We start from the raw sequence: 72,089 nt of genomic DNA on the forward strand, positions 1-72,089 counted from the left end.
AGGGTAGGACAAGAACCAAGACATGGACATCCAAACTTTAAATAAGGAGGCATTTCCCAACTGTGAGATCTTTGAAGCAGTAGAAGTCAGGGTGGACTTTATCTCTGGAGGCTTTCAAAAGTTGGATATCCATTTGTCTAGGATGGCCAGAACATTTCTGTTCTGGAGAGGAGGTAAGATGAGAAAACCATAAACATTCTTTCGGATTCAGTAATTTTATGATTCTGAATCTCTCTCTCTCTGTTGGGTTCTTCATCAGAAGAAGTTACATCTTGAGAGGCCATCTTGAGACATTATTTGACCATGCTGATAGACCCGAAACATTCAGTCATGGAAAGATCTTTTCAATGGCTGCACTTATTTGTGATTGCTTCATCATTGGTGTAGCTGAAGAGATCTCTGCACCCTTGCAAAAATATGGGGCAATGAAGAATCTCAGCTGAAGGCAAAAATGCCTGGAAGTCACATCTTACCAAGAATGGTCCAAGGAACGGGATACGTTTAGCCCAAAGAAGAGACAGTGGAGACAATGTGGCCTCCCAATCCTTGAAGGGCTAACAGAAAGTCAAGGCAGTGGATTTGTTCTCCAGAGAACCTTAAGGCTGGACGAGGACCAAGAGATGGGCGTCCAAACTCCAAATAAGGAGGCACTTCCCAACTGTGTGAGTTTTGAAGCAGTAGAAATCATGGTAGGCTCTATCAGAGGCTGGAAGCCTTCAACATCTTTTAAGATCCCTCCCTCCCTCCCTCTCTCCTTCCCCTTCCTTCCTTCTGCCCTCCCTTCCTCTTCCTCCCTCTCTTCTTTACTCCCTCCCTCTTTCCTCCTCTCCTTCCTTCCTCCCTCCCTCCTCCTCCTCCCTCCCTCCCTTCCTTCTGCCCTCCTTTCCCTTCCTTCCTCCCTCCCCCTTCCTCCCTCCCTCCCTCCTTCCTTCTTTCTTCCCACCCTCCCTCTCTCCTCCTCCCCCTTCCTCTTCCTCCCCTCCCTTCCCTCCTCCACCCCTCCTCCCCTTCCTTCCTCCCTTCTTCCTGCCCTCCATCTCTCCTCCTCCCTCCCTCCTTTTGCCTTATTTTTGCCTCCAGATGACAAGCATACCGAACACTCCACCCTACAGTATTTTCCCTACTACAGCAACCTTGTCAGGTGTGTTGAGAGAGAGACTGGCCCAAATTCACCCAGCTGGCTTTCATGCCTAAGGCAGAACTAGAACTCACCACCTCCTGGCGTTTAGCTCAAAGTCATCCAGCCGTCTTTCGTGCCTAGCGAGGGATTAGAACTCACTACGGCTGGTGATTGGCGCCAAGTCACCCTGATAGCTTCTATGCCTAAAGTGAGACTGCAACTCCACTCTCCTGATTTCTATGTATTTATTTCCATTTAGTTAATTACTTTGTCAAGCATGTATGAGAAAACAAGTATAAGTATGAACATAACATATAAACATATAAGTATAAACAGGTATAAGTATAGACATAATAAATGAGTATGAATAAATGGGAACAGTAGGACAGGGACAGTAGGCACAGTGGTGAACTTATGCACACCCCTTTGCAGACCTCTTAGGAATGGAGTAAGGTCCACAGTAGACAGTTTAAGGTTAAAGTGTTTGTGGGTTTGAGGATGTGACAACAGAGTCGGGTAGGGAATTCCAGGCGTTGACGGCTCTGTTGCTGAAGTCATGTTTTCTGCAATTGAGTCTGAAGTGGCTTACTTTTGAGTTCGTATTTACTTGTATCTGCTGTTTGCCCGTGTGTTATTGTGGTGGAAGCTGAAGTGGTCGGTACACAGGTAGGACGTTGTAGCAGACAATTTTGTGTACTAAGCTCAGATCAGACCATAGGAAGCATAACTCTAAGTTGTCTGGGTCCATAATTCCGAGCGTGGCGGCATAAGGAGTTCTAGTTTGAGCAGAGGAGCGGAGAACTCGGCCAGCATCTTAATTTGACTCCTGTAGAGAACAGCTGTCCATCTGTCTGTCCATCTGTACCATGACTCTCTAGGACCCTGCAGAAGAGGGACAAATCTGGTGCAGAGGGAGGGAAAGAGGGGGGAGGAGAGAGTGTGTGAGAGATGGGGGAGTGGGAGAAAGGAAGAGAGAGAAAGAGGAAGAGAGAGATTTGATCAAGAAAATATCTAATTTGGAAATGAACTAGATCTGCCCAGGGGTTGTGGAGGGAAGAATTTATTTAATTTTCCCAATTGTTTCTTTTCATTTCAATTCTCCTTCCTTTCCTTTCCTTTCCTTTCCTTTCCTTTCCTTTCCTTTCCTTTCCTTTCCTTTCCTTTCCTTTCCTTTCCTTTCCTTTCCTTTCCTTTTGTAGCTATTCCACCATTAAGCAGACATTGTCAAACACGGATACAGGGATGTTTGCACGTATCTAATGACCTTGTCTTAGCCAACTGCAAAATGTTTCAATATGATCATGAAACACTGACTGTTGTTACTTTCCACCCCAGGACACGTTAGCTCTGTATGATAAGCAAACTTGCAAGCTTGCAAACTATCACATACTTTGTTCTTTGTTCTTTGTTTATGATTTCTTCCATATAAGGTAAAACTCTGCTACCCCCTGTGTGCTCCCCACCCGCTTGAAAGAGGATAATAAATGAGGTTTGTGCAAAGCACTGGGGCTGCTGCTGCTGCTGCCTGGGTCAATCCATCTGCCCCGGTGTGATGTGCTCCCTCCTATGAAAACAATCAGATGTCTGGTGTCTGTTATTTGGTATTCACCCTTGCGAGGGTCCCTCTAAACTTCTTCCCTGCGGGGAATTCCATAGGCAGTGAAAGAACGCCGACGGAACAATGGACCGGTCGCTCGCTGCGACATCCTTTCCTTTCCTACTCTACTCTACTCTACTCTACTCTACTCATTATATTACATAAAACTTACCAAACCTATGGTCCTTACCAAACCTATGGTCTTTAGCAACAGTCATCCCTATTTTCAAAAAAGGTGACCCCTGCTTGGTTGAAAACTACAGACTAATCTCATTGTGTTGTGTTACATGCAAAGTTATGGAATCAATTATTAATCAATGCATTACCTTCCACCTACAGTCAAACAACTTACTCTCCAATAAACAATTTTCAGAGAAAAATTGTCCTGCAATTTGCAACTTCTACACTGCAAAAACATATGGACTACACTTCTTGACCAGGGTAAATCAATAGATGTAATTTACATTGACGTCTACAAAGCATTTGACTCAATGGTACATGACAAACTACTATTAAAATTAAATTCTTACGGCATTTCTGGATCCCTTCACAAGTGGATTACTGCCTTCCTGTCAAATAGGCAATGAATAGTAAAAATGGGAAGTGCTCTATCAAACCCTGCACCGGTTATCAGCAGCGTCCCACAAGGAAGTGTTCTAGGACCCACACTCTTTACACTCTATATAAATGACCATTATAATCACCTTATTAGCAACTGCGTCCTCTTCGCTGATGATTTAAAACTATTCAACACCACTGTCAATGCTACCGTCCTTCAAAAAGACCTTGATTATGTGTTTGAATGGTCTAACAGTTGGCAAATCTCTACCAACAAATGCTCTGTCCTACACATTGAGTTAAAAAAAATCAAATACAAGTTAGATAGATATAATCTTGTTGATGACCCTCATTCTGTCAAGGACCTTGGAGTTGTCATATCGAATGATCTAAGCGCCAAAGCTCACTGCAACAGTATTGCCCAAAAGGCTTTAAGAGTTATAAATTTAATTTTACAAAGGTTCTTCTCTGGTAATAATGATTTGCAAACTAGGCCATTCAAAACCTTTGCTAGACCAATACTTGAATACAGCTCTGCTGTCTGGAATCCTCACTGTATATCAGACATCAGTACAATTGAGCGAGTCCAGAAGTGTTTTACCAGAAGAGTATTACATTCCTCTGTTCGCAACAGAATACCCTACGCCAACAGACTTGAGATTCTAGGCTTAGACAACCTTGAACTACGCCGGCGAAGACTGGACTTAAGCATAGTACATAAAATCATATGTTACAAGTCTTACCAGTTAATGAATATTTCAGCTTTAACAACAACACCACAAGAGCACACGACAGATATAAACTTAATGTAAACCGCTCCAAATTTGATTGCAGGAAGTACAATTTCAGCAACAGAGTGGTCAATGCCTGGAACTCACTACCTGATTCTGTTGTCACCTGCTCAAACCCGCCACTCCTTTACCCTCAAACTAACCTCTACGGACCTCACCCTGTTCCTAAGAGGTCTGTAAGGGGCGTGCAGAAGCGCACCATCGTGCCTACCATCCCTGTCCTGTTGTCCCCAATTATTAATTCCTATTTCTGGTATTTAAACTTCTGTTTCTTCTTGTTTCTACAGTATTGTAAGCTTTTGATAAAATAAATAAACAAAATAAAATAAATAAAATATTAATTATATTATGTTACGTTAGCATCCCACTTTTATTATTTTACAAATAATTTCAGGTGATGAATATATCTGATACACCTCCTTCCTATTTTCTCTAAAGCAACAAGCGTGTGCGGTGGGTTGGGCTGAGAGGGATTGGACCAAAGGCACCCAGATGGCTTTTGTCCCTGAGGCAGGACTAGAACTCACCGTCTCCTGGTGATTAGCCCAAAGTCACCCAGCTAGCCTTTGTCCCTAAGGCGGGACTAGAACTCACCCTCTCCTGGTGATTGGCTCAAAGTCACTCACCTTCCTTTCATGCCTAAGGCGGGACTAGAACTCCCCGTCTCCTGGTGATTGGCCCAAAGGCACCCAGCTAGCTTTTGTCCCTAAGGCAAGACTAGAACTCTCCATCTCCCACTTTCTGACCTGATGCCCTATCTCTGACTCATCCTTTCTAAATTTCTCTCCCTTCCTCTCAATTCCATGATCCAGAGCAGAATGGATGCCTGCCCCCAGCCCCAGCGGACCATGCCTTGAACCACACACAGATAAAAGTGGTCCTTGACTTACGACCACATTCCGGATTGGAACTTGTTTTGCTGAGTTATGTGATTGCGCCAGAGGCCGCCATCCTGTGACTTTTTCCCAGTTTTACACATTTTTTTCCCTGTTTGTTCAGTAAAGACTTGGACCAAATTAGGGTGTTTGTCAAATCGGCAACAAGTATGTATGGCAGCTGTACCACTCTGGGATCAAGGAATCACCATCTGTGATCTTTCCAAACCCGATTCTGACAAGCAGAGTCAATGGGGAAAGCCAGATTCGCTTAATGACCACCTGATTCACTGCAGCAATTCATTTAACCCCTGTGGTACAAAATGGTCACAAAATGGGGCTTGACTCACTTAACAACAGCCTCATTTACCAACAGAAATGTTGTGGGCTTGTTGAGGACTACCTGCGCTGTTGTAACTTCAATGGCCACTAAACAAACGGTAGCAAATTGAGGACTACCTGCGCTACATGAGAGCCAAAACACAGGGATTATTTTCTGAATATATGGACTGTTTCCTAGTATGATTTGATTGCTTATTGTATGCTAGGACTATTTATTAAGTGTTGGACCTGATGATTCTTGACTCTTGATGAATGTATCTCTTCTTTTATGTACGTTGAGAGCATTTGCACCATGACAAATTCCTTGTGTGTCCAATCACACTTGGCCAATAAAGAATTCTATTCTATTCTATTCTATTCTATTCTATTCTATTCTATTCTATTCTATTCTATTCTATGTTCACTGAGAGCATTTGTACCAAGACAAATTCCTTGTGTGTCCAATCACACTTGGCCAATTAAGAATTCTATTCTATTCTATTCTATTCTATTCTATTCTATTCTATTCTATTCTATTCTATTCTATTCTATTCTATTCTATGTTCACTGAGAGCATTTGCACCAAGACAAATTCCTTGTGTGTCCAATCACACTTGGCCAATAAAGAATTCTATTCTATTCTATTCTATTCTATTCTATTCTATTCTATTCTATTCTATTTTCACTGAGAGCATTTGCACCAAGACAAATTCCTTGTGTGTCCAATCACACTTGGCCAATTAAGAATTCTAATTCTAATGAAAGCAAAACTGAGCGCAATCCAACAAAGCCTCTTTTTTCGTGCTTTTCAGAGAATATTACTCCCCCCAAATAATACCAAAGTCCTTATCAAATGCCCATCAGCCAAATCTTTCTTTGCAAAATAGACAAGATAGGATTAAATTTAGTGTGGTGGGTGGACGCCAGCAAAGTAACGAAAATAGCTCTTTCCAAACAGAGAATAAGGACAGAAGAAGGGTTTTCCTCCCCTCCTTTCAGTTAATTTATTCGATTAATAAATAATTTGATTAATTTAACATTGATGCAGCTCTTCATTCTGCTTATAAACACACAGGGCAATAGGTAAAATGTGCAATTTAAAGACAATTATAAGCCAGGCAGTTCATGGTGTCCAAGAAGGAAAGAAAGACAACCTACATCGTGGTCTAACTTTTCTGTTGGTGAGCAAGACATCTGTTAAGTGAGTTTTCACGGTCTTTCTTGCCACAGTTGTTTAAGTGAATCACCTCAGTCGTTAAGTGAGTCAAATGGTTGTAAAGTGAATTTGGCTTCCCCATGAAATTTGCTTGTCAGAAGATTGCAAAAGGGGGTCATGTGATCCTGGGACGCTGCAACCATCATAAATACGAGTCAGTTGCCAAACGGCTGAATTTGGATCGCGTGACCAAGGGGAGGCCGTAACGGTCGTAAGTGTGAAAAAGGGTCATAAGTTACTTTTCTTCCATGCCGTTGTAACTTCAAATGGCCACTAAATGAACTGTTGTAAGATGAGGTTTTCCAGGAAAATTACAGGATCATCCAGAAATGGTCATGCAATTGTCCAAGAGTCAAGATAATCCTTGTTTTATGACCAAAATTTTGAGTCCAAAATGTCCATTGCCAAGGGAGACAATTGTTCAGTTAGCTCCATTTTACAACCTTTCTTGCCAGGTGTTAAGTAAATCATGTCAGTGGTTAAATTAAGAGGTTGACCAGACGAGGAAACCAAAGTCCTTCCTTCCTTCCTTCCTTCCTTCCTTCCTTCCTTCCTTCCTTCCTTCCTTCCTTCCTTCCTTCCTTTCCTCCCTCACTTCCCCATTCAATTTGCTCATCAAAAGGTTGCAAAAGGGTATCATGTGACTCCGGGACCCTGCCACCATCATAAATAATAGGATTGTCCCACGGGTGGGCTTCAAAAAAATCTAGAAACCAGTTCTCTATCCAGTTGCTGGGTGGGCGTGGCCTAGTCATCCTCCTGCACCATGGCAGGTGAGGGGATGACGTTTTTGCTCTCCCCGGGCTCCGGAGGCTTTCCTCGAGTCTCCGGGAGGGCGAAAACAGCCTCCCTGGGCTCTGGAGCCTCTCTGGAAGCCAGAAACAAGCCAGTTTCTGACCTGGAATTTCCAGGCGGCCCATTTTTCGCCCTCCCTAGGATCCAGAGGCTTTCCTTGACCCTCTGGGAGAGCCAAAACAGCCTCCCTGAGCTCCAGAGGAACAGGCCCATTTACGGCCTTCTGGAGCCTTCCAGCCCCCGCGATTGTCCTCCTCTATGTTGTGAATCCCACTCAGGAAGGAGCAAATTAGTTTTGTTGAACCTTATAATCTTGGCACAGATTGGAAATAAAATCTCGGCGACGTGACATTTCCTGGGAAGCCCAATATCCACAACCCACTAGAAATGCGGGGGAGGTCCTTCAACATTTCCCTCAAGTAGTAGGGCGTCTCAAAGACTATCGCCAGAAATGTCATCTCCTCTGCCTCCATTTTCCAAACGGATGCGGCCTTCTCTTGGTGGAGAGGCCTGGGAAAAGCTGGCTGGAGCAAGCCTGAAAACGAAGCCCGTTTCAACAAGAGCTTCTCCTGGGGTTTCCTAGGAGACTGTCTCAAAAGAACTTTGCCGTTAATTGGCTTGGCTGCAAATATTTACAGCCGCGAAAGAAAAGATGTTTGTGGACTCTACGGGGGTCGCCATGGATATCCGGCCTACCGCCAGGTCTCAACTCTGTGGAGAAACCCTAACGAATTGTTGACCAGCTGGGACACTCAGAATAGAGAATTACAGAGTTGGAAGAGAACTTCAAGGCCTCGTAGTCCTAGCAGGAGATGGCTGTCCAATCTCTTCTTGAAGACCTCCAATGTTGGAGCTTCCACAACTTCCGATTAATTATCCTCACTGTTAGGAAATTTCTCCTTAGATGAGGAGAGTTTCTACCCCTTGTTTCTTGTCCTGCCTTCGGGTGCTTTGGACAACAGCTGGAACCCCTCTTCTTTGGGGCAGCCCCTCAACTATGGGAAGACGCTATCATGTTGCCTTCTCTTCGCCAGACTAGACATACCTAATTCCTGCAACCATTTATTGTATAACCTTATCATTTTTTTAAAAAAAATTCTCGTTGAAGGCCATTGTAACTTCGAGAAAATGAAGGGATGTAAGTGGAGGAGATATACATCCCATATTCATTCCTATCAGTCTCTGATTTCAGATCTATTAGGAATGAAATCTAAATCAAGATGAGAAGGGGGATTTAAAAAAAACATAGATCTCCAGGTAGTAAACCTCAGTTAGATCTTCCGAGGAGTTTTAGATCAACCTGCTGTGGGAAATGTCTTGTCTGAAATCTGGGTCAACATCTTGCAGGCGTATGTTCCTTCATTCTGTTCCCACATATAACTTCTGTTCTACTTCTTCATACAAAATAATTTTCAAAGTAGGCTAAATATCATCTTACCAGGAGATAATATTGGACTACATCAGCTTTCCTAGCGGTTAGTGGCACATACAGGTAGTTGTTCACTTACGACCAAAGATTTACGAGCACAATTGAGATCAGGATTTCTGCCGCTAAGCAGGGCGGTTGTCCAATGAGTCACACCTGATTTTAGAGATTTTTCCTGCCATGAGTGCTAACCAAACCATTGCAGTTGTTAAATGAATCACTGAGTCATTAAGTGAATCCAGCTTCCCCTTTTGATTTTGTCACAAATGATATATGACCCACCAGGATGCTGCAACTGTTGTAAATACTTTCTGGTTAACCAAGCTCCTGAATTTTGATCCTGGACATGCTGCAGAGGTTGTATCTGCGAGGACTGGTTGCAAGTCACCTTTTTTGTCACTTTGAACAGTCGCTAAACAAATGGTAATAAGTTGAGGACTTTGTGTACCCTTGAGGAAAAATGGGAAAAATTAAGGATCTTTTTTGCCTGTCATTTTTATCTACTCAAAGATTTCCAGATATTGCTCCTGAAACCCAGGTTAGATGAGAGAAGAAAACCACGATGCCAGACAGTAAGGAACTTGCAGTCTTGGCCTGATAGTTCACTTACCTCATCTTGGATAGGTCATCTGCAATTAATTAAATCCATTAAAAGAGCACTCTGACCCCTCAGATCTTTTGCCATCAATTTCCAACGATCTGTTGCAAACGAGATAACCTTTTGTGCTAATGTTACCTCGGTGACTTTCCTCGTCTTAAAATTCAGACTGGTTGACCGAACAGCTATTATGGGAAAAGACCAGGGACGGGTCAGTGGCCATAATGGTCCTTGTCCACCATCTGTCTAGTGTCTTCACTGTCTCGGGAAGAGAAGGACCAGGGGAGGCAAGATAGCAGTCTTCCAATAGTTGAGGGGCTGCATCAGAGAGGAGGAAGGGGTCAAGCTATTTTCTAAAGTGCCTGTAGGCCAGACAAGAAATAATGGATGGAAACTGGTCAAGGAGAGATTCAACCTGGAAATAAGGAGAAGCTTTCTGACAGTGAGAACAGTCAACCCAGTTGCCCTCGAAAATTGTGGGAGCTTCATCCGTGGAGGCTTTCAAGAAGAGATTGGACTCCCACCTGTCAAAATGGTGTAGGGTCTCTGACTTGGGTGGGTGGGGTTGGCCTAGATGACCTACAAGGTCCCTTCCAACTCTGTTAATCTAATCTAATCTCAAGAAGAATCTCTAGATTCGAAAGGAAATTGAATGAAACAAAAAAAAAAACCCTAATTCTAGCGGCCAAAGATTGGAGCAATAAAGAAATATATGAAGAACAATAGAAGTTAAGAAAAGTTGCCATATATGTAATCCTTGACTTACAATAGTTCAGTTGATGTCTGTATCCTTCCTTGGATACCCAATTCCTGTCTTAGAAAGATGCATTAAGATGCCAAACTCAGAGGCAGCAGCTAATAAGCAAATATATTGCATAAACAGAGGGATAGAATCAAGATCATGTGAAGTGTTAGTACCACTTTATAATGCCTTGGTAAGGCCACACTTGGAATGCTGCATCCAGTTTTGGTCGCCATGATGTTAAAAAGAGGTTGAGACTCTGGGAAGAGTGCAGAGAAGAGCAACAAAGAGGATTAGGGGTCTGGAGGCTAAAATACAGTATAACAAGAATGGTTGCAGGAACTGGGTACGTCTAGTCTAATGAAGAGAAGGACATGATAGCAGTGTGACAATATTGGAGGGGCTGCCCCAAAGAGAAGGGAGTCTTCCTATTCTCCAAAGCATCCGAAGGCGGGACAAGAAACAACGGATAGAAACTAATCAAGGAGAGAAGCAATGTGGAACTAAGGAGGAATTTCCTGACAGGGAGAACCAATTAACAACTTGAAGTTGCGGCAGGGAAAACCCTTGGTCGTGATATGTCAGAAGTTGTAAAACATTCCTGGTTGGGATTCTACTGGTCCAGACCAGTTCTATAGAACCGGTTGTTGTGAATCTGTGCAGTTTGGAGAACCGGCAAATCATGCCCTTGGCGGGCCCTGTCCCTCTCTGGCCACCCGCCCCTCCCCGCTCAGTCAGTCCTTATCGTGAACGCCCAACATCGATGGCTGCATTCTCCCCAGCTCAGTCACTCCGTAAAATATTTCTTTCCCCCACTCTGCCAACGATCAGCTGTTCCTATGATCAGCTGTGTCAGGATCCCTCTCGCTGTCTTACAGCTTCGCCCAGGAGCCTTCCCTGAGACCCAGGAGGCAAAAACAACAACAACCCAGGGTGTATCTGTGTGTGTGTGCTGCAAAAGAGGAAGAAGCCACGGCCGCCACAGTCCCGTGGTCATGCTCACGTAGCCACGGCCACCTAGCCATACCCACAGAACCGGTTGTTAAAACACTTGAATCCCACCCCTGAAAACATTTCTTGAACATCGCTGCTCCGCTAATATACTTGTTAAAGTTGTCTTGTTAGCGGGAACCTAAGAAGTCTCTCGTGTCTCTACAACATTTTTTGACTTCTACTGATTTCCCTCTTAAGGCTTGTGAATTAAATATGCGTGCTCTGTTTTAAAACGGCACAGATCAACAAATCCCCTACGATTCTGAGATCAGAGAACCAATGTCTTTCCTAACACATATCCAGGGTGGGCAGGTATATTCTTGGTCTCTCCCAAATGTCTAGGCCCCAGACCTGTGAAAATGTCTAAGATGTTTTTTTGCAATTGTTATCATTAAATTAACCAGACATTTCGCCTTTCCTGGATTCCCAGGGTCATCCATGATCTTTAAAAGCAAGTACATATTTTTTTTGAAAAAAAAAAGAGATTCAAAGGCTTGAATTTCCTAAATCCCCTTTTTTTGATGGAATATAATATCGTTGCTAAATGAGCGGTCGTAAGTCAAGGACTACCTGTGCACACTTTGTAAAGGAGATTCAAAAGGCCTTAGAAGAGTCCTAGAAATAATGAATGTTTTCCGATCCTGAATTTGGCTTTTCTTCTTCCAGATTTCAGTAAGGAGGGGGTTTTAAAAGGATGAAAAAGGGGAAGAGATGAGATATAATTGTAATAAATAAGGTTATAAGTAGTCCCGAAGAGGCAATTGGATTTTATGGATTTTCATTGAAGACATTTCGCTTCTCCTCCAAGAAGCTTCTTCCGCTCTCTAGTCTGCTCTCTGGGAGAGCCGAGGAAGCTTCTTGGAGGGGAAGCGAAATGTCTTCAAAGAAAAAAACGGAAAGTCCAATTGTCTCTTGAAAAAAAGCACCTTTGGGACAACAATGACCTGAATGAATCTCCATAGACCATAAGGTTATAAGTAGTCCTTGACTTATGACCAGAAGTGAGCCCCAAATTTCCATGGCTAAGTAAGGCAGTTAGGTGAGTTTTGCCTCATTTTAGACCTTTTGGCCACAGTTGTAAAGCAAATCACTGCAGTTGTTAAACGGATCATATGGTCATTAAGTGAACCCCATTGATTTTGTGTGTCAGAAGCTTGCTGGGAAGGTCACAAATGGAAGGTCACACAATCCACAACCCTCGTGCATATATGCTGGTTGCCAAGCGCCAACGTTTTGTTCACGTATAACAGATAATCAGAGTTGGAAGGTACTTTGTAGGTCATCTAGTCCACCCCCCTCTGCCCACCCTACACCATTTCTGACAAATGGCAGTCCAGCCTCTTCTTGAAAGCCTCCAGTGATAATGCTCCCACAATTTTGTGACTACAAAGGATGCTGCAATAGTCATAAGTTTGAAAACCGGCCTTAAGTCACTTTTTTCAGTCCTGTTGTAACTTTGGTCACTAAACGAATGGACATAAGTTGAGGGACTATTTGTACCAGCTAAAACCAAGCCTTCAAGGAACATTTAGTTTGTTTTTCACCTGCAAGCAAGAAACAAGATTTGTTTTCATAGGTCCCAACGCAACATGTCCCAACCTATATGACTGAGGGACTTTGCACCCAAATATCGGGGAAGAACTGGCTGCACAATTGACCCCCAAATTTGTTGTTACTAAGTGAGACAGTTGTTAAGTGAACTTTTCCCTATTTTTTTTACTTTTCTTGCTACGGTTGTTAAATGAATCACTGTAGTTTAGTCACACAGTTGTTAAGTGAATCTGGCTTTCCCCAACGAGGTCACAAAGGGGATCACACAAGACCCCCCCAGGACCCTACAATGGTCATAAATATGAGTCAGTTTTCCAAGTGTCTGAATTTTGACCACATGACCATGAGTGTATAAAACGATCTGGGAGTGTGAAAACAAGCTGCAAATGTGAAAAACCATCAAAAAATCGCCCTTTTTCAGTGTGGTGGTAACTTTGAACGGTCACTAAATGGGCTGTTGTAAGTCGAAGATGACCTCTAAAGCAACAGCCGAGCGGAGGAGTAGAATCGAGCTTCTTTTAAGTGTGAAAAGTGGCCGTAAGTCACCTTTTTCGGTGTGACTTTGGTCGCTAAATGAACTGTTGGATTATCCATCTTGGTTTTTTTCTAGGGAGGTTTTTATCTTCACAGATACACACACACACACACACACACACACACAATATCACACACACACACACACACACACACACGCTCCCCCAATCTTACAATCCGGTCCAAGGTAATAAATTTGCAAGAAAGCAGCACCGGAGTCTGAATTAAAGAAGGCTCAATATTTCCCTGACAAATGGGTGAAGGTCAACGGACTAGAGATGAGAAGAAGATGTTGGATGAAGAGGCAATTTGGCCGAGAGCCGCCACTGCCGGACCTTCGCATTTTCCCCTTCAGTAGTCACACATACTTTTCATCTCAGCACTTAAGAAAGATGAAGTGTTTACGATGAGACAAGCTCTTAGGAACAAATGGGAGAAAATGAAAAATGGCCTGGTTATAAAGTCATTTGCCAAGCAGAGAGACTTCAATAAAGAAGTGGTGTGTGTGTGCGTGTATGTGTGTGTGTGTGTGTGTGTGTATCCATCCAACTTCTCAAGAGGCGGATGACCTCTTAAAGTCCCTAAGTAGGCTGCGGATTTGGGATCGAGGAAAAAAATATGAGTTGTGGGTGCTCCAAAAAGTAAAGGGTGCTTGAGGTTTTCAAGAAGAAGTTGGAGAACTGTTTATCACTTATTAATAGGTAATCCCTGCAGCAGCTGGACTCCAGAAGTTGTGGTTGTTCCAACACTCGAGGGTTTCAAGAAGGCCACGGAGAGCCATATGGTCAGGAATGAGAATGGAGTGTCATGCCCCTGTCGGAATCTGATTCGGAGGGGGAGGCTGAGCAGCTGACAGGGAGTGGGCTCCATTGGCTGTGGAGGAAACTGGGGAAGGGCAAAATCTGGCTGGGCAGAGCAGGGGAGATGTAGAACAAGGGAGAGGGAATTCAGAGGAAAACCCAGACCTACCCCTCTCTTCATCCTCGGGCACCCAGGGAGGAACGGAGAAGGAGCAACGTGATTTGCGTGGCTTACAGGGGAGGAAAGGGCCCTGATTCCCTTCATTGGGAACAGAGTGTTTAAAAAGGGAAGCTGCGCACAGCAAAGTTGTTGGAAGCAAATCGTGAGTTATCAATTATTGTCGAGGCTTATTTGGGTTCCTGGCGTCTTCCCAACTGTGTGTGTTTGCTGGGCTTTCAAGTCTGCAATTCCTTATCCTGCCCTGTCAAGTTAATTGCTGCAGCATGTGGGTTTTTATTTACAGTTTGTATATACTTTGTTTTCGGACTGAATTTCCTCCACTTAAGGCCTGTTCCTGGGAGAGTTTTTCTCCAGCCGAAGGTCACCTGGACATTGGGGGCAAAGTTGGAGGTATTCAAGGGACTCTTCTTGCTTATTTGACTGCGTTGCCTTTGTTCCACGCCCTGGGTCATCACAGGGTAGGATTGTGTTAGAAGCTCTTTGAGGTCCCTCTGCAGTTCTGTTGTTCTGTTATTTATTGATCTGTATCCGGACTTTATTATTTTAACAAGTAATTCGAGATGGGGAATGTATCCAACACATCCTCATCCTTCTGTTTTCCCCCACAACAACAACCCTGTGAGGTGGGCTGGTCTTGAGAATAGGATTGACCCGAGGTTAACCAACCAGCTTTCATGCCTAAGGCGGGGCTAGAACTCATGGTCTGTTGGGGATTGGCTCAAAATTACTAGCTGGCTTTCATGCCTAAGGCGGCACTAGAACTCTCTATCTTCCAGTGATTGGTCCAAAGTGATCTAGCTGGATAATTCACCAGGAAACAGTGAATTCTAGTCTCATCTTAGGCAAAAAAAGAGTCAGCTGGGTGACTTTGGGCCGTTCACCAGCAAATGGTGAGTTCCCGTCCTGCCTTAGACGTGACAGTGCAGAAATAATAGAGTTGGAAGGGACCTTGCAGGTCATCTAGTCCAACCCCCTACTTAGGTAGGGGATCCTATACCATTCCTGACAATACAGCTGCTCATTTGTCTTCTTGAAACCCTCCAGTGAGGGAGCACCCACAACTTCTAGAATCAAGCCTTTCCATGGATTAATTGTTCTCACTATCAGGGAGTTTCTCCTAGTTCTAAGTTTCTTCTCTCATTGATTGGTTTCCACCCGTTGCTTCTTGTCCTGCCTTCAGGTGCTTTGGAGAATAGCTTGACTCCCTCTTCTTTGGGGCAGCCCCTCAGATATTGGAACACTGCTATCAAGTCAACCCTATTCCTTAGACTAATTCCTCCAACCGTATTCATATGTTTCAGCCTCCAGACCCCTAATAATCTTTGTTGCTCTTCTCCGCGCTCTTTCTAGAGCCGGGGTGTCAAACTTAATTTCATCGAGGGCTGCATCAGGGCTGTGGTTGGCCTTGGAGGGGGGAAACTGGTGAGGGGAGGGCTTGGCCAACTGGGTGGCTATGGCCAGTGATGCCACTCCCCAAACTTCTGGCATGTTTCTCTTTGCATTGAGTAGACCGGACTGAAGCAATGCCACCGAGTTGGGATTCTACCGGTTTGGACCAGTTTCTATGAACCGGGTGTTAAATTTGCATCTGGTTCGCTGAACTGGTATTTCAACCATCTGGCTGGCTCCGCCCACTGTGCCCTGCCCCTCCCCTCCCAGGAGTCTCCATGCAGCCCATTTTTGATGGTGGTAAGCGGAGGGTCTGCGCGGAGGCTCTGAGAGGGGGCAAAAGGGGCCTTCCGGAAGTCTGGAAACAGGCCTGTTTCCGGCTTCCGGTAGGCCTCGGAATCCGGAGGAGGCTGTTTTCACCGTCCCAGAGGCCGAAAGGAAGCCTTTGTACCCTTGGGAAGGTGAAAAACGGCCCTCCCAGAAGTTCCAGTAGGCCACGCCCACCATGGCCAAGCCCACCCAGCAACCAGGCAGCAAAGTGGTTGCTGGGATTTGTGAACCTCACCCTGCAATGCAGGTAGACTGGGCCTAAGCAAAGCAGGCTGGCCTCTTCCATTTTCCAGGCTGGCTCTATGCGCCGAATCCAACCACCTCAAGGACCTTGAGTTCGAAACCCCTGTTCTAGAATATCAACATCTTTTTTTAAAATAAATAAATAAATATGGTGACTCTCTTTGTTTTTGATAATCAAAGCTAATGAGCCTGCTGCCAGCCAGAGCATTCATACTGCTTTTTGGAATGGAATGGACCCGTTGATGCAAACCGAGCACCAAAGAATGATTTCCAGCTTATATCACTGCCAGAGTATCGGGAGAAAGGATAAAGTTAAAAGCCTAAGTACATTCTAAAAGTATACTTCAAAAGACTGCCAGAGAATTATTTGAAATAAAGCAAGAAAATCACCTTTGGGTGGATGAAATGTTATTTAACGAGCATCCTGGTTATGTAAAGCTAAAAATTCAGTCAGGCAAAGGAGTTCTAGAAGCAGCTGAACAGAAAAAAAATATTCATGATGTCCATAAATATACATGATCATCAGTAGCAAGGACTGTGGATCTTAATGACTGCTAATCAGTTTAATTACCAGGAGATTTTAATCCTGCTTTATGTATGCATTTAGGTGACTTGGGGCCAATCCCAAGGAGACAGTCTTACTTTAGATATTAAGCAGTTTGTGATTTTGAGTCTCTCCCTCTCTCTCTTTCCCTCCCTCCCTCCCTGCCTCCTTCTCTCTATCCCTCCTTCCCTTCAACCATCTCTCTCCTTCCCCCTTTTTTTCTCCCTCCCTCCCTCCCACCCACCCTGCCTTCCCCTTTCTCTCCCTCCCTCTTTCTCTCCCTCCCTCCTCCCTCCCTTCCTCCCTTTCTCTGTCCCTCCCACCCACCCTGCCTTCCCCTTTCTCTCCCTCCCTCTTTCTCTCCCTCCCTCCTTCCCTCCCTCCCTCCTTCTTTCTCTGTCCCTCCCTCTGTCTCTCCCACCCTGCATTCCCCTTTCTCTCCTCCCTTTCTCTCCCTCCCTCCTTCCTTCCTTCCTTCCATCCCCCATCTCTCTGGCAAATAAGTAGAAAGTATTATGCATGTTCACCTCCTTCAGTTCTATTACTTTATAAAGCAATAAAGGTAAAAATTTTTAAAAAAATCTAACAAATAACTGAATGAACCCAGTGCAAGCTGAAACTCTTATGGATCCTTAAAATTCTAAGTGGGAAGAAAGGAACAGGAAACAGAACAAAATGTTATAATCTCATACAGAAGCGAGAAAACTAGCTAGTAGTTGTCACAAAGGAGGCAGGGTGCCCAGCATAAATTGGAAAAATTTAAGCAGTGTGAAAGAAAATAATATAATGCAAAGTCCTAGAGCTATGGCAAATTCACCAGGAGCAGGGTCACCTGAAAGCTGAAGAAGTCATTGCTTTAAAAAAAAAAAAATTGGGGAGAAAATTGGAGTTAAAACAAGCAAACAAAGACAGGAAACTGCACCCGAAGCAGATTATAAAGGAGTTTTCTGTGGCTCTGGAATGGTGTGTGAGAATGGCCTTGGGGAGACCGAAGGAGGAACTGAAGAACCGCTACGGAAAAGGTCTCCCAGCCCACGGAAGGAAAGGGGTGTGGGGAGCATTTCAGGTGGGACCCAGAGAGTAAAAAGAGAGAGGGGGATATAGGATTATTCTCCAGCTGATTCTCCAAAGCCCTAAAAGGCAGAACAGGAAGAAATGGATGATGAGTAATCAAAGAAGGAAGCAACCTGGAGGAGAAATTTTCTGACACCGAGAACAATAAATCAGTGGAACAGCTTGTCAGTATATAAGTAATTATGAGCTGGAATAGACATGGTAACAGGTCAGCCAATGAGGACCGTGCTGTCCAGACAGCTTTAGTTAATGGGAATTGGTATAGTTAGTTAGTAATTGGGAGCTTTCCCCTTAAGGGAATGCATCGTGGTAAATGTAGTTAAAAGTATCCTGGGAAATGTAGTTCATGTCATGTGGCTACATCTGTAATCCTGATTGGTCACTGAATTGACCCTTGGTGGGTTGGGGGAGGTTTCTTCACTCTTGCTCGGACCCTAGCTTCATGCTAGCGTCTCTCCTTTGGCTCTCCTACTATGGGATGAAATAGGGGAAAGATTGCTATCATTTTACACTATGATTTCTACTATGCAAAGAATTGGACATTAGATGCATCTCGACATAACTGTGAATTACCTTGAGGATACCTAATATAATCCCCAAAAAAGAAACTTTGTCTGGAAGAATTTGTGGAGTTATCTATCTGTCTTTATATTCAACAATTGACTCAAAGGATAGAATAAGGGCTGTTTGGAAACTGAAAGACAGTATTTGATGTATGGGCCATAAGTGACAGTTTGGAGCCTGGGCGTGGCTTAGAATCGCTGGACTGTATTAGGAATGATAGTCACGTAACAGTTGGGTTGGCAATATATAAACCAAGATAGTCGTTTAATAGTGTTGTATCTTTAAGAGAATGTTGTAACTGTGATTGGCTGAGGTTCCTTCAACGGCCATAAGATGGAGCCAGAAACCTGGTTTGTTCTATTTTGCATTTCCTTTGCTTTCCTTTTGCCTTTTGCCTGATCGTCATTCTGCTTGAATTGCTGTGAGTCTTGCAACTATATGCAAACTGCATTTATTGAACTTTGTTTATGATACTGGTAAAGAAAACGACTTTGTTTTTGGATTATCCCGGGACTGATTATTTTGAATACTAACTGCTTTAACCGGATATGATTTGGACTGTTTGTTGGACTTTGTTTACCCGTTTACAGGAAGTAAAACTTACATGTTATTATTCAGTGTATCTGTGTGCTGGTTGTGTGTTATTCATCACCACTCTCACTATGTTTCCCTGAATCCACTCAATCTCTTAACAGGGAATACCTCAACAGACTGTATATAAGAGTTAGTTTGTCCTTGGATCTAAGTGCCTCCTCTGAAATGACTCCTATGTAATGACTCTCCTCTGTAATGACTTGCTTCCAAGAATATCGTTTCTGAAAATATTGCATCTGAGAATACCGCTTCTGGGTTCCTAATTCTGAATGCTGGCTTCTATAGTGTTGTACATAAAGACATTTCTTATACAAATGAATCCTGAAGAATCAATTTACTTGCATGCTGGTCAGATGTGCTGCAAAAGCCCAGACACAGCGCCTCTAGAAATTATAAGTGGTTCATCACTGGAAGTTTTCAAGAAGAGATTAGACAGCCACTTGTCTGAAACGGTATAGGGTCTCCTGCCTGAGCAGAAAGGGGGGGTTGGACTAGATGACCTTCAAGGTCCCTCTCAATTCTATTATTTTGTCATTCTGTTGTGGGTCATTGGAGGTTTTCAAGAAGAGATTGGACAACCACTTGTCTGAAATGGTATAGGGTCTCCTGCCTGAGCAGAAAGGGGGGTTGGACTAGATGACCTTCAAGGTCCCTTCCAACTATATTATTTTGTTATCCTGTTGTGGGTCATTGGAGGTTTTTAAGAAGAGATTGGACAGCCATTCTTATCCCGAATGGTAGACTCTCCTGCTTGAGCGCAGGTTAGACTAGAAAGCATCCAATGCCCCTTCTGACCCTGTTCTTCTATTACAGGTAGTCCTCGAAATCCAATAATTCATTTAGTGACCGTTCAAAGTTGAACAGCACTGAAAAAAGTCATACAAGAGCATTTTTTCTCTCTTATGACCATGGCAGCCATCCCTGTGGTCACGTGATGAAAACGCAGCCACTTGGCCGCCGGCTCCTATTTATGACGGTTGCAGTGTCCGGGGAGAATCTCCTTTAGTGACCTTCTGGCAAGCAAAGTCAATGGGAAAACAAGATTCACTTAACAACTGAATTACTAACTCAACAACTGCAGTGGTTCACTTCACAACGGTGGCAAGAAAGGTTGTAAAAAGCAGCAAAATACACCTAATTACTTTCTCACTTAGCAACAGAAATTTGGGGCTATATTCTGTTTTGTAACTCAAGGAACAACCTATAAGAAGTTCCAATACCAGAAAGTGCACTCCTATTATTAAGTAGTTTTTGCCTTTTTAAAAAAAAATAATACTTAGAAATGCCAGAGTGCTTGTGGCAAACGCTGAGAATTCTACAAAGAGGTTGTTTTCCTTCTGGTGTTTCTTTAGATAGAGGCCACCTGGTCATTCCAGGAAGTGCAAGAAGAGGGAAGATCAATTTTACAATAATTTCAAAACAATGGCGTGCTTTTTTGCACCTCGGTGAACCTGCCCTCCTTTGCTGGAGCCCAGCGCAACCCTGCAAGAGGCCTCTGTTCAGAACAGCTTCATGCTGCTTTAAGAAAGGCAGGCTTGGAAAGCTTACACAAAGCCCAAAGGGACTCCGTAACCACATTGTTCAAAAAGAAAGCATGTTGAATTCCTTCCTTCCTTCCCTTCCTTCCTTTCCCCTTCCTCCCTCCCTCTCACCCTCCCTCCTTCCTTCCTTCCTTTCCCCTTCCCTCCTTCCCCCTTTGTTCCTTCCTTCCTTCCTTCCTCCCTCTCCCCCTTCCTCCCCTCCCTCCCTCCTTCCCTCTCTCCCTCCCTCCTCCCTCGCTTTCTCCTTATTTTCTTCCTCCCTCTCTCCCTTCTTCCCTGTTCCTCCCCTCCCTCCCTCTTCCCCTCCCTCCTTCTCTCTCTCCTTCCCTCCTCCCTCCCTTTCTCCCCTTCCCCTCCCTTCCTTTCCCCTTCCCTCCTTCCCCCTTTGTTCCTTCCTTCCTCCCTCTCCCCCTTCCTCCCCCCTCCCTCCCTCCTTCCCTCTCTCCCTCCCTCCTCCCTCGCTTTCTCCTTATTTTCTTCCTCCCTCTCTCCCTTCTTCCCCCGTTCCTCCCCTCCCTCCCTCCTCCCTCCCTCCTTCTCTCTCTCCTTCCCTCCTCCCTCCCTTTCTCCCCTTCCCTCCCTTCCTTTCCCCTTCCCTCCTTCCCCCTTTGTTCCTTCCTTCCTCCCTCTCCCCCTTCCTCCCCCTCCCTCCCTCCTTCCCTCTCTCCCTCCCTCCTCCCTCGCTTTCTCCTTATTTTCTTCCTCCCTCTCTCCCTTCTTCCCCCGTTCCTCCCCTCCCTCCCTCTTCCCTCCCTCCTTCTCTCTCTCCTTCCCTCCTCCCTCCCTTTCTCCCCTTCCCCTCCCTTCCTTTCCCCTTCCCTCCTTCCCCCTTTGTTCCTTCCTTCCTCCCTCTCCCCCTTCCTCCCCCTCCCTCCCTCCTTCCCTCTCTCCCTCCCTCCTCCCTCGCTTTCTCTTTATTTCCTTCCTCCCTCTCTCCCTTCTTCCCCGTTCCTCCCCTCCCTCCCTCCTCCCTCCCTCCTTCTCTCTCTCCTTCCCTCCTCCCTCCCTTTCTCCCTTTCCCCTTCCTTCCTCCCTCCCTCCTTCCTCCCTCCCTCCCTCCCCTTCCTTCCTTCCTTCCTCCCTCCCTCCCTCCCTCCCTCACTTCCCAGTAGTGGGCCACGGCTCAGGGATTGGGGACTAGTATTCTCTGAGCTTGGTAGTTTCCTTGCAATCATTTCATTACCAAACTAGATAATATTAAGGACAGAAGGCAGTGGGATTTGCAGGGAGGGGGAGGGAGAAGGGGGAGGAGAGGGAGGACGGAAGGAGGAAATTGTGGTCCTTGGTCCTCTCTAAGCAGAAAGGTGCTTTTCCAAGAGATCGCGGGACTTGGTTTTTCTCTGAAGAAATTTCGCTTCTCATATCCAAGAAACTTCTTCAGCTCTGACTGGCTGCTGGAGAATCTCCATAGACATTTCCATGCAGGCATTTCATTACCAAACTAGGTAACATCGTCAGGGCTAAGCGAGTTCTGGATCAGTGCAAGATGATTACAACGCTGTAACTGCGGCCTTTGTTTATTGACCTAGTGCAGGGAGGAGATTTCAGTCTGATAGTTGAAACCACCTTCCCAGGGATTTCTTTGAACCAGTTTTTGGCCCCCTGGTGTGATCACAAAACCGTTGGCAGAGAAAACGACTTTTACACATCTCCTTCTCTCCAGTGGAAATTCACCCTGCGTTTTATGGAGATTTCCCCGCCAGTAGCTCTGGAATCTCCGCCTGCCTGTCAGAACTCAGCCAAGCGTGGTTAGCAACACAACCGTTGCGTCGAGTGACTTGATGTAGGCCAATGTAGCCAAATGATAACAGCTTCTTGTGAGATTTCTTCGCTCATTCCCTTCTCTGGAGCTTTGTTACCTGATCCAAAATATGGTTGTGAAGCTGTACAGGCCTCTCGTTTCTGTTTTATTCTGTTTTATTCTGCCAACTTCAGGCTACCAGACAAAGGATTCTTTGACTTCCGGCTAAACAGGTGATCCTTGGCTTCGTTTAGTTCATTTAATAACCGTTCAAGGACACAACGGCACTGGAAAAAAAGGGACTTATGACCATTTTTCACACTTACAACCATTGCAAGCATCCCCCCGGTCATGTGACCAAAATTCAGATGCTTGGCGACTGACTGGTATTTACGACTGTTGCAGCATCCTGGGGTGTGTGTGTGTGTGTCACAATTTGTGACCTTCCGAGGAGCAAAATTGATGGGGAAGACAGATTTGCTTAACGATTGTTTTGTTAACTTAACAATTGCAGCCATTCACTTAACAACTGTGGCAAGGGTCATAAAATGGGACAAAATTCACTTTAACAACTGCCTCACTTAGCAACAGAAATTTTGGGCTCCTTTGTGGTCATAAGTCGGGGATTATTGGTATTTTAATTTGGCAACATTTTACAAGGGCTGGAACTGCAAGTAAATTGAATTTTTTATTTTAATTGTTTCGGTGGTTTAATCTTTTAAGCTGGCCACCAGGACCTGGGTTTTGATAAGCCTTTATGTATTTCAATTAAGGTAGGTACTAGAAATACTCCTCAGCTTACGATCACAATGGAGCCCAACATTTCTATTGCTAAACGAGACAGTTGTTAAGTGAGTTTTGCCCTATTTTACGGCCTTTCCTGCCACCATTAAGTGAATCGCTGCTGTTGTTAAGTCAGTCACACAGTTGTTAAATACGAATCAGCTGCCAAGCCCCTGAATTTTGGCCACGTGGCTATGGAGATACTGAAATAAGTGTGAAAAACATTCATAAGTCCCTTTTTTTTCCCCAGGACCGTTGTAACTGTGTACAGTCACTAAATGAACTATTGTAAGTCAGGAGCTACCAGTGTTTATCATCGTTGTCGCGATCAAGGTATAACCCAGAACAAGGAACAAGAAAAAAAAAAATGTCCTATTTGTTTGGAAATACAAATTCACGGCGAGGAATCTGGAAATTATCTGAGCAACATTGCAAGGTGTTTGCCAAGGTGCAGGTATGTGATTATATATATATATTTTGTGTAAATTCACAGTGAATATAGTGGAAACATTTTGTTCCTGTAGATTTTGTGATGTGCCACTAACTATTTTACTAAGAGCCTTGGTATATTTTCCTCGAGGTCACCACTGCAATCTAAGTTCCTTTTTCAGCTCTTGTGTTAATTCAACTACAAGTCGTTCTCGAGTTAGGACCATAATTGAGATGAGAATTCCTGTTGTTAAGTGAGATAGTTGTTAAGGGAATCAACCACAATTTTATGACTTTTCCTGCCTTAGATATGAAAGCTGGCCGGGTGATTATGGGCCAATTGCCAAGAGATAGTGAGGGGGTGGGACTAGAACTCACCGTCTCCTGGTGATTGGCCCAAAGTCACCCAGCCGGCTTTCCTGCCTAAGGCGGGACTAGAACTCACCATCTCCTGCTGAGTGGCCCAAAGTCACCCAGCCGGCTTTTATGCCTAAAGGTGGGACTAGAACTCACCGCCTCCTGGTGATTGGCTCAAAGTTACCCAGCCGTCTTTCATAACTAAGGCAGGACTAGAACTCACCGTCTCCTGATGATTGGCCCCAAATCAACTAGTTGTTAACGTTTATAAATCGGGGACTATGTATATAGGTTTCAGCTCCCTGTATCGTTATGTTCTCTGTATCATAACTCAGGAAAATAATCTAAATTTAACTGTTTCTCAAAGGCTTTGACATTCAAACCCTTGCCAATATTTTCTCTCCCCTGGAAATTTTTAAATTCCCATCCTGCCCACTGAAATTTTGTGCCAAAATCTCACAGCAACATCTATCAGGCCTGGTGTGAAAATTAAACAGTTTCTCCTTCGTCCAATTAACTAATTATCTTGGGTGAATTTCCCTCTACATTTTTCACCTTGCACTGTTTTCTAACTGCCAAGCAAAGAATACAAACTAAAGAGACCTTTATGGATAGAGGCATATAATTATTATTTCCCACCCTTCTAACTACAGGTAGTCCTTGACTTATGACCACAACTGAGCCAAACATTTCCATTGCTAAGCAAAACAGTTGTTCAGTGAGTTTTGCCCCTTCTTACCACCTTCCTTGCCACTGTTGTTAAGTGAATCATTGCAGTGGTTAAGTTAATAACATGACTGTTAAACGAATCTGGCTTCCCCCGTTGATTTTATTCATCAGAAGGAGATCATGTGACCACCCGGGACATTTCAACCATCGTAAATATGAGTCAGTTGTCAAGTGCTTGAATGTTGGTCCCATGACCATGGGGATGCAGCAATGGTCGTAAGTGTGAGAAACGGCCCCAAGTCACATTTTTTTTAGTACCGTTGTAACATTGAGCAGCCACCAAACCAATGGCTATAAATCAAGGACCATCTGTAACGCATGAGGAATTTTAAGGAGCTGTCCATGGTCCTGGTTCCTTTAGCTTTCCAAATCGCCGCTCCATGGTTGCAAACAGGTAGTCTTTCACTTACAACCAATCGTTTAGCGAATGTGGAAGTTACCATGGTACTGACAAAAGAGTCTAACAACCAGTCTTCATACTTACAACCCATTGGTGAGATTCAAAGATTTTTACTATTGGTTCTATGGGTGTGGCGTGGCTCGGTGGGTGTGGCTTGATGGGTGTGGCAGGGGAAGGATACTGCAAAATCCCCATTCCCTGCCACCTGACTAACCTGCTTTCCAGCTCCGTTCTCCTGTGCAGGGCAACCAAAGGAGACCCAGCCGATCAGCTGGGACTCAATGGGAGGTGGAGAATAGATGGGGGCGGGGCCAGTCAGAGGTGGGATTGGCCGGTTCTCCAAACTACTCAACATTTCTGCCACTGGTTCTCCAGAACTGGTCAGAAATGGCTGGATACCCACCTCTGTTACAACTGTTCCAGCACAATTATGAAATCTGATTTTTGTTTGCCTTATTAGGTTTAAGGGATAAGGAACTTGAAAGAAAATGTGGAACTTTGTTTCTCTATAATAGGTTGACAGCAGAGAGAATCTTACGCAGGTAGTTCTCAACTTACAGCCATTTTGTTTAGGGCCATACAATGTTACAACAGCACTGGAAAAAGTGACTTATGACCGTTTTTCACACTTATGACTGTCTCAGCATCGTCATGTGATCAAAATTCAGAGCTTGGCCACTGGGAAGCCACAGGTACTCCTCGGCTTATGACCAGCCCCAAGCTTCTGTTGCTAAGTGAGACATTTGTTAAGTGAGTTTTGCCCTATTTTACAGCCTTTCTTGCCACTTAGGCAAGAAGTGAATCACTGATATTGTTAAGTCAGTCATACAGTTGTTAAATACGATTCAGTTGCCAAGCACCTAAATTTTGGCCACATGGCTATGGAGATACTGAAATAAGTGTGAAGAACATTGATAAGTCCCTTTTTTTCCCACGGCCGTTGTAACTGTGTATGGTCACTAAATGAACTGTTGTAAAACAAGGACTACCAGTGTTTATCATTGTTGTCATGATCAAGGTATAACCCAGAACAAGGAACAAGAAAAAAAAATGTCCTATTTGTTTGGAAATACAAATTCACGGCGAGGAATCTGGAAATTATCTGAGCAACATTGCAAGGTGTTTGCCAAGGTGCAGGTATGTGATTATATATTTTTTTGTGTAAATTCACAGTGAATATAGTGGAAACATTTTGTTCCTGTAGATTTTGTGATGTGCCACTAACTATTTTATTAAGAGTCTTGGTATGTTTTCCTCGAGGTCACCACCGCAATCTAAGTTCCCTTTTCAGCTCTTGCGTTAATTCAACTACAGGTTGTTCTTGAGTTAGGACCATAATTGAGATGAGAATTCCTGTTGTTAAGCGAGGTAGTTGTTAAGGGAATCATCCACAATTTTATGACTTTTCCTGCCTTAGATATGAAAGCTGTCTGGGTGATTATGGGCCAATTGCCAGGAGCTAGTGAGGGGGTGGGACTAGAACTCACCGTCTCCTGGTGATTGGCCCAAAGTCACCCAGCCGGCTTTCATGCCTAAGGCAGGATTAGAACTCACCATTTCCTGCTGATTGGCCCAAAGTCACCCAGCTGTCTTTCATGCCTAAGGCGGGACTAGAATTCATATTTTTAATCACCCGGTTATTAAATGAATCTGGCTTCCCCCATTGAGTTTGCTTATCATAAGGTCTCAAAAGGGGATCACGTGACCCCGGGACACTTCAACTGTCATAAGTACATGCCAGTTCCAAGCATCTGAACTTTGATCACGTGACCAAAGGGATGCCGCAACAGACTTAAGTGTGAAAATGGTAATAAATCACTTTTTTCAGTGCCGGTGTGACTGAACGGTCACTAAGCAAAGTGGCTGTAAGTCGAGAGCTACCTGCATATAAAATAGGGACGGAGTCCCGAGGTCACGTGGTCTCTATTTGCGACCTCCCCATGCAAGCCAAATCAATGAGAGGAAGACTAATTCACTTAGTGACTGTCTGATTCACTTAACAACCATTAGTGATTTGCCTAACAACAGTGGCAAAAAAGATGATAATATCTGACATGCATCCCTTAACAACGGTTTTTGCTTAGCAGCAGAAGTTCTGGTGCCCATCGTGGCTATAAATTGAGGATGAAAACTGTCTTCATGACACGAGGGTATTTCCAAGTACATAGGTGAGATCTCTGGCAATTTAAAAGCAGCCAGTGTTCTTTTCTGAAATTTCACAGAAGTTGTAGAAAATCAGCGAAAAGCTCTATTAAAAATGAGGTGTGTAAGAATAAACCCCATTGAAGCAAATCCAGATCTCAGCCGGTCTCGGATTTTGTTGAAGGTATCAAATGCAGAAATGGTGTTTTGCTTTCTAAGACAGACACATTTTGCAGTCTGATGATTTTAATTAAGTACATTGCACATTAATCCATATTTTATCAGCCAGAGGATTATTTTTATGACTTTCCCTTCCCAAACCCCTCCTACCATCCACCTCTGCTAAATCCTGATTTAGTGTAACATCAGAGACATTTAAAAACCAGATCCACAATTAATTGTTGTGCATTGATTAAGGGATCACTTGATGTAAATGCTCCTTGTTGGTATGCGAAATAGCGGGAAGCAATTTCGCTGTTGCTTCTATACGAACTTGTTACATCTCCCTCTCCCTCCCTCCCTCCCTCTCTCCCTTTCTCTCTCCCCCTCCCTCGGTCCCTCCCTCCCCCTCTCTCTCTGTGAATGTGTGTCTATTTTTAGAGACAGACCCACAATTTCTAATGGGTAGAACATTTCATAACTACAAAATGTTGTGTTTCTTTGAGGATTGTGCAAAGATTCAATTTGGCAATGCGATTCTCGAAGTCCCTGTCATGGAAGGACTCTTCAAATTAAATCAGAAAGTGAGTTTCAATTGCAAATCAATTTTGAGGGCCCCCTCCCCCCCAAATCAACCGGACATCTGTGTTGCATGCTTGGAAATGACATTTTGAAAGTCAGGTTAGAAATTTCTACCTGTTTCTTCAGTGAAGTCCAGCATCCCAGCTGAATGGTTTTAAATTTCCAAATTGACCTTAATTACTAGACAGGGGGAAAAAAATCTTTCCTTACTTGAGTTATTATGATTTTGTCTGATTTGCACAAATGGCATTTCTTTCTCTCCTCACATCCTTCCTCAATAGTCCTTGACTTACACTCATTCGTTTAGTGACCGTTTAAAGTTACAAAGCGCTGTAAAAAAGTGACTTATGATCGGTTTTCACACTCATGACCATGGCAGCATCCTCGTGATCAGGTGCTCAAAATTGGAGGGCTTGGCAATGGGCACCTATTTATGACCGTTTGCAGTGTCCAGTGTCCATCGGATCCACTTTTGCAAGCTTCTTTGCCAGCCAACTTTCAACAAAGTCAATGGGGAAAAGCCCAGATTTCACTTAACAACTGCAGGATTCTCTTAACCATGGTGGCAAAAACATTACAAGGTTATAAAGATCATCCCTTAGCCATTGCCTTGTTTGACAACAGACATTTTGGAGCCCAGTTGTGGTCATAAGCTGAGGACTACCACAATCCAGTCCCTCTCTGAAGTTATCCAGGTGCCCTTATGAGGAAAAGGCGAGGAAAAAGCAGAAGATAACCTGGTGTGGGTTTCTTGTTCTTTAGAATTTGAATAACAGAGTTGGAAGGGGCCTACTTCAACTCCATGCTCAGACAGAAAACTATGGATGTCCGATATCTTCCTAAAAACCTCCAATAATGGAATTTGTGGAGGAAGCCATTCCTCTGATGAGTTGTTCTAACTGTCAGGAAATTCCTCTTCGTTCTAAGTTGCTTCTCTCCTTGATTAGTTTCCACCTGTTGTTGCTTGTCCTGCCCTCAGGTGCTTTGGAAAAGAGCTTGACTGCCTCTTCTTTGGGGAAGCCCCTGAGATATCGGAACACTGCTATCATTTCTCCCCTGGTCCTTCTTTTAACTTTCTTTGCAAGTTCGTTGCCTTTCGAGCAATTGCCAATCACCCAGCTAGAGTTTTTCACAGAAACCCTGGCTATGATTATTCCCTGGTTCCTTTGAAAAGGCAGAATGTCAGCAGCTGTCTAGGAAACTGGGGTGCCATGGAGATGTATTCATTCCCAGAACACCAATGAGCCCCGAAAGAGACAACTTCCTAGCAAAAGTCATTATAGGCCCAGCCTGGCTTCAGGAGATTGAATTGGTACAAGAGGAAGGGAAAATAAGTAGCCCCTGTTAACGTCTCTAGCCTTACACGGAAGGACCAGGGGTGCGGAGAAAAAAACACCAAAAGGAGTTTATTGAAAAGAAAGCAAGGCGAAGCAGTTCCACTTGCAGCCAGTAGGGGGAGTAAGGTGACACAGACCTCAGGCTCAACTTTTTATAAGTTTTTAAACATGTTTTTATATTGTCCGATATTATGGAGAAATTAAGGCTGGAGAATTCTGGAAGTCCACAAGTCTTAAAGTTATCAAGTTTGGAGACCCCTGAGTTAAGGCATCTGGCGAGAAACCAGGAGACTGTGAGTTCTAGTCCTGCCTTAGGCACAAAAGCCAGCTGGGTGACTTTGGCCCAATCAACAGGAGACCGTGAGTTCTAGTCCTGCCTTAGGCACAAAAGCCAACTGGGTGACTTTGGCCCAATCAACAGGAGATGGGGAGTTCTAGTCCGCCTTTAGGCACAAAAGCCAACTGGGTGACTTTGGCCCAATCAACAGGAGACGGGGAGTTCTAGTCCGCCTTAGGCACAAAAGCCAACTGGGTGACTTTGGCCCAATCAACAGGAGACCATGAGTTCTAGTCCTGCCTTAGGCACAAAAGCCAACTGGGTGACTTTGGCCCAATCAACAGGAGACAGGGAGTTCTAGTCCCGCCTTAGGCACAAAAGCCAGCTGGGTGACTTTGGCCCAATCAACAGGAGACCGTGAGTTCTAGTCCTGCCTTAGGCACAAAAGCCAACTGGGTGACTTTGGCCCAATCAACAGGAGACGGGAGTTCTAGTCCCGCCTTAGGCACAAAAGCCAACTGGGTGACTTTGGCCCAATCAACAGGAGACGGGAGTTCTAGTCCCGCCTTAGGCACAAAAGCCAACTGGGTGACTTTGGCCCAATCAACAGGAGACCATGAGTTCTAGTCCTGCCTTAGGCACAAAAGCCAACTGGGTGACTTTGGCCCAATCAACAGGAGACAGGGAGTTCTAGTCCCGCCTTAGGCACAAAAGCCAGCTGGGTGACTTTGGCCCAATCAACAGGAGACTGTGAGTTCTAGTCCTGCCTTAGGCACAAAAGCCAACTGGGTGACTTTGGCCCAATCAACAGGAGACGGGGAGTTCTAGTCCCGCCTTAGGCACAAAAGACAGCTGGGTGACTTTGGCCCAATCAACAGGAGACCGTGAGTTCTAGTCCTGCCTTAGGCACAAAAGCCAACTGGGTGACTTTGGCCCAATCAACAGGAGACGGGAGTTCTAGTCCCGCCTTAGGCACAAAAGCCAACTGGGTGACTTTGGCCCAATCAACAGGAGACGGGGAGTTCTAGTCCCGCCTTAGGCACAAAAGCCAACTGGGTGACTTTGGCCCAATCAACAGGAGACCATGAGTTCTAGTCCTGCCTTAGGCACAAAAGCCAACTGGGTGACTTTGGCCCAATCAACAGGAGACAGGGAGTTCTAGTCCCGCCTTAGGCACAAAAGCCAGCTGGGTGACTTTGGCCCAATCAACAGGAGACTGTGAGTTCTAGTCCTGCCTTAGGCACAAAAGCCAACTGGGTGACTTTGGCCCAATCAACAGGAGACGGGGAGTTCTAGTCCCGCCTTAGGCACAAAAGACAGCTGGGTGACTTTGGCCCAATCAACAGGAGACGGGGAGTTCTAGTCCCGCCTTAGGCACAAAAGACAGCTGGGTGACTTTGGCCCAATCAACAGGAGACGGGGAGTTCTAGTCCCGCCTTAGGCACAAAAGACAGCTGGGTGACTTTGGCCCAATCAACAGGAGACAGGGAGTTCTAGTCCTGTCTTAGGCATGAAAGTTGGCTAGAGGATTTGGGGGTGGTCAATCATTTTTCTACTCTTATTCCATGCATTTCTGCTAGTCCTCGACTTCTGACAACGATCAAGCCCAAAGTTTCTGTTCCTAATCGAGGCGGTTGTTGTGAGTTTTGGCCCAATTTTACAACCCCCACTTTTTTTGCAAGAGTTGTTAAGTGAATCACTGCAGTTGATAAGTGAACCATATGGTCGTTAAGCAAATCTGGCTTCTCTCAATGACTTTGGTTGTCAGAAGCTGGCTGGGATGCTTAGAGGTGGCCATTACATGCCCACCCTTCCAGGGCAATACAACCGTCATAAATATGAACCAGTTGCCAAGCGTCTGAATTCTGATCACGGTGACTTACAGGGATGCTGAAACGGTCGTAAGTGCGAAGCACAATCCCAAGTCATTTTTTCCAGTGCTGTGGCAACTTCAAATGGTCACTAAACGAATGGTTGTAAGACAAGGACTGCCTGTATAAGGTGGATTGTGCTGTTGAGGTGCTTAAGTTTTCCACCCAAGGCCAAATAATCGTCTACAGACAGTCCTCGACCTACAGCCACAATGGAGCTCAAAATCTCTGTCCTTTAAGCAAGACAATTGTGAAGTCCATTTTACTATCTTTCTTGCCACCATTGTTAAGTGAATCACTGCAATGGCTAATGGTTGTTAAGTGAATCTGGATTCCCCATTGAGTTTGCTTGTCAGAAGGTCACAAAAGTGGATCACGTGACCCCGGGAACACTGCGACCGCCGTAAATACAAGTCAGCTGAAATTTGATCATGTAACCATGGGGATGATGCAATAGTGAGGATGATGATCATAAGTCTCTTTTTTTTTTGAGTGTCGTAATTTCAGGCACTAAACAAATTGTTGTAAGTCAAGGACTACCTGAATAGGGAATATCTAGTGGAATCTTATAGTGGTCAGAGGGCTGGACTAGATGGTCTTTAAGATCCTATCCAATTCCTGCCATGACTTCTCCAAAAAAATTTTTTTTTCAGGAGTCTTTGCATAAAGATTTCTAACCGGGCAATTTCTGTTTGTTCTTTGCATGACCAGAATTGTATTTCTGTTATTAATAGAAAGCCCAAAGGATCACATTTATCATAAGCCCAACAATACATTAAATACTTATTTGGGAATCACCCACTTCGACCCTGCTGTTATTCAAATTACTTGATTTATTAATCAGCCCTGGCTGTTTGAAAGAGGGAAAATGCCGGCGTGAGTTATATTCCTTTTGATATCTCAATGAAGAACGAGGAATTTGCATTCCATGAAAAAAGAAGAGAGAGAGAGAGCAATCAGGCCATCCATCCTGAAACATCTTTAACAGAATAACAAGAGTTGGAAGGGACCTTGGAGGTCTTCTAGTCCAACCCCTGCTTCAGCAGGAGATCCTATACCATTCCAGACCTGGTGGCAAGTCGTTCCACTGGTTAATTGTTCTAACTGCCAGGAAATTCCTCCTGTGTTCCACGTTGCTTCTCTCCTTCATAAGTTTCCACCCATTGTTTCTTGCCCTGCCTTCTGGTGCTTTGGACAATAGCTTGACCCCCCTCTTTTTGTGGCAGCCCCCCTCAAATTCAGGTAGTCCTGGACTTAAAATGGTTCATTTTGTGACCGTTCAAAGTTGCAACGGCACTGAAAAGATTCACTTAACAACGGTGGCAAGAAAGGTCATAAAACGGGGCAATGTCTCACTGAACAACAAGAATTTGAGCCTCCGTTGTGGACGTTAAGTCGTGGACCACCTGTATAGAATACAAGATGGAAAGATGTTCAGGTTAAACAGATCTTGCCCAGAAAATAGCAACGTGAATTGCGTTCTGTCGTCCTGGAAGTCTTCAAATGCACCGCAATCAGCGTGGGACAGTATACATAGGCGTTGTTGTCGGTGTGTGTTGCTACAATCATAAAGAGCAGAACCCACCAGCTATCCCCACTTGTTCAGATCATCTCTGGATTGTGGTACCCGTGCGCAGTCTATTCAACAATTTCCATATTTCCCAGTTTTTGCCAGACCCAAGTTACCGGCTCCTCTAAAGGTCCCATAAAGTGATCCATTTTTTTTTTACTACTGGTTCTGTGGGTGTGGCTTGGTGGACGTGGCGTGGCTTGGTGGGCGTGGCAGGGGAAGGTTACTGCAAAATCCCCCTTCCCTCCCCACCCCACTAACCTGCTTTCCAGCTCTGTTCTCCTGGGCAGGGCAACCAAAGGAGACCCAACCAATCAGCTGGGACTCAATGGGAGGCGGAGACTAGATGGGGGCGGGGCCAGTCCGAGGTGGGATTTGCCGGTTCTCTGAACTACTCAAAATTTCCGCTACCGGTTCTCCAGAACTGGTCAGAACCGGCTGAATACCCACCTCTGGTCTCACCCAGTGTTGATTCTTGGTAGCTTTCTTTTTCCACTTTGACAGTCTTCCTGTGAGGACAATACAAGAAAGCACAAGAAGAGAGAAAACACTCAGGTTGTCAACTCAAGAATATTGACACAGGTGACACACTCACGCACAAGAGGTTATGGGATGAAGCGTACCTCGTAATCCCTGTAACGGTGCTACTTGAAACGGTGCTACAGAAAAAGGAGAATACTTGTCCCTCGGGGATGAAATGAGGGGGTCCTTGGTGCTCTCTGAGCCTGGTTCTTTTCCTGCAGTTTCCTTAGCACAAATGCTAGTTGTGACTGACTGTAAGGGTATGTCGGAATAGTTCGGGGGCGGGTCCATAGCCATGCTAGGGAGATGACCTGATTTGGTCATGAAATTTCTGCAAGCACACAGCCCAGCCGACAGAACACCAAGGACTCCAGAGAAAGAGGAACCCACATCAGCATGGATCAAACCCAAACAAACAAACAAGCAAAAAAGGAGAAAAATCACACTTCCAATCACATAAGCAGGACAACCACTCTATATATGCAAGAGTGCACCTCGCTATCTCAGCACTGATGATGTTCCCTAGTCAGATCCATTCCCTTCTAGCACTGATGATGTTACTTAGTTGGGTCATGAAACGCCTGCAGGCAAACAGCCAAGCTCAGAGAGTCTTAAGAACTCCACAGTCCTCCTCCTCCTCCTCCTCCTCCTCCTCCTCCCTCCTCCTCCTCCTCCTCCTCCTCCTCCTCCTCCTCTCCACAAACCCCTTCCCTTCTAGCACTGATGATGTTACTTAGTTGGGTCATGAAACGCCTGCAGGCAAACAACCAAGCTCAGAGAGTCTTAAGAACTCCACAGTCCTCCTCCTCCTCCTCCTCCTCCTCCTCCTCCTCTCCACAAACCCCTTCCCTTCTAGCACTGATGATGTTACTTAGTTGGGTCACGAAACGCTTGCAGGCAAACAGCCAAGCTCAGAGTGTCTTAAGAACTCCACAGTCCTCCTCCTTCTCCTCCTCCTCCTCTCCACAAACCCCTTCCCTTCTAGCACTGATGATGTTACTTAGTTGGGTCACCAAACGCTTGCAGGCAAACAACCAAGCTCAGAGAGTCTTAAGAACTCCACAGTCCTCCTCCTCCTCCTCCTCCTCCTCCTCTCCTCCTCCTCCTCCTCTTTCTCCTTTTTCTTTCTCTTCCTCCTCTTCATATTCTCCTCCTCCTCCTCCTCCTCCTCCCCTCCTCCTCCCTCCTCCTCCTCCTCCTCCTCCTCCTCCTCCTCCTCCTCCTCCTCTCCACAAACCCTTCCCTTCTAGCACTGATGATGTTACTTAGTTGGTCACGAAACGCTTGCAGGCAAACAACCAAGCTCAGAGAGTCTTAAGAACTCCACAGTCCTCCTCCTCCTCCTCCTCCTCCTCCTCCTCCTCCTCTCCTCCTCCTCCTCCTTCTCCTTTTTCTTCCTCTTCCTCCTTTTCATATTCTTCTCCTCCTCCTCCTTCTTCTCCTCCTCCTCCTCCTCCTCCTCCTCCTCCTCCTCCTCCTCCTCCTCCTCCTCCTCCTCCTCTCCACAAACCCCATCCCTTCTAGCACTGATGATGTTACCTGGTTGGGTCACGAAACTCCTGCAGGCAAACAGCCAAGCTCGGGGGGCACCAAGAACTCCTCATTTCCACCCTGAGCTACACATATTCTCCTTTATTCATACACGATGCCCATCCGAAGCCAGGGGTTGGTTCTGAAGAGAAACTAAACAGACCACCTTGATGTCAGCAGATGCCAGACCTCTGAGACGAGTTAGATAAGGCCGGCAACTTTGCCGAAATATCTGGATTTATTTTTATATCCTGCACCCATCAGGTTTCCTTATCATGCCCATCCCAACCCCAGAGCAGCTGCCTTATCATTTCTTTGCTTTGTAAACTGCCCTCCAGCCTGCCGTCTTTCTCATAAATTAGGAAGCAGGCTAGGAAAATATGTCTCTGTTTTATTAAACACAGGCTGGCAAGAACACAAACAGCCTGAGCAAACAGCCTCTCCCAGATCAAATAATCTGGACTGGAATGGCTGCCATCTCGTGCAGTGGACAGTTGGGGTTTTTTTTTTGCGGAGAGGGGGGACCAGGAACAAAGCTCGAAGGCGGAAGACTTGGAAGGGGCTTTTGAGGTCTTCTAGTCCAACCCCCTGCTCAGGCAAGAAACCCTATAACCATTCCAGACAAATGACTGTCCAGTTGGAGCATCCAGAGCTTCTGGAGGCAACTTCCATTCCATGGATTAATTGTTCTGACTGTCAGGAAATTCCTCCTTAAATTCCAGGTTGCTTTTTTTCCTTGATTAGTTTCCATTTGTTGCTTCTTGTCCTGCCCTCTGATGCTTTGGAGAATAGCTTGACTCCCTCTTCTTTGTGGCATCTCCTCAAATATTGGAAGATAGCTATCATTTCTCCCCTGGTCCTTTTTTCATCATTCTTCATATGTTTTACTCTCCGGGCCCTTAATCATCTTAGTTGCTCTTCTCTGCACTTTTTCTAAAGTCTCAACATCTTTTGGGTGTCATGACAACCAAAACTGGAGGCAGAATTCCAAGTGTGGCCTTACCACTGTGGTACAAAGGAGTAGCATCCAGGATGAGGAATGTTTATTTCTTGAAGGCTACAATAGATCTTTGGAAAAAGCTGCTTGGAAAAAGCTGGGCTGCTGCCAGCAATTACTTTGTTTACATAATAGCATCACGGCTACTAGTCAGATTTTGCAAAAGACAGAACTGAGGTGCAAAAGATTGGGAATTAAATATGAGCCAACAGTATGCAGCAGCAGCCAAAAAAGCCAATGCAATCCTAAATTGCATTAAAGAGGGATACAATCGAGATCAAGGGAGGGACTAATACCAACCTATAAAGCCTTAGTAAGGCCACACCTAGAGTCCTGCATCCAGTTTTGGTCACCACACTATAAAAAAGATGTTGAGACTCTAGAAAAAGTACAGAGAAGAGCAACCAGGACGATGAGGGGACTGGAGACTAAAACATTATGAAGAACGGTTGCAGGAACTGGGCCTGGCTAGTCTAAGGGAAGAGAAGGACCAGGGGAGACAGGAGAGCGGCCTTCCAATATTTGAGGGGCTGCCACAGAGAGGAGGAAGGGGTCAAGCTATTTTCTAAAGCACCTGTAGGCCAGACAAGGAATAATGGATGGAAACTGAACAAGGAGAGATTCAACCTGGAAATAAGGAGAAACTTTCTGACAGGGAGAGCAATCAATCCAGAAGTTGCCTTCGGAAGTTGTGGGAGTGCCATCACTGGAAGCTTTCAAGAAGAGATTGGGATCGCATCTGTCAGAAATGGTGTAGGGTCTCCTGCTTGGGCGGAGGGAATTGGACTAGATGACCTACAAGGTCCCTTTCAAGACTGTTATTCTGTATCTGTATCAGGGCTTCAGCAGAGACAAAGCAATGGTTGGCTGCTGTGTTACGAGTCCTATTCAGTTTGCAGAAAAGCGAATTTGCAAACGCCCTTGACCATCGCAAGGAAGAATTTACAAAGCCTACACAGTCACTGGAGACAAGCAGAGACTTTAAATGATAGGCATAGAATAACAACAACAATAGTAGGGAACAGTGGTGGGATTCAAAAAATTTTACTACCGCTTTGGTGGCTGTGGCTAAGGGGTGTGGCCAGGGGGCGTGGCCACATGACTGGGTGGGCGTGGGTTTTTTGCGCTTTTTACAGCAACAACCCCCCCTGTTTGGGGGGGGCTTCCTGGGCCTCAGGGAAGCCTCCTGGGTGAATCAGTAAGACAGCTAGGGGAATCCTAGCATAGCTGATCATAGGAATAGCTGATCGTCGGGAGCATAAAAAATAAGAAATACCTTAAGGGGCGTGAGTAAGTGGTGGGTGGGGCAAGCAAGTGAGAGGCAACTGGACGACTGGGTTGGGGGCATGGCCAGCCAGAAGTTACTACCGGTTCGGCGACCCACGCCAAATCCTTGCTACCGGTTCGCGTGAACCGGTGCAAACCGGCTGAATACCACCACTGGTAGGGAAGGCCCCCAGTCTTTGTTATGTGAGTTTTATCTCATTTTACGATTCTTTTGGACACAGGTTTTAAGTGAATCACTGCAGTTGTTAAGTGAGTAACCAGGTTGTTAAGCGAATTGGGCTTCCCACTGCTAATCAGACGGTCGCTAAAGGGACTCACATGACCCCGGGACCATCATAAATATGAATCAGTTGCCAAGGGACCAAATTTTCATCATGTAACCCTTGGGATGCTACAACGATCGTACATGTGAAAAACTGGTCATAAATGATTTATTTTTCAGTGCTGTCATAATTTCTAACAGTCACTAAATTGTTGTAAGTCAAGGGCTACCTGTACTTATGATTCAGCAAAAAATAATCTTTCGTTGGAATTCTCCCTTTTACACTTGAGATCTACGGTTTCAAAGACCATGAAACCTATCATGCAATGTGTCTCAAACAGAAAACAAATGCAGTAAATAAAATTAGCACCTTCGGTTAGAAAGGCAGAATGTGGAATGGAGCACCGTGGCTGAAATGTAATATAATCACCAAACTTTTTGAAAGTTGGAAAACAGACTGAAAATTTAAATCCCCCTCTTTGTGTATCCTGCTTCGGCAATGACCTGTTTAAATTCAACATTTTTTTTTTCTGTTAAGGCAGACACCCCATCAAATTTTTTAACGCCTTATCCTGGGAAGAGCTTTAATTCGTTTCCAAAATAGTTCTCTCCTTCTGTTCATCTAAAATTTTGTTCGTGATGCATCGGCTTTTTACATGCACCAATTTGCTACGAGGGTTTTTACGTTCCCTTTTTTAAATCGTTTTCCATCTCAATGTATTAATGTAAGTGTTCTTTATAGGCAGCCTAGTTAAGGGAACATCCCTGACAAATTTTCATTTTTACGTGGCAAACGGAGGACAATTTTTTTTAAAGCACCATTTCCAATAAATGTATTTGCCAAGCGAGAGGGACCCGATCTGATGCTATTAAAATAATCAGGGTTGTTAGCATTTCCTAGGTTTGGAATACAATCCATTCAGGTATCAAAGGGCAACAGCAGCAGCCATTAGGGCCGCCTATTATGTGTGTGTAAAGAATGTCAAAACCATAGAAGAGAAAAATTGTAGCTGAGAGGTTAAACTGTGGGGTCCTTGGTGCTCTCTGAGCTTGGCGGTTTTCTTGCACATATTTCATGACCCCACTAGGGAACATTATCAATGCTAAGGAAGAGGGGGTGTTGTGAAGAGGAGGAGGAGGATGAGAAAGAAAAAAGAGACATGGGGGAGGAGGAGGAGGACTGTGGGGGTCTTCGGTGCTCTCTGAGCGTGGTGGTTTTCTTGCAGATGTTTCATAACCCAACTAGGGAACATCATCAGGGCTAAAGGGAGATTGGGGGAGAAGGAGGGAGAGGAAGATGAGGAGGAAAACTGTGGGGTCCTTGATACTTTCTGATCTCGGTGGTTTTCTTTCAAACATTTCATGACCCAACTAGGGAACATCATCAGTGTTGGGAGGGAGTGGGGTTTGTGGAAAGGAAGAAGAGGAGGAGAAGAAGATCTGTGGGTCCCTGATGCTCTTTGAGCTTGGTTGTTTTATTGCAGACGTTTCATGACCTGACTAGAGAACATCATCAGGGCTACAGGGAGGGAGGGAGGAGGTGGAGGAGGATTGTGGAGTCTTTGGTGCTCTCTGAGCTCGGTTGTTTTCTTGCAGATGTTTCATAACTCAACCAGGTAACTTCATGATTACTGGAAGGGAGAGCCCTATTTTCATGGCACAGTTGTTAATTAAACCCCTGGCACTTGTTTTACAGATAATCAGAGTTGGAAGGGACCTTGTAGGTCATCCAGTCCAACCCCCCCACCCAAGCGGGAGACCCTACACCATTTCTGACCAATGGCAGTCCAATCTCTTCTTGAAAGTCTCAACTGATGGCGCTCCCACAACTTCCGAGGGCAACTTCTGTTCCACTAACTATTCTCACTGTCAGGAAATTTTTCCATAGTTCTAGATTGGCTGCCTTCTTGATTAGTTTCTATCCATTGCATCTTATCCTACCTTCTGGAGTTTTCACTTCACACAACCTTGATGGTACCCTCTGATAATTACAGCCTAGGATTGTGTTAGCTTTCTTGGCTGCTGCAGAACACAGCTGGCTCATATTTAAATGGTTGTCCACTAGGATTCCAAGAACCTTCTCACAATTACTACTCTTGAGCCAGGTATCACCTATACCTTTGCATTTGGTTTTTCTTGCCTAAATATAGAACTTTATTTTTCTCACCATTGAATTTCAGGTTTTTTTAGCCAGGGCTCTGTGTTCAAGTCTGTCAAGATCCTTCTGTATTCTTGAGCCTATCTTCTGGAGTGTTGGAAAATCCTGCCAGGTTTGTGTCATCTGTAAATTTGATGAGTTCCCCCTTCTATTCCATTTTTCCCAGGCTGGGAAAAATTGTGATGGGCAAAAACAGAAAGAAATATGAAATTTTGCAGCACAGTTGCTTCCTATTTGTTACCGCTGGTCCTGGATGCAACCCAGTGCAAATTCATTTTCCTTCTGAACGATTCAAATGCAAAGTTATTGTAGCTCTGCTCCTCCCTTTCCATCATCAAGTTGGTAAATAATCCCTAAACTTCTTTTATGCATAGATTTACAACCAGCAGAAGCAAGCAGAAGGAAAAAAAAGAGAACACTAAAATATTTATCTTTTTAATGAGAACATCCGTTTATAGCTTCATTGGCTGCTAAAATTCCATGGCTGGGAATTAAATGGATGTGTCTATATTTTTTTTGGCAAACCGCTGAATTAAAGTGCCTAGTCCAGCAGTTCTCAACCTTGGCGATTTTCAGGTGTCTGGACTTCAACTGCCAGAATTCCCCAGGTAACAATTCTGGCTGGGGAATTCTGGGAGTTGAAGTCCAGACATATGAAAGTTGTCATGGTTGAGATACATTGGCATGGGCCAGAGTCCTGGAAACTTGGCAACTTTAAGACTTTTGGACTTCAATTCCTAGAATTCCTCAGCCAGCCACGTTTATGTTTTAAGATTTGCCAAATAAACCCCTAAGATAAATTAAGGTTTTAGACTGATAAGTGTCATTTTACTTATTTCTTGCTTATGATATAGATATAGCATAGCAGAGTTGGAAGGTACCTTGGAGGTCATCTAGTCCAACCCCCTGCTCAAGCAGGAGAGTCTATTGATTCCAAATATTAGCCTCTACCTAGGATCAAACTCACAGCGGGGATTAATTAAACCTGGGGCATCCTTCTGGTTAAGCTGATGTAAATTAATAAGCTGTCTACCAAAATGTATTGTTTTATTTTATTTATTTATTTCATTGTTAGCTGTAAATTGGTAATATAAGGTTCTTTAGCTCAATGTGCCTTTGGTTAAATTAGGAGTCAATCCAAAAGATTGTCTATCTATTTGTCTATATTATCTGTCTGTCTGTCTGTCTGTCTCCTCATCCATATCTTTCTCCCTATCTCTATTCATCTCCCAATCCATCTCTCTTCTCTCCCTGTGTGTGTTTCTCTCTCTCCATCAATTTCTCTCAATCTCTCCATCCATGTCTTTTTCTATCTATTTATCTCCCCGATCATATTTATTGGTCTGTTAATATGGCTTCTCCCCAACTACATTTATCTGTCTGTCCATCCATCCATTCATCTCTCTGTCTCTCTTGCTCTGTGTATTTCTGTCTATCTTCTAACTACCTATCATTATTCTCTCTCTCTCTCTCTCTCTCTCTCTCTCTCTCCATCCATCCATCTATCTTTCCATCTACCTACTTATCATTTCTATCTACCAGCATTATCTTTTTTCAACACATCTCCCTCCCTCCCTCTGTCTCTCTCATTATTATTTATCTATCATCTATCATCTATCATTATTATCTATCATCTATCCACCCATCCATCCACCTACCTATCTATCATTTCTATCATCATTCTATCCTATCTATCTATCTATCTATCTATCTATCTATCTATCTATCTATCTATCTATCAATACTCTCTCTCTCATTATCTCTCTCTCCTTCTATCTCTCCCCTAGTCTTACTAGTTCTCTACAATATCTATCTATCTATCTATCTATCTATCTATCTATCTATCTATCTATCTATCTATCTTATCTATCTATCAACACTCTCTCTCTCTTTATCTCTCTCTCCTTCTATCTCTCCGCTAGTCTTACTAGTTCTCTACAATATCTATCTATCTATCTATCTATCTATCTATCTATCTATCTATCTATCTTATCTATCTATCAACACTCTCTCTCTCTTTATCTCTCTCTCCTTCTATCTCTCCGCTAGTCTTACTAGTTCTCATACAATATCTATCTATCTATCTATCTATCTATCTATCTATCTATCTATCTATCTATCTATCTATCTATCTATCTTATCTATCTATCAACACTCTCTCTCTCATTATCTCTCTCTCCTTCTATCTCTCCCCTAGTCTTACTAGTTCTCTACAATATCTATCTATCTATCTATCTATCTATCTATCTATCTATCTATCTATCTATCTATCTTATCTATCTATCAACACTCTCTCTCTCTTTATCTCTCTCTCCTTCTATCTCTCCCTAGTCTTACTAGTTCTCTACAATATCTATCTATCTATCTATCTATCTATCTATCTATCTATCTATCTATCTATCTAATCTATCTATCAACACTCTCTCTCTCTTTATCTCTCTCTCCTTCTATCTCTCCGCTAGTCTTACTAGTTCTCTACAATATCTATCTATCTATCTATCTATCTATCTATCTATCTATCTATCTATCTATCTATCTATTTCTACCTCCCCATTCTATCTTTCTGTCAACCTGTCTACCCATTATCTATTTCTCTATAACATTTCTCTCTCTCTCTCTCGTTATCTTTGTTATATGGCTTTCTATGTCTTTATTATGCTTTATCATCAATCTTGTTTACCTGTTATAACTTTCCCTTCCTCTCTGTCTCTTTCTCTCTCTTCCTTTCTTTTTCTTCAAAAATCCCCCTCAAAAATTATGACATTTTTGTTCCAAGAACGATAAGAACAAACATTAAAAAAAAAAAACAATTTCTCTGAACATAGAAATACCCTACCTTTAACATGCAGAAAAGATAACAATGTTTTAAAGCGACATGTGAAAAATGAGTTTGGCGTTCGGATTATGAAACAGGACAAATGGAACAGGGGAAATTAGGTTTTGATTAATCTGCTTTTTGTATATTTTGTCAGTGAGAGACACGCGCTTCTGCAGCCGAGTTCTTCTTAGCAAGGGCTGCAAAATGTCGGCCATTTTAATGATCCATAATTGAATTAATTCTCGCTTCGGGTACTGATTAGAAATAATTATCATTCCGGGTGTGGAGGATAAATGAAATGGTGGTTTGCCAGCACACACCTACACACACATACACACACCACACAATCAACAGTGGGTCCCTTTGGAGAGAAGGTGGACGTTAAGCAAGACAAGGAAATGGGATGAGGGAAGACTGTTCGAAATTACTACAGTGCTGAAAAGAAAACGGGATTTATGGCCGGTCCTCACACTTATGACCATCGCAGCATCCCCACTATCACATGATCAGAATTTGGGGGCTTGGCAAATGTTGCGCATTTAACAACAATTGCAACATCCCGGGAGTCACAGCTGGCCTCCCACAAGCAAAAAACAACGGGGCGGGGGGAAAACCTGGATTCACTTACTGAATGCTTGATTCACTTAACAACGATAGCCGTTTACTGAAGAAGCATGGGAAAAAAAGGTAAAACTGGATATGACTCATTTAACGATTTCCTTGCTTAGCAGTGGAAATTCTGGCTTTAGTTGTGGTCATAAGTTGAGGACTACTTATCCAGGATTGCCTAGGCTGTCTTCTTCTTGACAGATTGGACTACAGGACGTCTTCGACTTACAACCACAATTGAGCCCAAAATTTATGTTGTTAACTGAGTCATTTGTTAAGTGAACGTTGTCCCATTTTTCAAGCTTTCTTGCCACAGTTGCTAAGTGAATCACTGCAATTGTTAAGTCAGTGACACGGTTGTTAAGTGAATCTGGGATTTGCTTGTCAGAAGGTCGCCCACCGTCATAAATATAAGACAGTTGCCAAGCGTCTGAGTTTTGATCACGTGACCAAGGTGTGTGTTTGCGGCAACGGTCGTAAGTGTGAAAAATGGCTACAAGTCACTTTTTTCAGTGCTGTTATATCTTTCTTTCCTTTTTTAAAAATAAATTTTATTAATCTTTTATAACTTTAAAAAAACAGAATGTAAATATCTTAACTTCAACTGATTGTAACATACAACTTATACTACTGTTTTGTGCATTATTTACAAATATATATAATTTATGTGAATGTAAATACAGTATTTCTTATATGTTGCTTATCATTAATTTTTTCATCCATTTATTTATCTTTGCTCCATCCAGTCATATCTTTCAATATAATGAGCTGTTGTAAGTCAGGGATTACCTGTACTTCAAAAACAAAATAGAAAAACTCTCAGCTACTTTATAAAGTTCAAAAACTCAGTTTTTCCCTCTAGGGCACCAATAAGGTACCACCCACCGGTCACTAGTCCTAATCTCTGGTCAATCAATTAATTAACATTAATTCATAAACTTTTAGACTTTTCCTCCAGGTAACCACTGTGTTCACATAGAAACAGAGAGTTGGATATTATACCTTGTGGTCGATGTTGCTAGTAGTTTGGTGTGTTGTTCAACTTACAGCTGGCCCTCGACTTACAACCATTCGTTTAGTGACCGTTCGAAGTTACTACCACACTGAAAAAAGTGACTTATGACTATTTTTCACACTTACGACCATCGCAGCATCCCTTTGGTCACGGGAGGCTGAGCAACTGACTTGTGATGATCCCCTTTGACAAGCAAACTCCATGAAGGAGCCAGATTCACTTAATGGCCGTGTGACTCATTTAACAACTGCAGTGATTCACTCAACAAGCATGGCTAGAAAGGCTGGAAACGGGGTGAAGCTCAACAAATGACTTGCTGAGCAACAGAAACATTGGGGCCAGTTGTGGTCGTAAGTCGAGGGCTTCCTGAATTTTGCTTATTTATTAATATTTTGTATGGTTTCCACACACCAATCTCACAGGGAAGCCACCGCAAATTCCACAAAACTTACTCATGAAATAAAAGAGATTAAAACTCTCCCTAGCTTTCTTTCTGTCTGTCAGTTCTTGAAGCATCTCCTATAAAGTCCTCCATGGTCAAATAAGGGTGCTATAAATAGAGACGATTTCCATGCTTTTTAATTGCTCTTTTAATCAGCGGATGCTGTAGGTACTCATTATCTTCATTCTTCCAGACCTCAAAGTGCGTTTTAACAGTAGGAAGAATCGCTGCCTGAATTTCTACCCATCAAGACTTCTGAGGACTTAAATTCATTCCCAAATTTTCACTTTTTGCAGTTCTGGGGTTTCTTGGTAGAACCCCCAAAAGGGTTCTTTGAAGCAATCACCCCCTTGGTGTGGTCACCTTTCCCCCATTCGATACTTGCAAGCTTTCATTGACCTCTTGTCACGCCCAGGGGTGGGATTCTAATTTTTTTACTGCCGGTTCTGTGGGCGTGGGGTGGATTGGTGGGCGTGGCAGGGGAAGGATACTGCAAAAAAAAAACCCTCTCCCCCACCCCACTAACCTGCTTCCCAGCTCTGTTCTCCTGTGCAGGGCAACCAAAGCCGATCAGCTGGGACTCAGGAGGAAGAGGATAGATGGGGGCAGAGCCAGTCAGAGGTGGGATTTGTCGGTTCTCCAAAACTACTCAAAATTTCCACTACCAGCTCTCCAGAACTGGTCAGAACCTGTTGAGTACCCACCTCTAGTCATGCCCCATCAGAGTCTGAATCCGAGGTGGAGGATGAATGGCTGATAGGGAGTGGGAGAGTGGCTCCACTGGCTGTGGAGGAAACGGGGGAAGGGCAAAGTCCGGCTGGGCAGAGCAGGGGAGAGGTAGAAGGGGGAGAGGGAGAGTGGGTTCAGAGGAAGACCAAGGCCCACACCCTCTCCATCCTAGAGTACGCAGGGAGGCATGGAGAAGAGAGCAATGTGAGTTGCGTGGCTTATGAGGGAGGAAAGGGCCCTGATTCCCTTCATTAGCCACAGCTGGGGAGGGCGTTTAAAGGAGAGTCAGGTTGGAGGCTGCCAGCTTTATTACCTTAACATACCTTGTTGGATTTATAATTTGAAGTTTTTTGTTTACAACGTTTGAACAACGTATCTGCAGCCAAAGGCTGTTGCAGGTTTGTGGGTGAGTTTTTCTCCAGACCGGAGAATAACGGAGAAATTGGGGGCAAAGTTGGAACTAATAAAAGAACTCATGCTTATTCTCTGGCTGTGTTGCCTTCGTGCCATGCCCCGGGTCATCACACCTCCCCTGACCACACAACGTAGGAGATGCTGGCATTTTCGTCCTCAATATACTCGCTGCTATGCCAAATCACATCACTGTTCTCACAAACACAGGTGGTCCTTGACTTAGCCAGTTTGTTTAGTGGCCGTTCAACATTACAATGGCACTGGAAAACACGACTTACGAGCATTTTTTACACTTAACAACCTTTGCAGAATTCCCCATGGTCATGTGATCAAAATTCAGGCGGCAGCAACTGGCTTGTACTTATGACGGTTGCAATGTCCCGGGTTCGCCCGCTCCCTTTTGCAACCTTCTGATGAGCAAAATTGATGGGGGGGGAATCAGATTGTCTGAACAACTGCATTACTAAGTTAACAACTGCTGTGATTCCCTTAACAGCTGGGGTCAGAAAAGCTGAGAAATCGGGCCAAAGACTCACCCAACAGATCATGTCTCGCTTAGCAAAAGAAATGTCGGGCTCCAGTGTGGTCATAAAATCGAGGGCTACCTGTACCTCGACAACTTACTGTACTGACTTGCAGAGTGTTGGTCTAAAATTGACAAACCTTCCCTTAATGCTTTTGGAAAGGTCACTGTGTACTCATCACGTCAGGAAAATAAGGGTGACTCAGGCAGCGATGTTCATTATCAAGGTGGCGTTTTTTTAATGAGGTGTTTTTCTAATTATTATTATTTGTCAGATGCCTATAATTTTGTTGGCTTTCGGAGGAACGTTGTCTGATTCTGGAGTGATTCAGTGACTTTTTGTGTGTGCTTTCTCTTTGGTGGGTAGAGAACAACTGGGGATGGGTAGATATTTATTTATTTATGTGTTCAATCACCCTGTCTTTATTACTGTATAAGTAACTCAAGATGTTGAGCATACATCCAGCTCCTTCCTGGTTCTATTTTCCCTACAACGACAACCTTGCATGGTGGGTTAGGACTGACCAAAAGTCACCCAACTGGCTTTCATACCAAAGGCAGAACAGAACACACCTCCTATTTTCTTCTCCTTCCTTCTTCTCCTTTTGCTATCTTCTCCTTTATCTTCACTGTTGCTGTCCCCATTTTGTCTTCCGCCCTCTCCTTCTTTTTCCATCTCCTCCTCCTCCTCCTTTCTCTTTATCCTCCCCTTCTATCTTATCCATCTCCATTTTCTTTTCTTCCTTCTTGCCTTCCGCTAACGTCTTCTCTCTTCTCTGTTTCCATCTCCTTCCTTCTCCTTCTTATATTTGTTTGCTTCCTCCCTCTCCCTTCCCTTCTCTTCCTCTTCTCCTCCTGCTCTTCTTCCTCTTCTCCCACCTGCTCCTCCTCTCCTCCTCTTGTTCTCCTCTTCCTCTCTTCCTCCTCCACCTTTTCCTCCTTCTCGCTTTCTCCTTCTACCCTCTCTTCCTCTCTTTTCTCCTTCTCCATTACCACCTCCTTCTTCTCTTCCCTTCTTTCTTTCCTCTTCCTTCCCCTCCTTCTATTATAGGGATTCCATTTCTTTTGTTGATTGAGTTATTGAGATGTATTTTGTGTTTTGGGGGGTGTGTGTGGCTGCACCAAGGGAGTCTCATTTCAATTTCACGGTTACACAACGGTGTCGTGCACGGACCATAAACGTTTGATTTGATTTCTCCTCCTTCCCTTCTCTCTCTATCAGAATTCTGGGAGTTGAGGTCCACACCTAAAAAAAGTTTTTTCGAAGTTGAGAAGCCCTGCCCTAGCACACCAAAGCACACCCGCCCTTCATTCCCAGCTAACATTAAAAAAGCAAGCACACAAACACAAAAACAAGGAGAAAAATAAGCTATTTGGGCCCTAATCAGGAACAGTGGGGCCTCCTGGGCTCCATTGCCCGATTTCAATACCAAATCAGTGTAAACAAACTCACCTACTGTACTTTCCACGATGCACATTCAGTTACTTGCCATTGTCAAGGAAACCATTTCACGGCCTTGTCATTTCCACTCTCAGCACAACAGGAGAAAACCAATTTGCCTCTCTTCTTTGTGACAGCTGCAAAACCAGTTTCTTCTCCTCTGAAAAGGAACACTAAGAGAAGAAAATAAGGATGCCTATCCCTTATTTATCAGAATGGGGGTGGTGGTTTCTTTTCCGTTTCCACCGCGAAATGAGAAGATTGCATGACAGGTTTTGTTTCCACTGAAACACAAATGCTCACACCTTGGGTTTAATTGCCCGCTAAGTAGAAGGCTGTTGAATTTGAGTGGTGAGCCAAAGAACAGTTGAAAAATCACAAAAGAAAAGAAAAAAAAAATTGGCTGTTTTCTCTCAGATCTGGCGGAGCTGTTTCGTTCCTAAATTCAAGGAGAGAATTTGCTTCTGAAATTTCAGCCCAAAGGAATAACAGAATGACAGAGTTGGAAGGGGCCCTGGAGGTCTGCTAGTCCAACCCGCTGCTCAGGCAGGAGAGCCTATGGCATTTCAGACCAATGGTTGTCCAATCTCTTCTTGAAAACCACCCACAACTTTTGGGTGCAAAAGTTCATGCGAAATCCCACTATGCAGCGGTAGTGGGATTCAACCTTTTTTAAACCACCAGTTCCGTGGGCGTGGCTTGGCGGATGCGCTTTGCATGTGCGCAGCCGGTTTGTTACTGACCTCCTCCTGCAATCCTGCACTCTCCCTGTTCTTCAAAAGCTGACGCCTGGCCATCCACTGTGAAGCCGCTGAGCTTCAAAAACAGGAAGTAAAAGTCGTATAGAGCAGGTGTCCAACCTTGGCAACTTTAAGACTTGTGGACTTCAACTCCCAGAATTCCTCAGCCAGCTGGCTGAGGAATTCTGGGAGTTGAATCCTAAAAGTCTTAAACACCTGAGTTGGACACCCTGGTATAGAGACAGGGTGGGCAGGCGGGCCCAGCCGCTGATCGTCGGCGTGAACCGGTTAGCTCACAGATCATCCTTGGAGCTACCAGTTCAGCCGAACCATCTCAAACCGATAGAATACCACCCCTGGATAGCAGCCACGTTACGTGAAAGGTGAAGAATGCCTTGAGCTCAACCAATCTCTTCCTTTCCTGGAAGGGTTCCTTACGGAAGTGATTCACATGACTTCGCCATCAAGGGTCAGCCCGTCAAGTGGACGGGCCCAGAAAATCAGTTCTGGGCAAGGCTCAAGTTATTTTAATTGAAGTTGGCTGGAACCCCACAATCTCTGAGGGCAGCTCAACCGTGGTAACTGTGAGAGGGATCTAAGTGTCGAGTTCAGAAAGCTTCCAGGACCCACGGTTCAACCTTGCTTCTCTCCTATCAGCTACTATAGGCTAACATTTAAAGCTTATTACAACTGGTGAGCTTTCTTCTATCTTTCAGAGAATATCCATCCTTGACAGCAGAGAGACTGTGATTGACAGATCCACTCTTCTCTGCAAAGCTTAATTACAATGGTTTTGTGTGTTCTGGATGCTTCGCGCCCAAAGTTGGTGAACAACCTCCCGGTTGAGGGCGTGGCGAGGCGAGGCAGATAAGCAGCAGCAGAAATGCTTGAAGCTTTCTTCCATCCGTATTTTTTTTGCTTTTTAAGAGCTGAGCCCTGCCCTGCCAGAAAAAAAGGAACAAGACCTTTATTTGTCTTATTGATTACGTTCAGGTTGATTGATTAAAGATTCAATTAACAGAAGAAATAATAGAATAACACAGTTGGAGCTCTCCTGGTCCAGGGCTGTCTTTGCGGGCTGGATCAGCATCGTAGTTCTCCTCTGTGGGCTGGCAGGGGGGCAGGGGGTGGCAGGGGGTGGGGGGTGGGGGTGGGGGGCAGGACAGATACTTCCTGCAGCGCCCGGCCAGCCAAAACTGGTTGTGAGGGGTTCTGCACACAGTCCCCAAGTCTCGTTTTCACCCTCCATGCCTCTTGCAGCACTCCGCCAGCTGAAAATGGGCCCATTTTTGGCCATTTGGGCCCGTTTTTTTAGCCATTTGGGCCCAGTTTTTAGCCATTTTGGGCCCAGTTTTTGGCCATTTGGACCCAGTTTTTGGCCATTTGGGCCCAGTTTTTAGCCATTTGGGTCCAGTTTTTGGCCATTTGGGCCCAGTTTTTGGCCATTTGGGGCCAGATTTTGGCCATTTTGGACCCACTTTTTGGCCCAGTTTTTCGACCATTTTCAGCCAGTTTTTGCCATTTGGGGCCCAATTTTTCAGCCATTTTGGGCCAGTTTTTTGGCCATTTGGGCCAGTTTTTCAGCCATTTTGGGCCAGTTTTTGGCCATTTTGGGCCCAATTTTTCAGCCATTTTGGGCCAGTTTTTGGCCATTTTGGGCCCAGTTTTCAACCATTTTGGGCCAGTTTTTGGCCATTTTGGGCCCAAGTTTTTCAGCCATTTTGGGCCCAGTTTTTCAGCCATTTGGGCCCAGTTTTTGGCCATTTTGGGCCAGTTTTGCCATTTGGGCCCATTTTCACCATTTTGGGCCCAGTTTTCACCCATTTTGGGCCCAGTTTTTCGGCCATTTGGGCCCAGTTTTCAGCCATTTGGGCCAGTTTTTCGGCCATTTTGGGCCAGTTTTTCAGCCATTTTGGGCCCAGTCTTTCGGCCATTTGGGCCCAGTTTTTCAGCCATTTGGGCCCAGTTTTTGGCCATTTTGGGCCCAGTTTTCGACCATTTTGGGCCCAGTTTTTCAGCGATTTTGGGCCCAGTTTTTTGGCCATTTTGGGCCCAGTTTTTTGCCATTTGGGCCCAGTTTTTCAGCCATTTTGGGCCAGTTTTTTGGCCATTTTGGGCCCATTTTTTAGCCATTTTGGGCCCAGTTTTTCGGCCATTTCAGCCAGTTTTTGGCCAGTTTCTGTCAGCAGAGTGCTGCAGGGGGCCAGGGAGGGTGAAAACAAGGCATAAGCGCCCCCCCGCCCCCGTACACAGCTCATTTTAGCCTCCAGAGCCACCGGGCCGGTTCCCTTGATAGTTCCAGGCCGGCCCAACAAGCTGGATTTAAGCACCCTTGAAGGCTTGAGTTTGAGACCCCTGTCCTCGTCCGATCCCCTGCTCAAGCAGGAAACCCTATTATACCATTTCAGACAAATGATCATCCAAACTCTTCTTCATAACCTCCAGTGTTGGACCACGCACAACTTTTGGATGCAAAAGTTCAAAGTAAATAAAGGTGTTGACTTCAACTCCCAGAATTCCGCAGCCTTGAGAAAAAATATTATTAAAAACTATTCCTTCCTTCTCTCCCTCTCCCTCCTTCCCTGTTTCCCTCCCTTCCCTGCTCTCTTCCCTCCCCTTTCCCACCCTCCCTCCTTTCCACCCTTTCTTCTCCCTCTCTCCGTCCCTTCCTTCCTTCTTGCTCATCCACTCGCTTGCTCCCTCCCTTCCATCCTTCCTTCCCTCCCTCTCCTTCCCTCCCTCCCTCCCTCCCATCCTTCCTTCTTTCTTTCCTTCCCTTCCTCCTTCTCCTTCCCTCTCTTCCTTCCCCTGTCTTCCTTCCTTGCTCCCTCCCTCCTTCCCTTCCTTCCCTCTTTCCATCCATCCTTCCTTCCTTCCTCCCTTCCCTGTTCTCTCCCTCCCTCCCTTTCCTCTTTCCATCCATCCTTCCTTCTCCCTCCCCCTTCTTTTCTCTCTCTCCCTCCCTCCCTCCCTCCCTAGGAAGCTCAAAACTACAGGCAGAATGATGGAGACTCTGTTCCACCTTCGCAGGTGATGTTGTCAGGGAGAAATATAGCAGGCCACCAGCGTGGCACCCGGCCACCTCTGTGCCTCCCATTTCAATTTCGGCCGTGTATATGGCTGGCTTTAGAAAGCAGAACCTTTATTCCCAACCTGTGCTCCTGGGCCTTGCTTAGAGCCAGAGGCGTTTCTTTACAATAGAAAACATTTCAAGGTTACAACTCAATGGAGAAATTTTTATATATATATATATATATATATATATATATATATATATATATATATATATATATATATATATATATATATATATATATATATATATATAGCAAAGGGAGGAAAAAAAGAAAAAGAAAAGCTTGATTGTAAGTTACAAAAACACTGAAAAACGACCCTTTTTCACACTTGAGATCTTTGCAGCTTCCTTGTGGTCACGTGATCAAAACCCAGCCATCGGGCAACTGACTCATATTTATGACGGCCGGAGTGTCTCCCAAGGGTCACGTGATCCGCTTTGCGACCTTCTAGACAAGCATAGTTCACAGGGAAGCCTGGGTTCACTTAACAACTTTCTACTTTGTAAATGTAATGTCGATGTGTTTTTAAATTGTAAATTTAATAAAATTTATTTAAAAAAAAAAATAACAACCATTTGACTCCCTTAACGACTGCAGTGATTCACTTTGTGGCAAGAAAGATGGTAAAATGAGCGAGAGTCCACTTAGCAACTGCCTCGCTTAGCAACGGAAAAGTTGGGCTCCGTTGTGGTCGTAAGTCGAGGACTGCCTGTGTTGGGTTTCTGTCCCAATCTCTTGACTGATGTCAACGCCCCAGATAGGAAAAAGAAAATGATGGTTATTAGTACTTGACAGTCCAATTAAAATGCAGGCAGCAGGAGATAGAATCAAAATAAATTAGCAGCCGCCGAAGAGACCGAAAATGCTTGTAGAAAAGCTGGTTTCTAATAAAGGGGGAGAAGGGGGCTGCCTTGGTCTCTGTGGGGGGGAGAGGGGAGAGGGGGGTCTTCTTAGGAAAAGCAGAGATTTAGAAAACCGCAAAGTGATAACGAAGGCCGATAAGTTATTCCAGTTCAGCCGTGAGCCTCTTGCCGGGGCTTCTCTGTCCGGGGGAAGGAAATGTGCACGGAGCAGGTCAGAGAGAGAAGAAAGGAAGGAGGTGAGAGAAAGAGGAGAGAGAGAGAGAGAGAGAGAGAGGGAGGGATAAAGAGAGAGGGAGGAGAGGAGAGAGGAGAAGGAGGGGGAGAGAGAAGGAAGAGAGGGGGAAGAGGAAGAAGAGGAAGAAGAGGAGAAAGGGAGGGGAGAGGGAAATGAGAGAAGGAGGAGGGGACAGAAGAGAAGAACAGGGAGGGAGGGAGGGAGAGAGAAGAAAGAGAAGGAGAGGGAGGGGAATAGAAGGGGAGAGAAAGGGAGAGAGAAAGAGAGGGGAGAGGAAGAGTAGAAGGGAAAGAGGGAGAGGGGGAGAGAGGGAGATAGATAGAAAGATAGAGATGGATAGATAGATAGATAGATAGATAGATAGATAGATAGAGGGGGAATAGAGAGTGAGAGGGAGAGGGGGAGAGAGAAAGAGAAGGAGAGGGAGAGGAATAGAAGGAGAAAGAGAAAGGAAGAGGAGAGAGAAAGAGAGGGGAGAGGAAGAGTAGAAGGGAAGGAAAGAGGGGAAGACAGGGAGATAGATAGAAAGATAGAGATGGATAGATAGATAGATAGATAGATAGATAGATAGATAGATAGATAGATAGATATAGATAGATAGATAGAGGGGGAATAGGGAGTGAGAGGGAGAGGGGAGAGAGAAAGAGAAGGAGAGGGAGAGGAATAGAAGGGGAGAGAAAGAGAAAGGAAGAGGGAGAGAGAAAGAGAGGGGAGAGGAAGAGTAGAAGGGAAGGAGGGAGAGGGAAGAGAGGGAGATAGATAGATAAAAAGATAGAGATGGATAGATAGATAGATAGATAGATAGATAGATAGATAGATAGATAGATAGATATAGATAGATAGATAGAGGGGGGAATAGGGAGTGAGAGGGAGAGGGGAGAGAAAGAGAAGGAGAGGGAGAGGAATAGAAGGGAGAGAAAGAGAAAGGAAGAGGGAGAGAGAAAGAGAGGGGGAGAGGAAGAGTAGAAGGGAAGGAGGGAGAGGGGAAGAGAGGGAGATAGATAGATAAAAAGATAGAGATGGATAGATAGATAGATAGATAGATAGATAGATAGATAGATAGATAGATAGATAGATAGATAGATAGATAGATGGGAATAGGGAGAGAGAGAGAGAGAGAGAGAAGCCTAAAGAATATTGTCTAATCAAGTGGCAAAGATCCAATGGCTGTTAAGTCTGTCCCCGCATCTTAACAGTGAATTTATTTACAGGTTGAGAAAACCACAATAGCTGCAGGAATCCACTGGAGTTGGCAGGCAGGCAGAGAAAGGGGGAAGGAGGAGGGAAAGGGGAGGAACGAAAAGGAAGATGAGGAGAGGAATGGAAGAGAGGGAGGTAGGGGAGAAGGGTGGGGGAGAGGAAAGAAACAAGGGAGAGAGGAGGGGAAATATAGAAGACAGGAGAAATGAAGAGGGAGAATGGTGAGAGGAAGAGGAGAGTAGAAAAGGGGGAAGAGAAGAGGAGAGAGGTAGAAAAGAGGAAGGAAAAATGAGGGAGAGGGAGGGAGAGAAGGACAGGGAGGGGAAGGATAGAAGTGAAGTAGGAGTGGATGAGAGAAGAGTGGAAGGATGGCAGAAATGAGGTACAAGAGAAAGAAGAAGAAAGAGAAGAAGGAGAGAGGAAGAAAGAGGGAGGAATTGAAAGGGTGGGATTGAGGAAAAAAGGGAGAGTTGGGGAGGGAGGAAAGGAAGGAAAGGAAGGAAGAGAGAAGGAGGGAAGAGAAGGAAGGAAAGAAAAAAGGGAGGAAGGAAGCTAGCTGCAGAGAGTGGCACCCTGGCATCCATTTTGTCAGCATGCCCACCAAGCCGCTTGGCACGCAATCCTCCATTTTAGCCATCAAGGGTAAAACTCTCATCTGCAAACAAGTCACAGACTTTTGCAAAACCCTCCAAACTGTCTGCCTTCTCCGGCTCTCTGCTCGTTTTATTTTTCATTCCCCCTCCACCCCGCCTTGGCTGGGCTGCCCAAACAAGGCTCTTCCCAAGTTTGTTGATTTTCATGCCATCCAAGAGCCTGTTTTTTAAAATTATTATTATTTATCATCGCTATTTCAGGTTGCTTAAACCAAACGCACTTTCTGGCAAAGCTTCAGCCACCCGGGGAGCGGTGGCAAAGTTAGCCAGACGCTGCCAAATAGGGGGGTGGGGGGTGGGATGTTTTATTCTCCCATCAAACTTCTTCTTTAGGTCTTTGCTTCCAGCAGGAACCGGATGCTCAAAACATTTGGTCCTGGACTTACTGCAGAGCATTTAAGGAACAGTCTGATAAGAGACTGCTGAGCCCCACAGCTGTATAACGGCTGGAGGAAGACACTCGAAAGAAACTCCCCCTAGTTTCTGAGGCTATAAAGAAGATGGTTTTAATAGCATGTGAGAAAGACCTTGGGAGACTTGAAGAAGAGATACTGTTTAAGGAATGGCCAGATAAGAGACTGCTGAGCCCCACAGCTGTATAACGGGTGGAGGAAGACACTCGAAAGAAACTCCCCCTAGTTTCTGAGGCTGTAAAGAAGATGGTTTCAATACCATGTGAGAAAGACCTTGGGAGACTCAACAGAGAGATGCTGCCTAGGGAAGGGACAGATAAGAGACGGCAGAGCGGTAACGGGAGGAGAAAGACACTCAAAAGAAACTCCCCCTAGTTTCTGAAGCTATAAAGAAGACAGCATTAATAGTAGGTTTTCTCTTCGACCGGAAGGTTGGCCCGCAAGACTCAGTGGTGGGATTCAAAAAAATGTTACTACCGGTTCTGTGGGCGCGGCTTGGTGGGCATGGCTTGGTTGGTGGGCCTGTCAGAGGAAGGATCCTGTAAAATCTCCATTCCTTTCCCACCCCAGTGACCTGCTTTCCAGCTCCATTCTCCTGTGCAGGGCAACAAAAGAAGACCCACCAATCCGCTGGGACTCCATGGGAGGCAGAGAATAGATGGGAGCGGGGCCAGTCAGAGTGATACTTGCTGGTTTTCCAAACTATTCAAAATTTCTGCTACCAGGTCTCCAGAACTGGTCAGAACCTGCTGAATACCACCTCTCCTCCTCTTCCTCCTCCTCCTCCTCCTTCTCCTCCTCCTCCTCTTTATCTTCTTCTTCTTCCCTTCTCCTTCCTCCTTTCTCTTTATCAATCAGAAAAACTGATTGAAACTGAGAAGGAAGGAAGGAAGGAAGGAAGGAAGGAAGGAAGGAAGGAAGGAAGGAAGGAAGGAAGGAAGGAAGGAAGGAAGGAAGGGAGAACAAATGAAAAAAGGTGAGAATGAAAACAGGGGCTGGTTTTGGGCAGCTCAAAATCCTGGCATGTTTACAGCTGCAGAAGCAGGCATCCAATTATGCAAAATTGGATCACCAGCCTCCCAAGGTAAAGATGTGTCCCTTTCATTATTGTCGGTTTTTCAGTGTCACCAGAACCGAAAGCTACTCTGACATTAGACCTTGGTGGTGGTTTGGTGTTTTTTTCCGCCCCCTCCCTGGATGAGTTTGTAAATATCATGATTTACATCTCCCTGCATACAAATGATAAAAGTGTCAAGTCCTTTTTTCCAGGCTGGTGAAAATAGAATTATTCATTCAAACGACAGCAGGGGTGAGCCATTCAGAAATTGGTATTGGGCCGATTTGATAGGGGTGCGATATTTTGGGGAAAATATCCTATGTCCTTCCATGTTTGGTGGAAGTTAATCCTAGAGGCTGCCAAGAACTTGGGCAGAGGGCAACGCAAATGTTTGATTTTGTTCTCAAAAGTAGGAAAAAAGGAATATAGAAGATGAGGGAGGAAGAGGAGCAGGAGTAGGAGGAGATGGCGAAGGAAAAGAGAAAGAGAAGAAGAGGAGGAGGAGAAGGAGAAGAAGAGGAGAAAGAGGATGAAAAGTAGTAGTAGGAGGAGGACAAGCAGAAGGAGAAGAACAAGAAGAAGAAGAGAAGAGGAAGAGGAGAAGTAGGAGGAGGAGGAGAAGCAGAAGAAGGAGAAGAGGAGAAAGAGAAGAGGAGGAGGAAAAAGAGGAGGAGGAGAAGTAGGAGTAGGAGTAGGAGAAGCAGAAGAGGAAGTACAAGGAGAAGAAGAGAAGAGGAAGAGGAGGAGAAGTAGGAGGAGGAGGAGCAGAAGGAGAAGAACAAGGAGAAGAAAAGAAGAGAAGGAGAAGGAGGAGGGGAGGAGGAGGAGGAGGAGAAGCAGAAGAAGGAGAAGAGGAGAAAGAGAAGAGGAGGAGGAAGAAGAGGAGGATGAGAAGTAGTAGTAGTAGTAGGAGGAGCAGAAGGAGAAGAACAAGGAGAAGAAAAGAAGAGAAGGAGAAGGGGAGGAGGAGGAGGAGGAGAAGCAGAAGAAGGAGAAGAGGAGAAAGAGAAGAGGAGGAGGAAGAAGAGGAGGAGGAGAAGTAGTAGTAGTAGGAGAAGCAGAAGGAGAAGCAGAAGGAGAAGAAGAGAAGAGGAAGAGGAGGAGAAGAAGGAGGAGGAGGAGGAGGAGAACAAGGAGAAGAACAAGGAGAAGAAGAGAAGAGGAAGAGGAGGAAAAGGAGGAGGAGGAGGAGGAGGAGCAGAAGGGGACGAACAAGGAGAAGAAAAGAAGAGGAGAAGGAGGAGGGGGAGGAGGAGAAGCAGAAGAAGGAGAAGAGGAGAAAGAGAAGAGGAGGAGAGGAGAGGAGGAGAAGCAGGAGGAGGAGGAGAAGCAGAAGGAGAAGAACAGGGAGAAGAGGAGGAGAGGAAGAGGAGGAGAAGCAGGAGGAGGAGGAGGAGAAGCAGAAGGAGAAGAACAGGGAGAAGAGGAGGAGAGGAAGAGGAGGAGAAGCAGAAGGAGAAGAACAGGGAGAAGAGGAGGAGAGGTAGTAGGAGTAGTAGGAGAAGCAGAAGGAGAAGATCGAGGACAAAAGGGGAGCAGAAAAGGAGGAAGAGAAGCAGGAGGTGGAGGAGGAATAGAGACCGTGGAAGACAAACAACAAGGAGAGGGAGAACATAGATAAGGAGGAGAAGGAAAAAAAGCCAAAGAGGGAAAGGAGAAGGAGAAGATAGAGAAGGAAGAGGGGAAGGAGAAGATATTAGAGGAGGGAAGAGGAGGAGGAGGAGTTTCACTGAGTCCCTTCAATTGAAACCTTCCTTTACAGCACACACTTCCAAGGGAGCAACACTCCATTATTTCTGTTCTTGCCATAGTGATCTGAAAATATTCTTTTTCATAAGAAAGAAGACAAAATTGAGGCTGGCTCCTTAGAATGACCTTCTCTCTGAATTTCGACATTCCTTCTCTTTCTGTTTTCCGTCTTTCTTCCCTTTTGCCACTGAGAAAAGCTGAACCAAGCAAGGCCAGATCAGAAGGATGTATTTGTTGACAGCCCGCGCCTGCTCTTACATACTTTAAAGAAGGTTTTTTTCAAACTTGGAAAATTAAAAATTAACTCCCAGAGCTTCCCCAGCTGGCATGTTTTAAGATGTTGGGACTTCAAATCCCACAATTCCCCAGCCAGCAGACTTTTAAGACCTGTGTATTTCAGCTCCCAAGATTACCTAGCCAACATGCTTGAAGAAGTGTGTGAGCTTCAACTCCCAGAACTCCTCAGCCAGCATGCTTTGAGGTCTTTGGACTTCAACTCCCAGAATTCCCCAGCCTGCATTAGCATTCTGTGTGATGTGTAGACTTCCAACTCTCAGAACTGAATTTGCTAAGTTTGAAAAAAAATGCAACGTCGCACTCAAGATGTAGTCCTGAATGGAACTGCATCTACACGGAGGGAAGTATGCGATGGGGAACTCCAAGGCTTTCTCTTAGGCCCAGGACTCTTCATCACCTTCATCAGTGATTTGGACAAGGGGATAGATGGGGAATTCATCAGATTAGCAGATGACACCAAGGTGGCAAAAATATCTAACACCCAAGAAGGTAGGCTCAAGATCCAGAGGGATCTTGTCAGACTTGAACTCTGGGTCCTATCTAATAAAATGAAATTCAATGTAGAGAAGTCCTACACTTAGGCAAGAAAAACCAAAAGGACACATACAGATTGGGTGAAACCAGGCTCAATAGCAGGAACTGTGAGAGGGATCTTGGAGTCTTAGTGGACAACCAGCTAAGCTGCAGCCGTGTGCAGCAGCAGCCAAAAAAGCTAATGCAATCCTAAATTGTATTAACAGAGGGATACAACCGAGATCAAGGGAAGTACTAATACCACTTTATAAAGCCTTAGTAAGGCCACACCTAGAGTACTGCATCCAGTTTTGGTCAGCACACTATAAAAAAGGATGTTGAGATTCAAGAAAGTGTGCAGGGAAGAGCAACCAGGATGATTAGGGGTCTGGAAGCTAAATAACATATGAAGAACGGTTACAGGAACTGGGCTTGGCTAGTCTAGTGAAGAGAAGGACCAGGGGAGACATGACAGCAGCCTTCCAATATTTGAGGAGCTGCCACAGAGAGGAGGAAGGGGTCAAGCGATTTTCTAAAACCACCTGAAGGCCAGACAAGGAATAATGGATGTTAACTGAACCAGGAGATATTCAACCTGGAAATAAGGAGAAACTTTCTGACAGGGAGAACAATCAACCGATGGAACAGAAGTTGCCTTTGGAAGTTGTGGGAGCTTCATCACTGGAGGCTTTCAAGAAGAAATTGGACTGCCCTCTGTCAGAAATGGTGTAGGGTCTCCTGCTTCCAACTTTGCCAATCTGTTAATCTGACTTGAATACTGAGCTCTATCCGACAAAATAAAATTCAGTGGTGAGAAAAGTCAAGTTCTACATTTAGACAACCCCCTCCCACAATGCACAGGTATAGCACAGGTGGCACCTAGGTGAACAGTAGCAACTGCAAGAGCGACGCTGGGAGTCCTAGGAGATAATCCCTTGAATAGGAGCCGGCCGTGTGCTGCAGCAGCCAAAAAAGCCAGTGCAAATCCTTTGGCTGCATTAAACAGAATTTGTTAAAGTGAATTTCGCCCAGTTTTAGAACCTTTCTTGCCACAGGCGTTTAGCGAATCTCTGCCCTTGGTAACTTAGCCACATGGTTGTTAAATGAATCTGGCTTCCTCCATCAACTTTGCTTGTCCGAAGATCGCAAAGGGGATCTTGTGACACACACACACCCCAGGGGCACAGTGAGACCGTCATAAATAGGAGCCAGTTGTCAAGTGTCCGAATTTTGATCACATGACTGGGGGGATGCTGCAGCGGCCATAAGTGTGAAAAGCAGTCATATAAGCCACTTTTTTTCCAGTGGCATTGTAACTTTGGACGGTCATTAAATGAACTGTCGTAAGTTTTTTTTTTTTTTGAGAAAGTTTTTAAATCTTTATAACAAAAATAAACAAATAAAATTTCTTTCAGTTCTCCAGTGTGTTGGTTGGGTACATATATTTTATGCACATCATAATATTATATTTTTCTTACTTGTTTATATTTATAACCATTCTAATCGATATTTTACATCACATTGGTCAATTGCTGTGTTATCATTAACATTATAATTGTTATCTTTCAAAAATATGTTCCATCCTTACCTAAGTTATATTCATTCTCTTATTCAATCCTAATCAATCAATTATAGTATGTTATTGCTATTATCACATGTTTCCGTGTCTTACTCTTCTGTCTAGCCGTTCATAGAATAAATTCCAAATCTTATAATAATCTTTTTCTTCCTTTTCTCTAATTGCCATTGTCAATCTACTCATTTCCGCACATTCGTAAGTTGAGGACTAACTGTGGATGACTTTTTGGTCCCCTGATTCCACAATTCAAGGATTTGATGTGCCAACGGAGGACTGGAATTACACCCGCCTGTAGAGTCCCCACCATCTTTCAATAAATGAAAGAATGTCCTTAACCACCCCCACCCGCCCACCCCATGTTTAATGACAGGGGAGAAAGAGCAATGGAAGAAAAAAAAAAATACTCAGATATTATTCCTGCAGAGCCGCAATGAAAAAGCAATATCTCCAAGAGGTCTTTAATAATAGAGATATCACTCCGTCAATCAAATCTTGATTGTGGCCATAAACCAGCATGAAACGGAGATCCAGCAGGCTGTTGCAACGAAGCATAAATGGTTTATGAACAATAGCAGAAGAAACTACGGTTAACGTGTTTTTGTTTATCTATTTATTATGAAACATGCAGGACAGGGTGCAAAGTTTTATAGGCAACTTCTATTCCCTTGGTTGGTTGTTTCCAAGTGTCAGAAAATTCATCCTTATTTCTAAATTGAATCTCTCACTGGATCAGTTTCCATCCATTGTAGTCAGAAGGATGGATGGGTCAAACATGGCCAGGGTTTGAAACAGAGGTCAATAAATGTTATGGGGTCGATATAAGAAGCCCTCGATTTATGGACCCAATTGAGCCCAAAATGTATGTCGCTAAGCGAGACAGTTGTTAAATGTATTCTGCCCCATTTTTCGAACCTTTCTGGCCGCAGCTCTTAAGTGAATCACTGCAGTTGTTAACTTGGTAACACAATTGTTAAAACAATCTGGCCTCCCCCGTGGGCTTTGCTTGTCAGAAGGTCGCAAAAAGGGATCACGTGACCCCCAGGGACACTGCAACTGTCAGAAGTACTTGCCAGTTGCCAAGCTTCTGAATTTTGATCACATGACCAGGGGGAATTCTACGATGGTTCATAAGTGTGACAAATGGTTAAAAGGCACTTTTTTCAGGGCCGTTTCAACTTTGGTTGCCAAGTGAATGGTTGCAAGTCAAGGACTACAGAATAACAGATAATAAGAGTTGGAAGGGACCTTAGAGGTCTTCTAGTCCAATTCCTTGCTCAGGCTGGAAACATTCTGGCTTTTCAGACAAATGGCTGTCCAGTCTCTTCTTAAAAGCCCCCAGTGATAGAAACCAATTTCTGGAGGCAAGTTGTTCCACTGTTTAACTCCACTGTTTAATCTCCTTGATTAGTTCCCATAGTACTACCTGTATTATAAAGACAATACACCTTTGGTGGACGTACCCAAAAGCAAAAAAATAAAAAAAATTGGACGAAAACAGGGGTGGGATTCTACCAGTTCGCACCTATTTGCTAGAACCGGTTGTTAACATTCTAAGCAGTTCGGAGAACTGGTTGTTAGAAGAAATTCCTGGCCTAATCCTGTAAGGAAGGCAGGAAGGAAACATTCTGGTGTTGCTTACAGAAACTGCCACTCCGTTAACCCTTATTACATTCTTGGCAGGACTAGAATTCCTGTCTCAGGAACTTCTCTGGAGTTTTTTTTTTCCTCCTTTGCTGGTACTTTGTTTGTGTGGAGGGACCATTCAAAGTTACAATGGCACTGAAAAAAGTGACTTATGACCATTTTACACACTTACAACTGTTGCAGCATCCCCCCAGTCATGAGAGGCCAGGCGAGGAATGCATGCCTTGATGTGAGTGATATTGAATTGGCCACTGCCAGCCAATAACATGACCACCAAACCATGTCCACCCAGTCACATGACCACCAAGCCACACCCACCACCTAGGTCATGGCCACAAAACTGGTTGTTAAAAAATTTGAATCCCACCCCTGGATGAAAGTGCATACTTGGATAGAAAAAATGTTAAGATAGCATATAGGTTGTTAGGCATAATACCAGAAAAGTACAACATTGCACAACATTGGAAAAGCGAGGAAACACCTACGGAATAAGATGTAATTTAAAAAAATATTGGACTGTGCAGAAATGAAGAGATTAGCGCTGCAGATAAAAGAAAAAGAACACACCGAATATTTCCGAACTTGGAACTTGTTTTATCAATGACTGGATAAAAGAGGTAGAAATTAGGAACTTAATAAGTAATATATTTGTCTATATAAAAGCGAAATACCACTCATGCATCATCACAAAATCTCCAGAACCGTAAAGCCTACAAACTTGAAATTTGGCACCTATCTTCCTCTTGGCTTCTAGGGGCTCACTAAGAAAGGATTTTTCGAAATGACCATCAGAGCATTCGTATTTCCTATATTATTATTGTTAACACACTCTGATGCTAAAGGGTTCTACTCCCACTCCGCGCCTGAAAAGAAATCTCTTCCAAATGCAAAACACAACCAGAGGAGTTTCAGTTTCACAGCACCAAGAAGCTTTAGTACAGAACAGTTGAGCTAAGCTACACCCAGGCTCCTTGCTGTCTCCTTCTTACTCACACAGCAAATACTGTTTCAGTTTCCAAACAGCCCTCTGATGCTAAGGAGTTCTACTCCCCCTCCCCACCCAAAAAGAAATCTGTTCCAGATGCAAAACACAAGCAGAGGAGAGGAGTTTCGGTTTCAGAGCATCAAGCAGCTTTAGTACAGAACAGTTGAGCTAAGCCACGCCTGGGCTCCTTGCTGTCTCCTTCTTGCTCACAGCAAATACTGTTTCACTTTCCAAACAGCCCTCAACTCTCTCACACACTGACAGGATGCTAGCCAGATGAATACCAATAGATGCTGGTAGGCAGAGGCAGAATTTTTCCCCCTTTACTTTCCTCCCCCAAAACTAAGCCCGACCATATAGTTTCATAGCGAAGCACGGGTATAGAGCTAGTATATATATCTAAAAAGACAATACGCTCATAAGTTTGACCAAGACTGAATCCTCTAAATAAATTTGGAATAAATGGGTTCATTTATTCCCCAGTGCCTTGTCCCAAAGCATCATTCTTGGCCTTAATGTCTTCATCTACTCTCCTAGTGCCTAAAAATAAATAATTCTCAAACTGGGCAACTCAACGATGTGAGGACTTCAACTCCCCAAATTCCTGAACCGGCTGGGGAATTCTGGGAGTTGAAGTCCCTGCATGCTGGCTAGGGAATTCGTGAAGTCCACTGCATGCTGGCTGAGGAATTTGGGGAGTGGGTCCATGCAAGGTCATTAGGGTATGATGGGAGATGAAGTCCACAGACATTTTCAAGCTACTAAGGTTGTTAAAATGATACGGGGAGCAGCTGCCCCCTACATTCTTTCTACTGATAGTCCTCCACTTACAACAGTTCATTTACTGACCATTCAACGTTACCATGGCGCTGAAAAAGTGACCTACGACCCATTTTTCACAGACTGTTTTTACAACTGTTACAGTATTCCCATAGTCAAGTGATCAAAATTCAAAGAATTGGCAACTGACTTATATTTATGATGGTTGCTGTATCCTTTTTCTGACATAAAGTCAACGAGGAAGTTTGATTCACTTAACAACCACAGGAGTTCATGTAACAACAGTGGTACCTAATGTCATAAACTCAGTTGGCAAATGAAAATTCTGCTTCTGCCTATCAGCATCCATTGGTATTCATCTGACTAGCGTCCTGTCAGTGTGTGAGACAGTTGAGGGCTATTTGGAAACTGAAACAGTATTTGCTGTGTGAGCAAGGAGACAGCAAGGAGCCTGGGTGTGACTTAGCTCAACTGTTCTGTACTAAAGCTGCTTGGGGCTGTGAAACTGAAACTGAAACTCCTCTCCTCGGCTTGTGTTTTGCATTTGGAAGAGATTTCTTTTTGAGTGGGGAGGGGGAGTAGAACTCCTTAGCATCAGAGCATGTTAATAATAATAATAATATAGGAAATACTCTAAATGCTCTGAGGACCATTTCAAAAAATCCTTTCTTAGTGAGCATCCAGAAGCCAAGAAGAACATACATGCCAAATTTCAAATTTGTAGGCTTTATGGTATTAAAGATTTTGTGATGATGCATGCTCTTTTTCACTTTTATATATAGATAGATTAAAAAAAAGATTTTTAATTTTGAAAAGTTATTGTTATGATATTGATGTAATTTCAAGACATCAAGTGGGTCCTGTTCAGGGGTGGGATTCTACCAGTTGGCACCTATTCACTAGAACCGGTTGTTAACATTCTAAGCAGTTCAGAGAACTGGTTGTTAGAAGAAATGACTGGCCTAATCCTGTAAGGAAGGCAGGAAGGAAACAGTCTGGTGTTGCTTACAGAAACTGCCACTCCGTTAACCCTTATTACATTCTTGGCAGGACTAGACTTCCTGTCTCTGGAGTTTTTTCCCCTCCTTTGCTGGTATTTTGCTTGTATGGAGTGACCAAAGTTACAATGGCACTGAAAAAAGTGATTTATGACCATTTTTCACACTTACGACTGTTGCAGCATCCCCACAGTCATGAGAGGCCAGGCGAGGAGATGCGTGCCTCGATGTGAGTGATGTTGAGTTGTCCATGCCCACCCAGTAACATGACCACCAAACCACACCCACCAACTAAGCCACGCCCACAGAACCACTTCTTTAAAAAATTGAATCCCACCCCTGGTCCTATTCTATCCAGAATTGCAGTGAACAATTCTCAGTTGCTTGGCCACACAATTCCTAACTCCACTTTGTGGCTTTCCAGACCTGCACCAGCACAATTTCAGGACAAAATTGCAATTATTTTGTGGTAGTATTTCCTCCCCACTTTAAACCAAAGAAGCTTGGATCTACAATAATCATTAACAACACAGGAGGTCCTCGACTTACGACCATTCATTGAACAACAGTTTTGGAGTTGCGATACCACAAAAGAAAATGACTTACGACCAACCCATCCTTAAAGTTACGATTGTCACACAGTGCCCTTGTGGTCATTTGGGCCCTATTCATAACGGTTGCAGTGGGTCTGACCAAAGCAAAGTCAAGAGGAGAAACCAGACTCTCTTAACGACTGCATGATTCACTTAGTGACTGCGTGATTCGGTTCGTGGTAAAAATGGCTGCAAAATTAGGCCCAATCACATGATGACTTGCTTTATGAGTGCATGGACTTAGGATGGAAATTCCTGTCCCAATTGTGATCATAAGTCGAGGACTACCTGTTGGGAACAATGGTTCATCATCTGAGTAAGGTCCAAGTGTAAAAAGTAGAAAAAGGCATTTAGAGACATTTTCATCCCTTCTGATGAGGTTTTCATCTCTGGAGGACTTCAAACAACTGTTTGAAATTGTATCAGGTTTCCTGCTTGAGCTGGGGGTTGGACTAGATGATCTCCAAGGTCCATTCCCACTTTGTTATTCTGATGCCTTTGGAGATGTATTTCAAAATATTTCAGAAATAAAATGCACCCTCCAGCCGGAAAAAATAAGTTCTCTGTCCCCAATTATCTTGTCTTTCACCACCACACCTAATTTGTCCATAACTTGGACTCATCCTCCCTGATTAATCCATGGAGGAAAAATGTACATTCACTCCCACCCAAATGCACAATTGTGACATGTTCATTATACAAAAATAGATGCATTTGATTTTTATGGCTTCTGGGAAAAGGCTGGGAAACAGTTCAAGAAATTAAATTGTGTGGGCTTTCCCCAGTGTTGAGTTTGGTCGGTCGGTCTGTCTGTCTATCTGTCTGTCTGTCTATCTATCTATCTATCTATCTATCAATCTATCTATCTATCTATCTATCTATCTATCTTTCTATCTATCTACCTTTCTATCTATCTATCTATCTATCTATCTATCTATCTATCTATCTATCTATCTCTATCTATCTATCTATCTATCTATATATCTATCTACCTATCTCTATCTATCATCTATCTATCATCTATCTATCTATCATCTATCTATTTCTATCTATCTATCTATCTATCTATCTATCTATCTATCTATCTATGTATCATCTATCTTTCTATCTATCGATTTTCTATCTATCATCTATATCTCTATCTATCTATCTATCTATCTATCTATCTATCTATCTATCTATCTCTATCTTTCTATCTATCTATCTGTATCTATCTATCTTTCTATCTATCTATTTTCTATCTATCTATCTATCTATCTATCTATCTATCTATCTATCTATCTATCTATCTATCTATCTATCTATCTATCTATCTATCTCTATCTTTCTATCTATCATCTATCTATCTTTCCAGCTATCTATCATCTATCTATCTATCTATCTATCTATCTATCTATCTATCTATCTATCTATCTCTATCTATCATTTATCTATCATCTATCTATCTATCATGTATCTATTTCTATCTATCTATCTATCTATCTATCTATCTATCTATCTATCTATCTATCTCTATCTATCTATCTATCTATCTATCTATCTATCTATCTATCTATCTATATCTATCTATTTACTTTATTTTATTTTATTTGGTTTGTCAATTGCTTACAAGATAATAGATATAAGTAAAAACATAGTTATGAGTACATGGATACATATAAGAAAAATAAAAGAAACAATAGGACAGGGACAGTAGGCACATTGGTGCGCTTATGCACACCCCCTACAGACCTCTTAGGAAAGGGGTGAGGTCAATAGTAGAAAGTCTAAGGTTAAAGTTTTTGGGGTTTGAGGAAGAAACCATAGAATCAGGTGAGTATTCCAGACATTGATCACTCTGTTGCTGAAGTCGTATTTCCTGCAATCAAGTTTGGTGTAATTAACCTTGAGTTTGTATCTATTATGCTCTTGTATTGTTATGGTTGAAGTTGAAGTATTCATTGTCAGATAGGACATTGCAATTATATACTAAGATCGGACTGAAGGAGGCATAGTTCTAGGTGTTCTTGGTCTAGAATTTCGAGTCTGGTGGCATAAGGTATTCTGCAATGAGTAGAGGAGTGGAGAACTCTTCTTATGAAATATTTCTGGACTTTCTCAACTGTGTTAATATCAGATACATAACGCGGGTTCCAGACTGATGAGCTGTATTCGAGTATTGGTCTAGCAAATGTTTTGTATGCTCTAGTTAGTAGTGTAATATTACCAGAGAAAAAGCTACGTAAGATTAGGTTAACAACTCTTAATGCCTTTTTGTCTATGTAGTTACAGTGGGCTCTAACACTTAGGTCATTAGAGATGAGTACTCCAAGATCCTTGGCAAAGTTTGGATCATCAACAAGATCTTGACTATTCAGCCTGTATTTTATTTTCTGATTTTTTTTTTTTGCCAATTTTGACAAAGCATTTATTTGTTGAGATTTGAAGTTGCCATTTGTTTGACCATTCTGATACATAGTCAAGGTCTTTTGAAGGATAGCAGTATTTGTGGTGTTGAATAGGTTTACATCATCAGTGAAGAGAATGCAGTTGCTCTTAATATGATCACAGAGGTCATTTATGTAGAGTATGAAGAGAGTTGGTCCTAGAACACTGCCTTGGGGGACACCACTAGTTGATGACAGGTACAGAATTTGATAGGACGCCTCCCAATTTTGACCATTTGTTGTCTGTTTGACAGGAATTCTTCTATCCAGTTATGCAGGTGTCCAGAGATACCATAAGATTTAGTTTTAGGAGTAGTTTGTCATGTACCACTGAATCAAAGGCTTTACAGAAGTCTATGTAGATTGTGTCTATTGCTTTGCCCTGATCGAGTTGTGTAGTACGTATGTTTTTGCAGTGTAAGAGTTGCAGATTACAGGATAGTTTTTCCTGAAACCAAATTGTTTATTAGAGAGTAGGTTGTTTGTCTCTAAGTGGAGGATAATGGATTGGTTATAATTGATTCCATGACTTTACAGGTGACGACAGCATAAAGGAGATTGGTCTGTAATTTTCAATTAGGCTGGGGTCTCCCTTTTTGAAGATGGGGATGACCGTGGCTTTTGACCATAGGTTAGGCAAGGTGTTGGTCCTGAAAAATATTTCAAAGATTATGCTTAGAGGTTCGGCTATGGCAGTGGATAGGTTTTTTAAGAAGTAGGCACATATTCCGTCTGATCCAATAGATAAAGGTGCTTTTAGATTGCACAGTGCTTTTTCAACATTGTCTTCTGTAAAATTGATATGTATTGGATCATTGTCGTTATCTGTGGTTTGGCTAGGAAATACTAGGCATGATTCATTGCTGTTTACAAATACTGAGCCAAAGAATGTGTAAAAGAGGTTGGCTTTAATGGTGTCATCGTTGCAGTCTTTACCGTTAGGTCCTTTCAGGGGTGGGATGGACCTTGAGTCTTTTAGGTTGTTGTTTACAAAATTGTAGAAAGCACAGGTGGAATTGGTGCGTAGAAGGTTTTCCTCTTGTTTAATGTGATAATTGGTGCATTCAGTCTTTATCTGGTAGCATAATCTTTTGTATCAGCTTTTGAAGTTGGCAACGTGACCAGATTTGTTTTTCCGCCAAAGTGATCTCTTTTTGGATTGAAGCTTCTTTATTGTTATGGGTAATCTGTTTTTTTTCTGGCTTTTGGAGTTGTTATTGGTACATATAGTTTGATGACTCTTTTGACTTCAAGTAAAAATATGTTGTAATGGTCTTCAACAGTATTGCATCCAGTGAATAGAAATTGCCAATCAAGGGATGAGAGATCGTTGTTTATAAGATCATAGTTGCCTTTTTTGAAGTTATAATTGGGGATCACATTGTTGTATTGATTTTTGTATGGTCATATGTTGAGACAAAAGTCAATCATGCTGTGGTCTCTGTTGGAAAAGGTTCTTTAATTTGTATTCCGTAAATTGAATTCAAACTATTGCAGAAGATGAGATCGAGGCAGTTGTTAAGTCTAGTGTTGTTGGTTACTCTGTTGTTCTAGTCCCAGATTTGTTACTGCATTGTAGAAGGTTGTATGTGTGGGTTCAGTTGTACATCTGTTAAGGGTCCAGTTAATATGAGGTAGATTGAAGTCACCAAGAAAGATAAAACGTGTGGGCAGGATGCTGCCCATGTTAGTAGTGTATTTAGCTTGTTTACATGTTCGATGTCATAATCAGGGGCTCCCTAACATAGTAAGAACCGAAATGTGATATTTAATCTATCTCATCCAGATATCTATCTATCTATCTATCTATCTATCTATCTATCTATCTATCTATCTATCTATATTTTTTTGTCTAGATATTGATTCATCTCTTATATTTACCATCTATCTGTCCATCCATTGACGCACCAATGCATCCATCCATCCATCCATCTATCCATTCTTCCATTTTGCACACTGTCATCTTTCTCTCTCCTTCTCACTTTTTTTTCCTCCCTCACTCATCTGTCTGTCTAGAGCAAGGGTCTTCAAGCTTGGCATGTTTAAGACTTGTGGACTTCAACTTCCAGAATTTCTGAACTAACATGACTGGAGGAGAAATTCTGGGAGTTGAAGTCCACAAGTCTTAAAGCTGTCAAATTTGAAGACCCCTGGTCTAGAGAGCTATCCATATATTGTTCCGTCTTATATTAATTATCTACTTATCCATTTGTCCATCCATCCATCTTATGCCCTCTTCTATCTATCTATCTATCTATCTATCTATCTATCTATCTATCTATCTATCTATCTATCATCTATCTATCTATCTATCTATCTCTCATCTATTCATCCATCCATTCATCCATTCACCTTATATTTATCATCTATCCATCCATCTATTCATCCATCCATCCATCCATTCATCCATGTTATGTCCTCTCCTCTCCTATCTATCTATCTATCTATCTATCTATCTATCTATCTATCTATCTATCTATCTATCCATCTATCATCTATCTATTCATCCATCCATCCATCCACTCATCCATCTTATATCTTCTGCTCTCCCTTCCTCCACATACCTGTCTGTCTAGAGAGCCATCCATCCATCCATTCAACCACCCAGCCACCATGTATTTATCATCTGACTATCTATCTGTCTATCCATCCATCCACCCACCCATCCATTTTTCTGTCACTCTTTCTATTCATGTGTATGTACAGAATATCTGTACTGGTATTTCTCAACCTCCAGAAATTTGAAGATGGGTGGACTTCAACTCCCAGAATTCCCTAACCAATGTGTCAAGGTTGAGAAGTAGTGGACTTTCTCTCTTTGCCTCTGTCTCTGTCTCTCTCTCTCTCTGTCTCTCTTCCTATCTCTCTCTCTCTCTCCTCCTATCTGTCTCTCTTCCAATATCTATCCATCATTCTTTCCCTACCTTGCCACTTTCTCTATATTTGTGTCTTCTCTCCTCTTTTCTGCTCTCTCTCTTTCTCTCTCTCTCTCTCTCTCTCTCTCTGTATGTGTCTCCATTTTATTTTTCTGTGTCATTCATCTCTCTCATACATGCTGTGTTCTTTTTCACGCTCTGTGTATCTATCTATCTGCCTCCAGAGCAGCAATATCCCATTTGCAGACCCCAAATCCAGAGGGCAGGAAATAGATTCCAGAGGAAAACACCCCTCCTCTTTTTTCGGTCACTAAGCAACCGCAGCTCAGGGATCCTCCCAATACCAAATCATTTGCACAGCTGTTCTCAGGAGTGTGATTCATTACAGCCTGAAAGCCAGCCAAGTTTCAGAATAACAGAACGGGGAGGGTCCATGGAGATCCTCTAGTCCAATCCAAGGGGTCAGACTCAATTTCATTGACAAATGCATCGGGGTTGTGTTTGACCTTGGGGCCGGGTGGGCGTGGCCAGGATGGGTGCGGCCAGCTCGACATCACTGGTGTCAGAGGTGCCTATGCTGGCCTGAGCACTCTGCCAGTGAAAACGGGGCTCCTCATCTCTGTTTTCGGCCACAACAATCTCCTGCAGCCCTCTGTCCAATGGTGGGATTCAAAAATGTTTTACTACTGGTTCTGTGGGTGTGGCTTGGTGGGCGTGGTGTCACTTGGTGGGCATGACTTGGCTTGGTGGGTATGGCAGGGGAAGGATACTGCAAAATCCCCATTCCCTCCCCACCCCACTAACCTGCTTTCCAGCTCCATTCTCCTGTGCAGGGCAACCAAAGGAGACCCAGCTGACCACCTGGGACTCAATGGGAGGCAGAGAAGAGATGGGGGTGGGGCCAGTCAGAGGCGGGATTTGCCGGTTCTCTGAACTGCTCAAAATTTCCACTTCCGGTTCTCCAGAACTGATCAGAACCTGCTGAATACCCACCTCTGCCTCTGTCAGAGTGCTGCTTTTACTGCCAAAGGGATGCAGGAGGCTGTCACAGCTGGAAACAGGGCCTGGGTGGTCCCGAACTCCATTTTCGCTGGCAGAGGCACCACAGGCCGGTCCTTCACTGTTTCCAGGGTGGCCATGCGGGCCAGATCTAAGCACCTTGTGGGCTGGATCTAAGCACCCCCGGGCCTTGAGTTTGACACCCATATCCTATCCCTGTGATGGTGAACCTATGGCACGCATGCCACAGGTGGCACACAAAGCCATCTGTGTGGGCACACGAACCCCAGCCAAACTTACCAGCACTGTGCATGCATGCGCAACTGATTTTCGGTCCATTTGAGGCCATTTTCGCCCTTCCGGAGGCTCAAGGGAAGCTTCTGCAGCCTCAGAAGGCCGAAAAACGGGTCTTCTGGAAATACTAGAAGTGCCAAAATGGACCTGTTTTCAGCCTCCCGAGGCTCCGGAAGCTTCCCTCAAACCTCGGGGAGGGTGAAAACAGCCTCCCCTGGGCTCCAGAGGCCCTCTAGAGGCTGAAAACGGGTACTTCCGGTATTTCCACAAGGCCCATTATTCAGCCTTCTGAGGCTTCAGAGTCTTCCCTTGGGCCTCCGTGAGGGCGAGAACAGCCTCAAATGGGCTGAAAAAAAAAAATCAGCCGTGAGGCATGCGCATGTGCAGCACAGGTAAGGGGATGTTGCAGCACATGCTCAGGGGAGCGCATTGCATTGTGGGTGCCAGCATGTGCACGTTTTTGGCACACCACAACAAAAAGGTTCGCCATCACTGCCCTACACTATTTCAGATCAATGGTTTGTCCAACCTCTTCTTAAAACTCACATCTTCTCCTGGAGGGAAGCCATTCCTCTGATTAATTGTTCTGGCCGTGAGGAAATTTCTCCTTCACTGGT

This window comes from Pseudonaja textilis, chromosome Z, assembly GCF_049901715.1.
Source record: "Pseudonaja textilis isolate UNSWEBS1 chromosome Z, rPseTex1.2, whole genome shotgun sequence".
NCBI classification, from domain to species: Eukaryota; Metazoa; Chordata; class Lepidosauria; order Squamata; family Elapidae; genus Pseudonaja; species Pseudonaja textilis.